A 54715-nucleotide genomic window follows, 5' to 3' on the forward strand; every position below is an offset into this window, starting at 1 on the left:
TAAACATTACTTATTGACAAGTTCAAGAACAAAGTTCAAGAAAATATTTATCGTTGTTCTGACAAGTATTTACGATTATATATGGGAAGTATTTATCATTGTCACAGATGTTTTACTGTAAGTTGCAATTATGTCTGAGAAGTATTTATCCATGTAACATAAAGTATTTATCATTATGTCTAAGAAATATTTATAATTGATATTTTACTGAAAGTTGCAATTATCTCTGATAAGTATTTATCTATGTAACATATAGTATTTATCAATGTATCATAAAATATTTATCCTTATGTCTGAGAAGTATTTATCATTCATATTGTACTGAAAGTTGCAATTATATCTGATAAGTTTTTATCCATGTAACATAAAATATTTATCAATGTGTTATAAAGTATTTATCCTTATGTCTGAGAAGTATTTATCATTGAGTGAGGAGATAGTTTATTTAATGGTCCCCAGTTGTGCGGGGACAATCCAGAAAAAAAGGAAAATTTGTGCGGGGATAAATGACAAGTATTTATGAGGGGATTGTTTATTTAATGGTCCCCAGTTGTGCGGGGATGATTCAAAAAAAAAAGAAATTTTGTGCGTGGACAACTAATGGATTGATTTATTATTTCCTAAATAGAGATCATTGCATAGGGATTAACACTTTGCAAATTCATGATAAATACTTTGATGCTTCAAGTTAAATACTAACAGTTTCTGCGGAGTATTAATTATTGAGCGGCCCCCCCATGATATTTTTGACAATTTGTGCGGGATTTTTTGCGGGGATTGTTATCAGGATCCCAAATGCAATAAAGAATGGAGATATTTAACAGATATCTCCTTCCACCTTCCCGCAATATATGGCTTTAAATCATAGGCGGCCCCTTGTTGCAACTTGCGATGTCTATATATGTCAATCATTGCATGTCGCGGAATTAATAAATTTTGCTTCGGGTTTTCCGGACAGGTGCATGCTGACATGCTGTCATGCATGTCGTAGGTAATCGACTTTTATTTTTATTTTCTTTGTAAATAGAACTGCAAAATATATATAGTCTTAATTTGATTTGATTATTTTCACCTGGGATTAGTTAAGATGGCAAGAATTAATTCTGATTTCATGATCTGACTCGTAGATATTTTATTTTATTTAGAAAAAACAAAACAAAAATAAGAATCTTAATTTCTCGATCGTCTTAAAAGAATCTGGTAGATCCGGAGAAACAGTGAACATTTAATTTTTATCATCGAAAACAGCTAATTTGTTTCTAGGATAAAAGAACGGAACAAAACTGTTTATGATGCAATGATCGATGGAGGTGAATATATGTTTTTCAACTTCCTCTTAGTCTTATAGATAGAAGATAGAAGATAGAAGAGAGTTTTAATTGTATGAATCCTGCTTCGGAATATTAACAGGAACCTGTTATTTGGATTCCAGCTGTTGCTTTAATTATAACGACAGTTGGCTGGGCTATATATATATAATTATATTGCTAATTATGTCGTATGAAACAATTGCGCATGAGAATTAAAAAAAATTTGCCCACAACGGCCAGAGTGGCGGAGCTATTATAAATAGATTTATTATCTTGTCATACGTAGTCAAAATTTGGTGAAGTTGTTGATCAAATTCTTTATGAAGCAAGTGCCCTTTATTATATTATATTATATTATAATCTCCGAAAGCACGGAGGCACATCCGCACATGGAGTACTGTGCAAACTTTCAGTCAATAATTGTCGCTTCTGAGTTCTGAAGCTGGTCTGGTTGTACTAACTCTAACTGTGTCTTTTGTGGTTTATAACTTTATATATCAAAATTAACTGACTATTTATTTGTTACATGTGCATGCCTGCCCATAGAATTCTCCCTCCCCCTTTCCGAGACAATAACATCACTTCGTACGCACATGGTGGGTCCGTTGGTTGGAGTCAGTGAATTGACTGATGACACGTGGCTCGCAATTGGAAAATAGATGCTCATGCTCTCTCAACGACTCCATGAGAAACAATGGAAGGAAGACTAGAGACCTTCACTGATTTTGGTTACTAAATCTGACTTGTATATTTAAGCTATATTTATAATTTATTGCTTTATTTTGATAACTGTTTTATTGACTATCCTAATTGTTAAACAACTCTGTAGTTACAAAATAATATCTTCTTTCATCAAGTTTAAAAAAAGTTTTTAAAAAAAAATAATCAATGCTAGAAGCCTAAAGGTATGTTTGATTTTAATATTAAAATAACTATAATAGTAAAATTGACGTTTGTCTTATTAGAATAGTGTACGTATTTCAATTTGAAGAATAGATTGTTCTAATAAGACAAACGAGTTTAATTTCTTATTCTAACTATTCTAACTCAATCAAATATTAAAAAAACTTGTTTTAAAAAATAGACTATTCTCGTTACAACCAAACGTACCTAAAAGTAATATGCTTAGTTAGCATACACGTAATGATGTTCCTACACAAAATAATTTTAGAATGATCGAGGACCTAACGGATCTCGATCCGTACGTAAACTTTTCTGTATATGTAGATCGTATTTTGTTTTGATAGTAGACCATAGATAAGATTATTTTTTTTCTTTGATGATTGAAATTGGGACGTAGGTAGTGTTTGGTAAACGGTTCGGGCCGGGCGGTCCAGGCAAAACTCGGGCATGGACACGGGTAGACACGGTCACGGGCATCACGGTTGTTTTTTCAAAAATTAATTTATGAGATGGATCAAATAAAAATTAATATTCTTGTCAATATGACGTTTTGAAAGTAATTTCATTAAAATATATGAAATTATCATATATCTATTAAATTGCAAATGAAATTGTCATTTAAATTATATATTTTAGTCACTTTATATAAAATAAATTTATGCATGTCTAATATAATTAGTTTAAAATATTATTTTTTATGTGAAAATGTATAGGTTTGGAGGGAATTTTCAAAAAAATTGAAATTTGAAAAAAACGGGTACGGGTACACGGTCACGGGCACGAGTACACGGGTTCACGGGCACGGACTCACGGGTATGGGTTAATGGGTACAGCGGTCTGGGTATGTGATATCACTTTATTAGACCTATTATTTCGACTTGTTTCCATACAAAAATCTATGTTTTGAACCAACAAATAGCACCTTTTACATTGAATATCCCTAGAATGTGGTACTGCTATATTTTGGTTCCTACTTTGCAGGAATCAGGTGAAATCAGGCAAAAGGCAGACTTCAGGAAGCTCTGATGCGAGTCGCATTCACCTGGTGCGAGTCGCATCCAAGCCCAAAGCGACCTGCGATGCGACCCTCACTGCTCTCTCTTGAAGACCATCTGATGCGAGTCGCATCCAGTTGATGCGAGTCGCATCAACTGTTGCCGCCCAATTCAAATTCGACCTGATAAGCTCCAAGTCAGATCTAATGCCTATATAAAGAGGTCCTAAGCCAGAAATTGGAGAGCTTTTTCCCCCTCTACATTCCAGAACACAAAAAGAGCGAAGATCAAGAGAGAAGAAGGAGATTGGAGCTTGATTGAAGAAGAAGAGAAGGGAAGATTTCAAGATCCTCTCCAATCTACTTTGGATCTTCGAGCTCCATCATGATTTGCTTATTCTCTCTCTCTTTTATGCTTTCTTTTGCTATGCTTGAGTAGATCTCTAGTTCTTAGGGTTAAGATGTAATCTCTAAACCTTTTCTTTGAGTTGAATGATGTTTTGATCTAATGTTGAACTTGTGTGATTGTTGTTTGAGTATTCATCGTTTGCTTGATTGTGATTTCTTGATTGATTCTTGATTGTCTACTGTTAGATGTCTATAGCATCTCTTCTAGTAATTAGGCCTTGATGTATCTTGCAATTGTAATTGAGCACTTGAAGTAGATCTAAGATCAATAGTAACCGAGAGGTGAAATTTCTATTATCGAGAGGTTATAGATACTTCTAGTTAACCAGACAATCAATTTAGGATAGATACCAGTAGGCGAGAGCCACAGGTTGAAGCCTCGCACAAGAAATCAACTTAGATACGAACTCATGTCAGCTCTGCTCGAGGGCCATGCGACCCGCATCAGAGATGATGCGAGTCGCATCACACAGGTCGCATCAGAGATGATGCGAGTTGTATGATAGGTCCAGAGAAGGAAAAGTTTGAGATGAAGTCTGAAACCCTAAGAACGCCTTTTATAATTGATTCAAAACCAAATCTTTTAATCGCTTTCATTTACCTTTAATTGAATTGTCTTTTGAAATTAGGAAACATAAACAAATTAAACCCAATTCTTCAAACTTCTAGTAACTAACTTGGATTTGTGAAAGTCTAGAATTGAGTTTAACCGTCCCTGAGGATCGATACCTTATTTTACTACACGGATAGGATTGTACACTTGCAATCCTAGACGTGAGTGGATTCAAGGTTTAAAACAAGTACAATTAGTTGTATTTGGAACTTTGTAAGCACACTCTGAGAAGCGAACAATATGCACGGGTTTTTTTTCGAAAAACCGGGTCCAGCCCGTTTAATACCCGTGCCCGTGTACCCATGCATACCCGTGGTACGGGCACGGACACGAGCGGATCGGTCCAGGTTGAGCCCCAAAGGCATTTACCAAACACTAGACGTAGGTCCATCTCCATTGATAAGATTGGACAGTGATCTTGATAGTCACTATCAAACATTCAAAATAATAATAATAATAATAAGTAATAAGTAATAAGTAATTGCAGATATTATCATTTAGCTTTAGCTCTGCGTGAAAACGAGAAGACAACTCTTATTCATTTAACTTTTTAATTGTTAGAAATTATTAAAAATTGTTAGGAAGTGTTACAACAAATTGTTATTAATCTTCATGAATTGTTTAGAATTAATACCAATGTCTAATCCATCACTGTTATTTAAAATTATAGTTCTTACCATGTCACGTGAAGAAAAAAGAAAATTTTTTAACAATTTTTGAACGGGTAAAGCCCTCGCGAGGAGGCAATTGCAACGTATGTTTTCACCTGAAAATGACGAAGAATTCCTGAGCACGAAAGACAATAGAGTTCATAAAATATAACAATACAATAAAATCCAGCCTATGATTTTTACGAGCTAAGGAACTTGCTTTCTTCTTGTCCAAAGCCTGGCGTACGCACGAAAGACGCTCCCACTTAGTGAGACGAGCATTATTCACTGAATCTATGTTCTTGTCCATGTAATTGGGGGTGAACAACTATGCCACAATTAAAACAAAAGAACATGTCCAGCATATCCCCCTTCACCTGATATAAGAGGCAATGTCCCCATCCAGTTGAAGGGTTCATGTCTTCCCAGCCCTCATCAAGCATTTATCTTATTGACGGATCAACAATGCTCAGGAATTCTCTGACATTTTCGGGTGAAAACATACGTTGCAATCACCTCCTCGCAAGGGCTTTACCCATCCAAAAATTGTTAATAATTTCTCTTTTTTCTTCACGTGACATGGTAAGAACTAGAATTTCAAATAACAGTGATGGATTAGACATTGGTATTAATTCTAAACAATTCATAAAGATTAATAACGATTTGTCTGAAGCAGTTTGTAATACTTCCTAAAATTTAAAAAGTAAAAAAAAAAAACACTTAATTAAAAAAAAATTACCAGAAGATCGCCTCTGAAATTACCCTTTTTCGCCTTAGAAATCATTTTTTTTCGCGTTCTCTTTCTCTTTCAATTCTGGTGAGTTTGAGAGGGAGGAGAGAGAAACGAGGTAGTTATAGTGAAAAAAAAATCCCAAACTGCATTCTAATTGTGCGGTTTGAAATTTTTAATTCAAACAGCATAACTAAAAATGCGATTTGAGTATTTTTAAAAAAAATATTGAAAGTTGGATAGAATTGAAATTTTATATTTTAAATTGGATATTAATAAAAATGTCGGCTAAGGAAGTTTCTAAGTGGCCAACTGGCCATCCTGGATGCACAAGTCATAAAACTCAAAATAAAACCTACAAGATGGCATTTAATATGAACTTAATATAATATAAGAGTTGGCAGACATAGTTTAAGCATAAAATGTTAACCAGGAATATTGCACATAGCCTCTCTAATTTTATTTTGTGAAATAGAAAATGAAAATGAAGCCAAAAAAAATAAAAAAAAATACTACAGTGCTAGACATTAGGACCATAATGTTTAGTTTTTTTTTTTAATTAGCAATGTCGGAAGTTTGGATTTTCTAAACCATAATATTTTTTCTATATTCCGATATTTCAAGAATTCGTTCTCCATTGTTGTTGTTTTTTTTCTATAAATAAAAAAAAATCGAAGAAGAAGACAGTGCAGTGCAGATATTTCATTAGTTACAGTTTTACGCACTCAAAAGGTGATCCTAATTCCTAAGTGTTTTCATTGTTTCCTCGTTCAGCAATTTGTAATTGCTTGTTTTATATAATATTTTGATACGTAAATAATGTATTGAGGCATTAAATTTTATCCAAACTAAATATAGTTTGAACAGGTAATATCTACAATTAATTTATGATAAATTACATCACACACTGCCGAGATATTGAAAAAAAAAAATCAAACTAGGATGTCTTGTGTTTTCACTTTTGTGGAGTTGGAAAGATTGGTTACAAAAAAAAAGGAAGCAATTAAGTATTAGATTTGCGCTAGATAAAGATTCGAGCGCAATAAATTCAGAATGAAAAATGAGCTGGCAATATTTGCTTTTTATTTCAATTCGGGGGCGAATCTTGGTCCATGCTCACTTGCGATTCATTTCCAGAATTCAACTTTTTCGAGTTACAGCCTTACAGGAAAAATGAAATCAGACGAACAAATCTTAACACCTCATATTCAATTTTAAATACAATGTTAAGAAATACAATTAACTTCAAATTTTTTCTCAATACTTGACATATGGTTGGTTATTAACATAGGTACAATCACACAAAATGTTCCAATAATTTATTTCCACCTACTACAAATTCAACAGTATCCTTCTCTGGAGAAGTAAATAAGATCAAGATACATTTTTCTTAATAATGATAACCCCTATAACCACAGAAACGAGAACAGATATAAAGCCGTCTCTAGAAAAGACACTTTCCTTGAGACTTAAGGGGCTCTTTACCCGACTAAGCACCTGCTCGAATTGCACCTTTGTCTCTTCAAGCGAACCCGAATTATCTATCACTAAATCGGCCTTTTCCCGTTTTAAATCGAGCGGCATTTGAGCTTCTATGCGGTTCCTTGCTTGTTCCTCTGAAATTCCATCTCGTGCAATTAACCGCTGGATTTGGGTTTCTGGGTCAACCCATACCACTATCACGGGTTTGGTCCAGAGATTCATTTTTGTCTCGAATAGCAAAGGGATGTCTAGTATGATGACTCTGCATCCCTTAAACCATAGTTTGATTACCTCCCACATAAGACTGTTTGAAATATGCGGGGCCAGAAGACTGCATTATTTTAAAGATAGTACAAGTATTTAGGCACAAATCAAGAATAAAATATCTAGGTTCAGCAAATTAGTCTTTTCATTCTACAGGAAAATATAAGCTGAGGTTAACCTGGCTTGAGATTAAAGAAAAACTGAAAGTTCAACCTAGATTAACTAGGAATGACATTAGCACTTCATTGACCAGCGGAGCATAATAATAATAGTCTTGAGTTCCTTTCCTCCAAACGTCATCTCATGTTATCAGGCGTTAGATATGGTGCTATTGAAACCACATCATGACCACAGATTAGATCTGCAGATCCAACTTTTTCTTACATTGCAGAATAGCTAGCAATAATATTATTAATTGGGGTACTTTTCAAAACAGTTTTAACACCTCCACGCATTTCACAGCTCATATGTGCAATAAAGACAGTGAACATGTAGGGGGATCACTGATACTCCAAATAATAATAGGTACTAGCATTATACTTTTATCCTTTATATGTTAAGTTCTTCACTTGTAAGTTTATTTGAGGTAAAATCGTGACAGCAGTAGTTATGTTGAATTAAATTCCTGATAACTAGGCTGAAAGCATATGCATATACCAATGATCCCTTGATGTGCTGAATAAATTCAAAGTCATTGACATAAATAGAGGTCACCAAGGGTTATGACACTGGCCAATCAACCTAGATAACAGTAAACAGGTACCAGTATTTGAAACATTACAGGAATAGGTGCGAACTAATCTACCAAACAGCACAGCAGCATGCAAATGGACTACAGGTATACTTGATCTTCAGCCAATGCCTAAATCATATGCTGACAACTGAGGCAAAAAGATTCAAGGAAAAGATAAATGAAATACCGATTAAGAAGCTGACGCTTTTCTGGATCAGAGAAAACAATCTGGCCAAGACGAGCCCGGTCAATATCTCCACTTTCAAGTAGGATATCATCTCCAAATTCTTTCTTAATCTTCTTCCAACCACCCGTTCCTTTTAGAACCACATTCTACAATTATAAGAAAAATATTACAGACCGATAGCTCAATATTAATCACAATAGTTAATAGAAAACAGGATGTGAAGTACTGCAATTTTGTTTCTTTGGATTTTCTCCTTAGCTTGCTTTGAGTTTGTATCAAAGTTTTTTTTTAAAATCAAGGTAAAACAAGGTGCGGCTATGTTTGTTAAAGGTTAGAAACATAACAGGAAATATATTGGAGGCTAATTAGATTCAACTACATCTTGATTGGGAAGATCAGGGGCGTACTTTAGTGTTTCATGACGATGGTACCACATCAACCTTGCCTGATATTTTTCTATAGTTCAGCCAATTTTATGTCATTTTTTCCAATTTACAAAAATGAGCAACCCAAGTACACAGTATAGCATATATCTGGAAAAAAAATATATATGACAGATAAATTTGAAAAAAGAAATCCCATAGTAAGAGAGAATCACATACACGAGCGACTATGTCAGCATCGACAACGGGAATGCCGTGAGATTTGAAGAGGTTGGAGATGGTGCTCTTCCCGGAGGAAATCCCTCCAGTTAGCCCTACGATCCTCATTAGCTCAGGAAAGAGAGCTTGATTTTGGTTCTTTTAAAAGAGAAACTGAGGCCAACAGCAAAGATAAAGGTACTTTATATATTGGTGTAGTTAAAAGGATTATTAAGTCTACATCATTTTTTTTGGCGTTAGTGTTAGTCGTTTAATTAACATTATAGCACCTATTTTGATATTAGTTCTAAATTATACCAACTTTTAATTATTTGATATTTTGAAGCACAAGCAGTGGCGAAGCTATGAATTCAATCAAGGTAGGCAAGCATAACTATATAAATAGTTGTAACAAAAAAATAACATAAATGAACATCAAAGGTTTCAACTCAGTCAAAAGTTTATAACAAATATTTTTTTATATATCAAAAAGAAAAAGAAAATGGTAAGCAAATGGAACAAGATCTCATACTAAAGGGACTTTAAATTAACCAGAGAAAAAATATTCTTTTCAGCTGGTTTGAATTTTGGATGCAGAAAAAATGCTATGTTTGAGTGACAAAGAAAATTAAGCAGAGAAAAAAATATTACAAATAGTATACCATATTTTTATGATCCAATTTCTTTAATATATTGTTGTAATTAAATCTGCTCCAAATGGAAAACCAATATTCTCCCTGAATGAGTTAAAGGTAGTGATTATTGTAACAGATATTTTATGCAACATTCAAGTCTTATAAAAGGCAAAAAAATATTGGTAAAGAGCAGTACCAGTACAGCCGCCTTACATACTGGCTAGATGATTATTCAATAATCAAAGTATTTACAAGATTAGTACCACTGTACCACCATGACAAAGAATACCATCGAGACATCATAATAAAACATGTTCGCAATAATCAGAAGCTTATTCTATATATTATCATGAGTACGGCTAACGCGCTTCCTCTAGCATATGGGTCGAAATGCTTCCGGTGGAAAGTTGAAATTTCAAAATCCAAAAAGTCGATCTGAACCGTTCATCTTCTTCTCCATATTAATATCTGCTTGGAGACCAAATTTTACATTTTTCTGAAATTTTTTACTATTTATTAAGCCATTTTGAAAATCACTGATCCAACGGTGGCTTACCAAACAGTAAAAATCAGAAGCTACCGTTGGATCAGCGATTTTCAAAATGGCTTAATAAATAGTAAAAAATTTCAGAAAAATGTAAAATTTGGTCTCCAAGCAGATATTAATATGGAGAAGAAGATGAACGGTTCAGATCGACTTTTTGGATTTTGAAATTTCAACTTTCCACCGGAAGCATTTCGGCCCATATGCTAGAGGAAGCATGTTAGCCATACTCATATTATCATATACACTTACCTCTTTTTCAAAAACCCAATAACCCAATAAGTAGACAGTAAATGATAACCAGGAGTCTAAGCAATTCTAAATTTCTAATCATCTGATTCAGACATTCAGTTCTAAGCAAGATTAACACGAAATTTTGGAATTTGATTTACCAGCAGCGGCGGGCTAGACGGCTAGGGTTAGCAGCGGCGGCGCCGGGAACAGGATGACAGGCGGGCTAGGCGGCGGGCACAGGCGGAGGTGGGGCTGGCGGAGCGGAGGCGGCGGTTCTTCTCTTCGAGCAGCGCAGGCGCAGGCGGAGGCGCGGAGCCGGCTTTTTTTACCTTTTCTTTTCCTTCACGCAGGGGTCTTTTCCTTCTCTTTGGAGTCGTTCTTTCTTTTTTTTCTTCTCTGGGCTTCAGTTATTGTGTTTGGGCCTGGAGTAGGCTAAATTAATTATTTGGGATAGGCAAGTTCAGTAAAAAAGCCCGGTCCAAAAAAAAATTCCAGAAATTGGATTGCAATTTCTAACAGTACCTTTTTTCTGAGGAAGAGTTGCCAACAGTAATAACAAATAAATTATAGGTTTTCTACCAAACTGGAGTAATTTAAATCAATAAGGTAATTTGAAAGTTCAAACTAAATCGTAGGAAATTCAATGGTAAACCTAAACTTGAAACATAAATGAGTTTCATCTGGACATTTCAACTATGGTACACTTTCCAGTACTAACACCTTGTTTGGATGGAGAGTACAGGGAGGGAGGGAATGGAAAGGAACAAAAATTTTCCGTTGAATTGTGTTTGGTTGATAAAATTATGTCGGAGGTGAAGGGTACAAGAGGTGAAAGGTTTAACCTTGTATCATGATAATTAATAGAATCTGTTTCCCTCCTAAATTGGAGTGTAACGGATGGAAAGAAATTTTATTACAAATATTTTTAGAAAAAATGACACAAATGCCCAACCCTATATCTTACATATATAATTTTCATACAAGATTTTTTTCCTCAAACCTACAACAGTCACCGAATTTCTCATTAACCTCCTAAATTTTAATCAACCAAACAAGAAATAAGACGGAAAGGAAAGTTAAATTTATTTTCTCTCATTAATCATCCAAACACGAAGAGGTTAAATATGTTAATCTTCCTTTCTATTCCATTCCATTCCCTTCTATTCTTTACCTCCCATTCCTTCCTCTACTCTCCATCCAAACAAGGTGTAAGAGAAGGGAGGATCACACTGAATATGATGCAAAGTAGCGAGAAAACTACCAGCGCCAGATGAGTTGTCAGCCTCGACTTGTGCAGGGAAAAGGCAAGGAGGGAGAACTATGCACAGACAGAGAGGTCGATCAATTGAGGTATGTTGGGAGAAGATGGACGAGAGCGATTATTGATTCGCCTTGCTTTGCGTTGGAGAGCAGAGCGGAACCAAGACTCGTTAGAAGGGCAGAAGAAAGTTTTAGTAAGGTGAGCTTCTGATCGGAATGAGCTCTGATAAAAAAATTCAATGGAGATAAATAGATGGAATAGAGATGAATAGAATAGAGTAATGGAGATGATATAGGAGGGAATTTTCCTGATCAGAGAATCGTAACTAACTAGTAAAATCATTTTAGAATGGGAGAATTTCATATATACCACTTCAAAAACTGTGAAATTACATATTTATCATCTAAATTTTTGTAATTATATATTTACCATCTAAAAATCTAATAACTCACATATTAGCCAATATAACTTTAGTATATATCAAATATACCCAAAACTCAACTTAATTATGTTTAATTTTCTTAAAACTGTAATTAATCAAGGATTAACTTAACACCATCTCTTTCTTTCCTTAGAATCGGTTTCCTTTATACCCACTATAAAGATTAAAAAATATATATTCTAAACTAAGCCAGTAACAAAACACAGATTCTCATACTCAGTTACTACTTTGATAACTAGTTGCGATATCAGCGTAGAATTTAGCACGAGTTGTTTTGATGGAAAAGTTGGAGTGGTTATCTTAACGAGATGAAAAGAGAGTTTCAGCGGAAATGAAAAGGTTATGGCCAAAAAAAGGGAGAGAAATCTATGCACAGAAGAGGAAGGGGCGAAGAAAGAGAAAAGACTAAATAAGTTATTAATTATATTTTATATAATATTAAACTTAATTAATCTCATTTTTTGATTAATTGGGTAAATATGTGAATTATTAGATTTTTAGATAGTAAATACGTAATTACAAAATTTTGGATGGTTAATACGTAATTTCACAGTTTTTCAGTGGCATATATGAAATTCTCCCTTTTAGAAAATATCACAACAGAGAAAGAGAGGAGAAAAATGTAAGATCGATCCTTCACATTTGACACAAAGAAATATTGATTGTGTATGTGAGTGTATCTATCTAAAAAATACACAATTTTTATATATAGAGATCATATTAACGGTTGAGATCGACTATATGAACTTTAAAAATAAACATAAGATATATGGCATGATTAGAGTATGAAAGCAATAAGGTATTTTAACTTTACTCTTACTCATATATGTATGTGTGTGTGTGTCCGACTAATACGTTTATATAAGAACTTCACAACTAAGAGCATCTCCAATCTAGCAATTGAAATTAATTGTTAAATAACGGTTATAAAAAATTTAGCAATTCATCTGCTGCATTGGTGCAATTAAATTAAATTGCTTCCTATGTCCACATCAGCGCATCTTTCTTTTTTATTGAAGAGAGAGCACTAAAGAAAGATTTTGAGCCAATCAATTAGACAGTGTATCATTAAACAACAATTGCTTTTAAAGCTAATTTATTAATTTAGAAACTGTAGTACATCCAAACAATTATATTAGCAATTAACACATCAGAGTAGCAATTCTGAAACAATTACCATTGTAGATGCTCTAAGTTCTTATGAGTCAAATATCAGCTTCCAAAGTTCAAAAAGTCGATCCAAACTGTTCAATACGATATCTTTGTTAATATGTGCTTGGAGACCAAATATTTTTTTTTATAATTATTTTACTATCTTTTAGTTAGGTAGAAAATTATAGGTTTTTTATGGTTCAAAATCTTTTGAATCAATGAATTTTCTATCCATCCAAAAAAAATAGTATAAAAATTACAAAAATATAAAATTTGATTTCCAAACACATTTTAATAATGAAATCATGTTAAACAGTTTGAATCGATTATTTGAATTTTGAAAACTAATATTTGACTTATAAGAACTTAGTAGTGAAGTTCTTATATAAATGAGGAGGGCTCAAATGTCCCATTGCTCCATGCTCCAATCATACTCTAACATCTTTATTTTCAATTTCAAAGTTCAAACAGATGATCAAACCGCTTAACATGATATCCACATTAAAATACGATTGGAGACCAAATTTTATATTTTTTTTTGGAACTTTTACTATTTTTTAAGATAGATACAAAATCATTGTTTTTAGATGGTCTACAATTTTTTAAAAATCACTTATTTTCAAGATAGGTACAAAATCACTGATTTTCAGTAAATTGTGAACCATCTAAGAACAATGATTTTGTATCTATCTTAAAAAATAGTAAAAAAAAAATTCTAAAAAAATGTAAAATTTGGTCTCCAATAATATTTTAATGTGGATATTATGTTGAGTGGTTCAGATCGTCTGTTTGAACTTTGAAATTGAAAATAAAGATGTTGATATGATCGGGGCATGAAGCAATGGGGCATTTGAGCCCTCCTTTGTATAAATTTATTTTCATATAAAAATCATATTGAATAATTCAGATTGATTGTTCAAACTTTAAAATCAAAAATATGTATTATCATAGTCTCATTCATTTTTTTTTTTAATTCTTAACTTTGATTTCTATATTTTAAATGCGTCTCATTGTAGGAATTCGGATTACTCCGGTACCGCTAGAGGTGTCCATGGCACCATTTATCTGTATCCGATAAGACGGGTACGGATAAGATTTTTTGTAAACTTATCGGGTATGAGTATGAGTAAAGATTTTTTTCGTTATCTAAACGAGTAAGAATACAGCTGTACGGGTAAGGCTATTTTAAAATGCTTCCACCTGATCTTTACTATACCCGTTGACACTCCTAGATACCGCACTTTTTATAGCATAAATTTTAAAAACAAACCCTCTATTATTTCGTAGGCATCGAATTTAAAAAACAAATCTCCTATTGTAGCATACATTTGGTTCATATCGTTGTAGTATAAATCTCAAAAACATATCCCTTATTGTTTAATAGGCATTGAATTCCAATTGTTTAGCTAGAGGTTAATATGAGCTTATTGAACTCAATCTGATACCATAGAGATACCGACTCTTGTAGGTATGCAAAGATTGCGAACGAATGAGTTAAAGTTCACCAACATAGTGAAAATATTAGCAAATAATTCGAGAATAATTAGAATATGAGATTGAAGTGAATGAATCAGTGTATTATTTGATTGACTGAATTTTTTAATTATTTGTAAATAATTTGTGAATTTTACGAATGTTTTTCTGATTTTTTTTTTTCAAAACTGAGATCTCCAATTCGAATTCAATAAATAATTTTGAACTATTTGTGAATGGCGAACTTTTTATCCGTCAAACAGAATCATTCATTGCAAAGTATGACTGATATAACATCAGTGTCATTTAATTCTATATAACACCAACTCCAAAATCTATCGAATCGACTTCAAATGGTAAATCCAAATCGTTCAAACCAATTTACTTTATTAGCTGTGTTTATATGCAAATTTATAAATTTTCAAATTTATTTAGTATCAAGTCAAGTGGTCAAATGAGTAACTTTTTAAGTTAATTTTAATACATTCATTTTTAAATATTTGTACTGCTTGATTTGATACTAAAATAATTTAAAAATATAAAAAATTTACATACAAATGCATCGCTCGTAATATAAATTAATTTGAACAGTTTAAATTAATTATTTAAAATTAGTATCACATGATAACAATGTTATACTGTTATACTAGGCGGACTCTTCGTTGCATGGAAAGAGCCGAAATTTTTATTAATAGGAAATATAATAAATAAATATTCAAATTGAAGAACGCTTTTGGATTTTTTCGAGATATAGGGAAAACGCGATGATTAATCACGGCCTCTGGCCGTTATGGTTTATCACGGACAGGATTAGCGATGCTAATCACACATATTAACTTAAAAAAAAAAAAAAAAAAAAATGTCCGTGACTATCAATCACGGCCAAGCATTACTTCATAGGCAATTTCTGTCCGTGATTATCAATCACGGCCAGGATTATTTTTTTTTTTTTTTTTTAGTTAATTAATAAGTACGGTGATTAACATCGCTAATCCTGTCCGTGATAAACCATAACGGCCAGAGGTCGTGATTAATCATCGCGTTTTCCCTATATCTCAAAAAAATCCAAAAGCGTTCTTCAATTTGGATATTTATTTATTATATTTCCTATTAATAAAAATTTCGGATGGAAAGAGACCATACGGAAGCAGATATACACCTCCATTTAATTCATTCGCACAATAACGAAGCTCTTGGATCGACCCAATGTCCCAATCAAATCCCGCCAAAACCCCTTGCTAGAATTTGAAGACGACGTCGACGGGAGGGTTGGGCTCCTCGATTCGCTCTCTCTCTCTCTCTCTATCGATCTCGATTTTCTGATTGTTTGGCGATAGCTTATCTGTTCGGTTAGATTCTTCAAGGAGTTGTTTTTGTTCTTTAGGTTTTGTTCCTATTAGTTACTTTGATTGGTTTGCTTTTCAAATTTCGATCTTCAGCTCTCGAATTAGCATTCGTTTGGGTTTACATAGTCTCGTTTTAACCTTATGTTTTGACTAACATAAATAATGAACAAATTAAAAATAATTGAGAACAAAAATTGCTAACATGTTATGGAAATAATAATTACTTTCGTGTTTTTGTTTTTTAGTTTACATTAAAACCAAATAAATTCTTATCAGATGCAACAGGGAGCAATGGGGCATGATATGTGTACTGATCAGACCCTAGCTGAGTTTCTGGAGATGGGTTTTGAATTCAACCAAGTCACAAAGGCTATTGAATCTGTGGGTCCACACCGGGACAATGTACTAGAGCTGTTGTTAAATCCTTCCCGTGACATTCTCAAACAAAGCCAAAATAGGTCAGCATCCAGCATGAAGCAGCCAAGCATCAATGATCATATTTTGAGAGTTGGTGGTAGAAAGAGAAAATTTTGTAGTACAAGTGTTGGTGACATTGCCTCAGAGAAAGCAACCACTGCACAAACAGAGCTGCAATGCTGTGAACATGATAATGAACAACCTAGCTTCCAGATTTCCAATTCTGATGATAGTGGGAAGAAACCTTGTGGTCCTTGTAGAAGTTTCTTGGAGGGAGTATCCATTTCACAGGAAGCATCAAAAAGTTTTGAAAACATAGACAACAAACTAAAGAACCATATATCCAATCTCGGTGGCTGTGAGAAGAAACCTGGCATTAGTTCAAATATATGTGGAAACACCGCAGAAAAAGAACCCCTTGCAGAAGAAGCATCATATAATTGCAAAATAGAAAGAATGGAAGCCATTATGCAAAAACATTTTGGGTTTAGTTCATTGAAAGGTTTCCAGAAGGAAGCTCTGGACACATGGTCAAGTAATAAAGACTGCCTTGTTCTTGCAGCAACTGGATCTGGTACATATCTTTTTCTTCATTTGAGGGTATTTTATTTTTTTTTTTCATTTTCTCTTTAGGCCAGGAATTTACCTTAATAGCTTTCATGTCTAGTTAAAACATAATTTTACATTTATGAACATAACAAAAGTGATGCAGGACATCACCTTCATCATTACTTTCCTTTTGCCTCAACTGACCCTGAATTGGTGCAATTAACCCCAGTTCCTCAGTTCTACCAATTTTGCATCAATGAGCCATTATTCTGCAATTAAGAATGAAAAGTCCATAAAAAAAGATAAATACGATAAATTATTTTGGTCAAACTGCTAGATGTATTATACTGTCTGTTTTATGCTGGTAAATACTGAGTTTTTTTTTAGTCTATATATATGGAAAGGTCTTACAGTACATTAAATATATATTTTTTTTTATTTATGCAGGGAAATCTCTATGCTTCCAGATACCAGCACTGTTGACTAACAAGGTTGTGGTTGTAATTTCCCCTTTGATAAGCTTGATGCATGATCAGTGTTTAAAGTTGGCTAGACACGGTATCACAGCTTGTTTCCTTGGATCGGGTCAACCTGATACTCAAGTTGAGAAGAAGGCCATGCAAGGTGCATACAAGATTGTTTATGTTTGTCCTGAAACAGTTTTAAGGTACATAATTTGATCCAAGATATAATGCCAGTACTGTTCCAGATAAAAGTTCTGTCGTCCAATTAAATTCTAATCAAGCTTGATTACAAGTGAATGAACCTTTGAGTGTGGAATTAGTCCACAATTTCATGTCTCATTGAATCTGGATATACAATGATGCCTCAGGTTAACAATTTGATTTCAATTACCCAATGTTGCTTAAATCTACTCTTTGTTTGGCAAGAAGTCTCTAGTAAAGCAATTAAGCACACAATCAATGATAAATGAAAAATTGAAAGAAAAGAGGTGGTCGACGAAAATTCTCTTTCCTATTTGTAGCTTATCACTGGCACAGCACTGAGGTTTGATAGGTACTGCTATTGATAAGAAAATAAATATAAGTCACTTTTGCTCAACTATTGGGTGTATAAATAAATATTTCATGTAGGCTTATGGATCCTCTTAAGAAGCTTGCTGAAACTACAGGAATTGCCCTTTTTGCCATTGATGAAGCTCACTGTGTATCCAAATGGGGTCATGATTTCAGACCAGCTTATAGGTATGCTCCTTTGCTTGACCCACAACAGATAATATCTTACAGTGTATGTCCATGCATAAACATTCTGGGTAGAATGATGTTATTGTAATTTTTACTTTTTCTTTGTTCTTTTTTGTAAACATTGTAAACCTGCAAATATACTAATGATGCTTTAATTACTTTAATTAATTTCTTTTTTTATGTCAATATTTTACTTTATTTTGTTCATCTTTGTTTAGTTATATAATAGCTAATTCATGTTAACAGGAGGTTGTCTATACTAAGGAAAAATTTCAACACATCTAGTCTAAGTTTTTTGGAGTTTGACATTCCTATCATGGCATTAACCGCCACGGCTACAATTCCAGTCCGAGAAGATATCCTCAAGTCATTGAAAATGCCTTGCAATTCCAAGCTTATATTGACTTCCTTTTTTCGGCCAAATCTTCGATTTTTGGTGAGTTTTGGTTAATATTTTTTCCCTCTGCTCATGGGTTAGTATGGCTAAAAATTTACTTACCAGATTTCAGCAACATTGTAGTTCAGTTTAATGGTGAGGATTGACATAACATTGCAATTCTGGAGTTGATTGGGGTCGATTGAGGTTAAATTAAGGATTGATTTGCTTAATTGATGATAGAATGAGGCTTTCTTGAGTTATATTAGGTTTGAGACTTTGTCAACTGATACTACGTTATCTTCTTAGCCTTGCATTTAACTACTGCTTATCTTAGGTGAAACACAGCCGCACCAACGCCTCATCATACAAAACTGATTTTGCCAAACTGATAGAGACATACACCACTTCAAGATATGTAGCTAAAAGAAGTTCTGAAAATTACAAAACTTCCATAGCTAATTCTGAGAGCTCTGAGTCTGAGACTTTGTATGAGGGTGAATCCTCTGATGATGAAGAACAATGTTCACTAGGAGAAAATAGTGCTAGTCAGAATAGTTCTGACAAAACTTCAGCAGCTGAGAAAAATAACCCAGAAGATGAGCTGGATCTACATGTTGATGTCGATGACTTTGATGGTACCATATTTAAAGTGCTCTTGGTTTTGGCCATAACTTGATGTACCATTAAAACCTCAGTTATAACCATAAAAAAATAGATAGATGGCTTCTTGATAATATTAATGGTTCTCAACCGGTATGAGTAAGATACTGCACAGTATATGATGGTTCTATAAATTGGTCTCTTGTCTTGAGTCTGCTATCCATTACATGCCGCACCACTAACATGGGTGATACTGGAAGTCCACAACTGTACTGTTTTTTGTCTTTAACCAACCATGCCTTAGTTTCTCTGATCTAAATTCTGATGGTTATTCTTATTGTAGTTTCATGTGGGGAGTTTCTTGACATACCTCCCTTAGGAAGAGTCTCAGAAGCAGCTAGTTGTTCAATCAATTTAGAGGTGGGCCCTACTATTATATATGTACCCACGAGAAAGGAGACAGTTAAGTTGGCTGAATTTCTTTCTCGGTCAGGTGTCAGAGCTGCAGCATATAATGCAAAGGTATATTATCTCTGGGGAAAAGAACAACTATTTGTGAGCAAGCTTGTGTGCTTGATGGTACCAATTTCCAGAGCGACTATATCCGACTTCTTATAGTTGTTGAATGATTAATATTTTGGTTAAATTTGATACGGTCTTTGGTTAAGATTGATGTATTCGTTGAATCACTATACCTAACTTCTTATAGTCTTCCATTATTCTTCTTGCACATGGCAATTTATGAGCTATGAGGTTATGCCCTTGTACTGGTATCTACCTGCTATAATTTTGAGTAACAAGACAATTTTTAATCATTGTCTATTAATATGTGAGGCCCGCCATTTTGTGGTGCTATACTCTTTGGTGACAACTACTATGTATCGTTAGGGGTCCCATACTTTGTGCTGGCAACACTAGTTTTCTGGTGTTGGACCATTTTGTGATAGCTATGGCTGTTTATCTATTCTGCAGTTGCCAAAAGCACATCTAAGGCGTGCTCACCAAGAATTTCACCATGATGAATTACAGGTGAGTTGTGCTTTTTTGGTGGATGAATATAGATATTCCTAAACCATAAATGAGTTTTGAATGCTGAACTTGGAGGAATGAAAAAGTAACAAAGTCCTTTTCTAACCTTGATTTCATGTTGTCTGGTTTTTTGAGGAAACAATGTATATTTCTTTGTGTGGCTTGTATCACTATTTTGCTGCATTTGCAAACAAAACTTGGGGTGCTATCCATAAATTCAGTGACATTTTAGGTGCAATGTATAAAACACCAAAGTTATTCTTTTTCATTTTGTTTTATATTTAATATTTTATGATTTAAAAATGAGGTGATGTCTATCAATTTGTGTATTGCCAGATTCCCAGTTAAGATATTTAACCGGAGTGTGGTTGTGCTTTTAGGTTGTGGTGGCAACAATAGCATTTGGTATGGGCATTGACAAGTCAAATGTTAGAAGAATCATTCACTATGGTTGGCCTCAGGTGTACATTTGCTCCTTTTTGCATCACAATGCTTACATGTTATTTTCATATCTTGGGGTTGTGGATCCATAGAATTTATTCTGTAAGGAAAATTTATTAGAATTAGTGCAGTGGTACACTATAACAGGGCAATGCTCAGCTGCGACATTTTATATTGTTTGAGAATTTGTTGCTCTGTGATTTTGTTTTAATTTAGAGCTTAGAGGCATATTACCAAGAAGCAGGTCGCGCCGGGAGAGACGGCAAATTGTCAGATTGTAGTCAGTAAATTCTGTCTACCATATTTTTTTATTCCTTTTTTCTATGATTAAGGTTTTTCTTGCAAACAACTGCTTTCAAAGAATTAATATTAGTTGCAATACCATTCAACACTCTTTTATGTTGTTTCTAAATTGAATATGGAGCAATTCAACAATGATTCAGTAGAGGTTGTATTCTCCATCACTTGATGGTCATTTTTACCTTTTTCTAATCGAGTCTTTTTTATTTGAGGAAATCTATAAAAAAAATCTTTCCTTTTTAATTTTTTTTTTTTTTTGCAGCTTTATTTGTCAACTTATTGAGAGCACCTACACTTCTCCCCAGCAAAAGAAGTGAAGAGCAGACGAGGCTAGCATATAGGATGCTGTCTGACTGCTACCGGTATGTTTCAAAATTGCAAGTGAGCCCAATTTAAACCCAATTGAGCCCTGAATTCTGAACTTCAATTAAATTATCCTAACTAAGCCTAGCCCAATTTGACTCATATTATCTGTGTCTGTAGTCAAGGGGATAGTGTTCAATCAAGGCATAATTTAGCCCACTTTTTGTTTCACGGCTTTAATATGTGTAATTACCATATTTGGATTGGATTATTCTCATATGAAAGCATATAAACCTCTACTTAACCTCAATTGTACAATTAGACACTGAACAATCAAGATATCACCCAGAGAAAAAAAAGAAAAAGAAATAAACACTGAATAAGCAAAGAAAATGTAGCAAGTACTGCTTCAAGATGGAACAAATATAAGGGCGCTTTCTTCCTTGAAAGTAATTATCTCCACCAGTAGCAATTTAATATATAATGCAAGTCTGGCTAGTACATTGAACATTCGGGTTACAAGTTCGACTGATACAGTAGCAGAATGATATGGCAAATGTTTCTGATGACAAATACAGCCCAAAAATGTGTTTTTTTCAACTATTTTGCAACTATGGGCCAACTTAATCAAGTTGCTTCTATTAAGGTTCTATTTTTCACTTGGTACTTGATAAAACTCAATTGGTCAGTTAACAACCTTGATTAAGCAGTTCTGCCACAATTGAGCTCAATTTGACCACTGTTTGCTTTCAGGCCACCAAACAAACAATTTTTATGAAGAAAAGAAGTAAAATTTCAAGTTTACAATTATGGTATCAAGGTATAACCTGGCAAACTTTTCTTGTTGAGATACATGTATGTTAATTGTTGATTTGCAGTTATGGAATGAACACAGCTACATGTCGAGCCAAAATACTAGTGAAGTATTTTGGAGAGGAGTTTGGTCCCAACAAATGTAACATGTATTTTTCCTCTTTTTGTCCTTGCTCTGTTCATGTATGATCTTTTGATGTTAAAAAGGGTACACAATAAACTTGTGAATGTTTATATCATTCTGTAAAATTCTCTCTCCTTCTGTAAAATTCTTTCTCCCTATTGCATAGGTGTGATGTTTGTGAAAAGGGACCTCCAAAAATGCTAAATCTCACAGAAGAGGTGCTTGCTTTCCTGCAAGAACTAAAGGTTAATGATTATATTTTGATCTCTTATACCATCTATTTTGCTTTTCCAATTTTAAATGCACTTTTTCTAGGCTTTTATTGGGAAAGCTAGATCAAGTTTTATTTTCCTCAAATACACTTTCCTGGGAATGAATTACTGTATGACTATACCAGATCAAGACTTGGCCTATCTGTTGTATAGTCTTCTTAAGAGAAAACAGCAATGAACAGAGCTGTTAACAATAACAACACAGAAAGCTCTATTTCTTTTCCTTTTTTAAAAAACAGAATTAGGAGGAACTTGATGCCCAGCATTAAGTCACAAACCCTGCCTAAAACCTCAGGCACACACCAAGAGAGGCTCAAACAAATAGAAATTTATTCATTATTTGATTATGGTATTTGAAAAGAAAGTGTATTTTAGTTTAAACAAATAGAAATTTATTCATTATTTGATTATGGTATTTGAAAAGAAAGTGTATTTGAGGTTATATGTGATATATAAACTATTTTGTCAGGGTAACATGGGGGACAATTTTCAGAGCCCAGACTTTAAGATGGTTGTCAGCCAACTCAGAGAGAAGGTTTGTAGCTTTAACCTTTGACACTAAAAAAACTAGTGTTTGAGAAAATGTAAACTATTCTTTTATTTTCAGTATCCCTTACAGGCTGGTAGGTTCTTTTAGTGAGATCCGGTCATGTTTGAGAAAATGTAAATTGTTCTTTGAAATATCCTTGACTGATGTATTCCATGGGCTGAGTTTTGAGTTATGTCTGGTCAGGTTGGGTTGACAAAACATTTTGAGTGGAAAGTTCCATCCAACCAATCATCTTATTCTAAGCTATATACTGCAAATATAAAAATTTCCTATCGACATCCATGACCAGGAAAATTAATGATACCTTGCTCGAGTTGGATTTAGAAATGTATATGCAGTGAATTCTATCAAATTTAGTTGAATTAAATTGTGCCTGTTTAGTGTTATTGTGAGGTATAGTAGGGTTGAGTTGGGGATCGATTGAACATTTCGCTGTGCCATACCAGCACTGAACCTCTCAGGCAAGTACCTGTATTTTGTGGTTAGAATTAGCTCCGAGACAATCTATTGAGGGTTTAAAAAAATAATACTAGCTTTTGCCTCATTTTACTCCGTGAGAATGTATATTAATCTGTGCCTCTTTCTCAGTACCAAAAGTTCACGACGAGGGACAAAATATGGTGGCAAGGTCTTGCACGAATATTAGAGCAGAAAGGGTACATTCGGGAAGGAGATCCATTTGTAAGCCAGTTAATTAATCTCTTGGATTATTAATTGATAATTTTTTTACACATAATATCTATCTCAATATCTTATCCTAAAAACGTTCCAGTGGTAGAACTAATTCACAACTTTTTCCAGACTCGGGTTTTAATGCGCTGTCCAGAAATAACGAATGCCGGCTTGAGGTTCCTTCAAACAACTGATACAGACAGCCAAGACCAGACCCTTTGCTCATATCCCGAGGCAGACATGCTTGTGTGTGGTACCAGTCATCCGAAGCCATATTCCACGTTTTCAGAGTGGGGCCGAGGCTGGGCTGACCCAGAGGTGAGGCGCCAGAGGCTGCTTGACATTCGAAAAGGCAAAAATCAGAATGAAAGTGGAAAACGAACACGAAAGAGGAAGCGGAATCAGAAACAAAGTTTTTGGAATCGCCGTCATCACAACAAGAGCACAGTACGAGGGAGGCTAGCTGAAAAGCTCACCAAGAGTAAGAGATGAAGGATGAACTTAAATTGTTTCTCAACATCAGAAAAGGCGAGAATGAGAATCGTAATGGAAAATGTACACGAAAGAGAACAGATTCAGTATTAAAATTTTGGGATTGCTGCCACCACGTCACTAGGAAGGAGGCTAGCTGAAGAGCTTACCAAGTAAAAGAGATGAAGTATGAGCTAAAATCATGTTCACCTTTTCTTTTTTTTCTCGAATGAGATCAAGCTTGTTAAATATATTTTTTTTCTTGTTACGCTTGTTCGACTAACACGAGTTCAGGTCACATAAATGCTGACATGTCCTTGATATTATTTCTAGAGACCGATTTTTATTTTTTCAGTATTAATACCAACGTCTAATTTGACAACTACAAATCTAAACATAGGCTCTATAGAGAAAAAACTAAGGTGAAGGTTATTCGACATGTCAGCATTTCGGAAACTGTACTTTTCCGGTAGCATCAAGTTGTGTTCATGACAAAGGAATATCTTAGTGCATCCAGTGAACGAAAAACGTAATGTGATATGACTATCACATTGGGGTTGTTCGACAACAAGGTATTAAGCTTCCTTAAGGTTTAATCTGCTTTCTTAACTGCTTAATTTTACTGAACACCAATTTCTTAATGTGGATTAAGATTATTTCCTTTAGTCTCATTTTGTTCGGATCTTAATCATCTCTTCGGATCTTAAAGCATCTCTACTCCTTTTAGCTTTCTTAACTTTCACTTCCAAATTAAAATAACCAAACATCAGTTCCTTAGCACTCCTTGAGTTCTTAATCCCTTGTTGCCGATCAACCTTGTTATGATTTGGTCACAATACTGACAAAATTTTTTTTTTTTTTGTAATGTGACTAAAATGTTGGACAGTCTCATCACTTGTCTTGACTAAATGTGACATGATCAAACTTGAATTTGATAAAAAAAAATATATATTGCAAGATTAATTAAATCCAAAGAAACAATTTGAAAAAAATTGATCACGTGACGTGACTTAATCATTGCACTTGTCAATTTCGATTGGAGAAAGATATCGTGCGACACGTGAGTAACATCACATGACCAACACATCCCATGGCTTTGTGACGTGCCATGATGAAACAGGAAACGTTGTGTCTAATTTCCCTTGCTAATTACACCAATAACTACCAATGGGTTAAAAGGCAACGTAAAATGGTTACATCAAACTTCAAACCCAATATCATTCTTCGATTCTTTTGAAACGGAATCATTCTGATACCAAAAAATTGACCTGTGGTATATCAGCATACAAAAGGTCAGTTTCTGAACCACTGATATATCAAATCTCTCCTTTATTGCTTTGACTAGTTGCATAGAAACTTAGATAATTATTTTCTTTCCTGCACACACATCTTGGATATAGGACTGTAAATGAGCCGAGTTTGAGCGAGTTACTCCCAACTCGAACTCAGCTCGTTTAATAAACAAGCGAGCCAACTTGAGTTGAGATGATATAACGAGTTGTAGAGTCAACTCGAGTTAGCTCACAACTCGTTTATAACTCGTTTAACCAGTGATAATATTACAACACAAGTTCAAACATATTTTACACGAATCTCAAAGCACAAATAACAATCTAGAGATTCAGACTTTAATTATTTTGAAATTTATTGTGATCAATACTATGTAACTTTATATAACTCGAGTTATAAATGAGCGAATTGGGACCAACTCGAACTCAACTCATTTATTAAACAAGTTGGCCAACTCGAGTTGTAAATGAGCCAAGTTAAACGAGCTGTAAATAAGCGAGTTACGAGTTCAAGCTTTTTTGCTCAGCCCTACTTGGATATTGTTGACATTCATTTTTCCAGTTCCACAAAGTTGTAATTTGCATCCTACTTTAGCACCCAAATCTGTTTTTAAAGTCTGTCACCTCTACACATTTTTTGATATTTTCTTCAGGAGGAAGTGCTTGCATTTCTAGCAAGTATATAATATCTTGAATCTCAGCAGTCAGCTCATGGCCGAGAGAGAGGCGGAGAAGGTCATATATATAAATAACTACAATTGAACAAATCTAATAACATCAACACTTCCAAACATCTTTTTCCTTATGATTGAAGACACAAACAGACATGCAAATGCTCAAAAACCATCATTCCTATGATCGCAATTTGGCATATATCAGCAGAGAACTCTTTTCTATGGAAGCCAAAATTCTCTCTACAAATACGCCTCGTGTTAAATAGTTCATCTTTGCTAACTCATTGCTGCCAATCCAATTGGACCATCCTCCTCAGCACTGGGTCCTGCATGTTTCGCTGAGTTGCGGGTTCTAGCTGAAAAATAAAGGAACAAAGTACCTTAGAAATTGGCTGTTGGTAACAGGTACCAGTTAACACTGGGAAAATGAATAAATGAGTTTATACTTAAGTTCGGCTATTGCATCACTGACTGTCTTACACCAAAAACAAAGAAACAGTTTGGACCTTGAACTGTCAATGTACCAGGTTTAGCTGCATGAGCTGTATACAAGTTTGATCAGAGAAAAACAAAGATAACATAGTCTCATTCTCTGTCACACATCCACACTGCTCCAAACCTAAACTTGTTTGCATTATCATTCAGTAAAATATTCAACTGCTTAATCCAAGGTCATCACCCTACACACGCGTGCGCGTGCGAAGAGACCCCTATACATGCACACACACATATGCACTGCCTGAATTAATAAGAGAACTTTGTGGAACTGAAAGGATAACAAAGACCCATTGAACCTGGTTAATTGATAAGTCGGTGATGTAAGACTCAAACAAGCAGAAACAGTGAGAAGGCCAAAAAGCCATGTATATGCATTGACCAAACAATCACTAGTAATCACATAACACAAGTTTATACAAATATATGACAACACGGATTTAACCTGTGACATTGGTGATGAGGTTCGGGGTTTTTTGGGCAGCGAGAGCCTTCAGCTGGTTGCCTGTGGCCAGCATGAGGAGGCTACGCATGTGTTGTCTCTGATCCTTCGGGCTCAATGTTTTGCTCAGAGCATCTTCAAAGGCAACTAAATCCTCTTGCTTTATGTGGGGAAGGGACATTAGAACCTACAATATCAACAATAAAAGAAACATCAGTCCTTTTTCCAATCCTCATGTAAACCTTTCTTTTGAGTAAAGCTAGCGCATGCTATGGTTGAGCAAGACTTCAAAATCAATCGGATTGGCTTCAATCAACAAATCCAAAACGTTGAAACTGGTGTACTTTACAAGTGATGCATGTACATGCAAAAAAACTTAATTTATTTAGTATAAAGTCAAGCTGTAAAAAAAAAATGAAGTTTTATAAGTTATTTTAATGCATTCATTTTTCATCATTTTTATATCACTTGACATTGTACTAAATGAATTTCAAAATTTTGCATGTACACGCATCACTCGTTAAGTAGATCGGTTTCAACAATTTGGATTCATCGCTTGAAACCAATCCGTTAGATTTTGGAGTTATGCTCACCAAGCCCTCTTGGTGAGCATAGCACATGCTAGCTTTGCTCCTTTCTTCATGTGACCATGGCTAACATGTTCAGATAAGGAACAAATGAATTGTCTACCATAGCACCAGAAAGAAAAGAAAAGAATATAATGATTGGGGTTATAACTTATAAGTACCTGTCGAGGTGTAGGGTCCCGATCTGATAGATAAACATATATTTCACGGCAGAGACCCACAAGTTCAGCACATATAAAGGCATTGGACTCGAAAGTTAGCCCTTGAATAATGGCAGAGAAGAGATCCTTGGTGACAAACTGTCTCAGCTCAGTATTGTTTGTGGCAATGGAAAGGAGAACAAGGGCCCCACAAAACGGGACAGTTTTATTCACAGCTTCTGCATCTGTCCAGTTTAGGACTTCAATCGTTATTCTTAGTAACGGGATAGCTTGTGTTTTGTGCAACAACAGAAATCTGCACATAGAGACATTTATTTTTATTGGTAAATTGTTTGTGATGGATACTTTCTCTGTATGGTATCTTCTTGCATAATTTGGGGCTGAAAGGGAGTCCAATTATGGTCAGTTCATTTAGCAGTCAAACAGGTGCTGCAGCCATAGCAGCATATAACTCAGAAAAAGACCTAGTTATACCATGACATGTGCGTACATTAAAAGAAAAACTGAAATTGTGAAAGGCAGCTAGTCAACATTACCCAACAAGAGAAGTCGAAGCAAATGATTCCAGATTTCTAAGCGCTGACTGGTCCCCCCGATTTGTACCCAATTGTTCCAATGATGGGAGCCCAGGATTTACCCCTGGAGACGCTATGGCCGAGAGGACAGAGCAAACTTCCCGTGTCAAATCACGGAGCAGCTTCTCTTCCATTACCTCCACCTTAAGCTCCAACCCTGTATAAAGTACTATACAAGTTCAATTTACCCCTCATAACTGCATCATAGGTCAATACACCCCAAATGGTTGACTAAAACCCAAATTTAGCCCACCCACTGTGTGCAATCCAACCCATTTTCACCTCAGCTAATCCTCGATTCATCATCAAGCAAATTATACCACAATTAAAACTGATTAGCCTCAGGTAACCATTTTGGAAGCACTCCAACAGACAAGGAAATGATATATTAGAAATCAAACAAAAACACACTCAAAGTGCCAACAAAGTATATCCACAACTTACTACTGAATTTGTGTATTAATCCTCAGTGCATCTACTTGCAAGTTGCCACAATTTATTACCTAGAACACTGAATACACAGTTCGGAAGTAAAGCAAATTTTACACCACTATCCAGTGAAACTTTAAAAATAGTGTTTTAATCTGTGAAGCTGGTTGTCACACCTGTCAACTATATTCCCATGTAATGATCATTACAATGCACAGAAGAACTCTGCACGTAACCCAATTTTTCCTTGTTAACCATATATTAGTCCAATTAGCCTCCTCCTCAATTAAGCCTCAATCCTTCATTCAACTTCGATGCTTGATTAACTCTAAGAGCAAAAGAAAGAAAATAAGAAATTAAAATTATCTGCACTATAGCTTTACCTGTAAGGTTGCCAAGGTTATCAGGTAATTTTGCCCTGCCCTCTCGCAAAAGACTATTCCATGAAAAACCAAGTGCCTGGTGGCAATGCAATAACAAAGGATGAAGGAGATTCACGATGCAGACCTCCCACAGGTCGACTGGACAGTTCTTGATAACTGGAACAATCACTAAGTGGATGAGTTGGCGCATGTGCCTAAACTCCATTGATTGGATGTTTTCCATTAGTGCAAGTGCAAGTGAGGAAACCTCAATCGACCGGTAGAACGGCTCTCCTATTGTGGCTGACAGACCAATTACATTGTACCTGAAAAAACATATTTGATTGAGGATACAATCATAATAAAAACCAGGATTGTGAAATCTGCTAGAGAGAAACATGACCAAAATCTCCAAAAGGAAAAGATAGACAAAACATATCCTATCAGATAAAACAAAAACCATGCTTGCAAGAGAAAAAAAAAGGGGGGGATTAAGTTGATCGAGAGAGATACTTACCCACTGTCACGGGTGCCCTTCAACCAATTTCTAATGTCATTCTCCTTTGACTCTCCTTCATCATGTATATCTCCATCTGATAAAGAACCAACCTGGCTTCTACCAGCGTTTATTTTAAGAGTAGTCTCTCCTAGTAGGCTCGCTTGTTCCACAGAGCTCATGCTCTTAGCTGCTTTGATCTCTGCATTTAGGTTTTGAGCCATCGGTTCTGACCAAAGAGCGTGTATAGCTCGTATCAACTGCAGCAAAAAGATTCCAATTCTAAGCTCATGCTCTCCGAAACCATTTGCAAGCAGTAGAAGTTCCAGTCAAGAACAGCAAGTCTCCCGCTTTCTCTCCTCTCCAAAATCATTTACAAGCATAAGTTCTAGTCAAGAATTAGAACCCACCCCCCTCTCTGGATTTACTTAGGATTATTTTTACTTGTTGTTTTGTGTGCACAGAACAACCATAAACATACATGAGAGAGCTAGTGAGAGAGGGAGGGAGGGAGGGGGAGAGAGCGAGAGAGCCCCTTGGCAGCCCCTGCCAAGGTTTAAAAAAACAGAGAGAGAGAGAGAGAGAGTTTATACTTGGCAGCTGCTGCCAGGGTTTCAAAAAAAAAAAGGGGGAGAGGGAGAGAGAGAGTTACTCTTAGGTTAACCTTGTTTTTTAAAAATAAATACAAAAAAAAAAACAGAGAGAGTTACTTTCAAGAGAGGAGGAAGTATCCAGGGAAGATGAGGCGACATAGGATGCATACTTTTGGGGACAGCAGCAGAGGCAGGTTTTTTGACCCCACTCCTCTTCAGAGCCTTCTCAAAAAAAGTCACAGTGTGGTAGACAGACCACATGAACTGCACATCGGAGCAAAGGCGCACCAGGCTGGACTGGTCCGACAGGTACGTGTTCTGCCACTCTGGTGGGGTCCACATCTTGCTCAGTGGTTCCAGCAACCATTCTAACACCTCTTGTTGCTGCTGTACTCTATACAAGGACCGAGAAAGGTATGAATTAGGTCAAGAATCTTTCTGAATCCAAAGCCTGACAAAAATATTTATACTCTATTTTTCAAACTTCTCTGTTTTATTATTGGGTATAAAAAAAGTATGAATTTTTTCTGAATGGTTCTAATTAGGAAGAAGAAGAGGCCATCATAAGAAAATACATACCCAGCAGAAGAGGCCATTATAAGAAATGCTTCACAAAGGAGGTTGTGCTCCCCTCGAAGAATGCGCCCCTCCCCCTGTAGATACCCCATTGTATCTGCTATTGCCTGCTAATTTCATTGTTGTTTAGTTTAGACTGTCAATAAATAAATATAATATCCATCCAAAAGATTGCACAATTACTTACCTTCATATGAGGGAGGAGGCTTTTGTCAGCTGCCTTAGATATGCGAATGAAGGAGGTGCATATTTGCAACCGCGCAAGCCGAGCTCCTTTTGAGGAAGGATCCTTTTTTTATAGACAAAATCTCATTACTTTAAAATTATCACCTTTTATAAAGAAAAGAGGTAAGGTGATCCATATATACAAATATCTCGACTGTCTTTAATTTACAGACATATACAAGTCTGTTTACATCAGGGTAATATGGAAAAATTAATAACTAAATAGCAAAGGAAGATGAACAGAAGTGGCCTCTGTTGCTTCTCTAGTACTTGCAATTTGAATTTCTCATACAAAATGTAACATTCTCAAACTCCATACAGGTCACGGAACAAACAGTTGGTCAAAACAAAACAAGTTAACTGGGATGACAAGTACAGAAGGCAGCTTTCATTTCCATTTTATTTGGGTGCTCTTCTCATGACACTTACATTAAGAGAGATGGGGATGCAGGTTAGCAATTCAAAAAGCTTGTTGACAACACTGGCAACAGAGTCAGGGAAGTACTTCAAATAGGGGCCATATGAGTCTAAATAGTGTCCCAAAATCTCCGCAAGAGCTGGTTCCGCCCACTTAATCGAGAGGAGTTGCTGAAGTATACCTGAATTTTGACATTAAAAGAGTTTGTTAGGCCTTTCTTCTTTCTCCAAAACTATCATTTCTGTTTGAACTATACTTTCAGGAAAGAACACCTAAAGATTTTGTTTGTTTTTATTTTCTTCTACTTCCTATTTATTTACAATATTACATCAACCAATACTCCAATACACTCTAGTGCCATTTACATATCCCATTCTTATTTGTTTTGTTTTGAGGTAATGTGCGTGGATGGGAAATTTCCAATTTTGTTTCCATTTTCACCCTTACCAGAGTTTTAATAATGGCCCAATTCATACAAGTTGTGATTAGTTTAGGGTGCATTTGGATGAATCATGGAGTTAGCGAGGTTAGCTGCTCACCCAAGAGTTAGGAATAGCCGCTAACCCAACATTTAGTTGGAATAGCATAATAGCCGCTAACCCGAGAGAGAGAGAGAGAGAGATCATAGGGAGTTGTGTCCAAACACGGAATAGAGTTCCGGGATAGCGCTATTCCTCACCCATCCAAACACGGCCTTAGTGTCTGTTTTGCTTGTTATTTAACTGATTACTAGTCTCATTTGTTTCAAGTTGCGAGCTCAACCCTAGCTCAAAATCGACTCATGGCAAATGAAATTGATAAAAAATCTACAACTGATACCAGCATTGTACAGCTATAGTTTACATAGTGTGCAACATTTAAATTGGACTCCTTACAAAAGATAATCACTGCAGTATTGGTAAATAAACTTCTGCTGCCTATAACGATTATTCTGGATGGCAGCATTGTGAAAGAGTTGGTACCTTCAAAAATGGAGCGCAACTGAAACTTCACTTGTTCGTTGCTATTTATTATTGATTCCATCGAGGCGTCAAAAACTGCACTAAGAATAGCTTCAAGCCCTAGCTGTGTGCTCTCAATAACTGCAATCTCCTGCATAAATTCGTGTCACCAAATAATGACATATAAAATCCACAGTATAAGAAAGTAATTAGTGTTTATCTTCTCTCTTGATCCTTTCATATCAGTACCGATGAAGGGCAGGCCCAGGAAACCCACAAAGCATTAAACAATTTGAAGTATAGAAGTACACCACTGCACCACAAGGTACCACCTCTGATTAATAAAAGTACACAGAACCAAGTTCCCAGCATGATTTTCTCATTATAGAGAGATCATAGTTGGAATTAAGGGTGCAAAATCAAATAAAACCAAAAGTAAGAAGAGAAACCAAATGTGCTCTAGAAATTCAAAGGGTATAATGTTGTTAATCTAACCTGAGCTGAGGTAGGTAAATGAGAGGTATTTCCCAAAACGGTACCAACTCTTTGCGCAACTCTAGTTGCAGCTATTAGCGGCTTTTGAGAAGAGATAAGCTTTATAATGTCCAACTGCATGTAGTATATTAGACATCAATCGTACCACTTTAAAAAACTTGAGGAATATGAGATACTAATTTATTTGAACAATGGCCTTCTTTACAGGGGCAAGACCTAGCATCCTAAGACGTCAAATTCCCCTTTATTCCCCATCTCTCTACACAGCAGATCCCTTATCCAGCTTTTTTCCTAGCAAACATCCCTTTAAAACTCCCATTTGGCACCCCTTGCTTCTTGCAGGGCTCAAACCAACTTTTGCATATGAGATACTTATTTTGCAAGGCTATACTTGAGAGTTTGTGTAGCATAAATCAAAATTTTGATGAACTTCAGAAAAAGATATAAAATATAAAATGCTTCCTAGAGGATATTTGAGCTAATTCTCGTTTTAGAGATAGGTTGCATAAAATATCTGAGGAAAGTAACAAAGTTACCAATCTGGAGCGATACTGTGAAAACTCGCCTTTGCCTTCAAGCTCATCGGACCATAGTTCCAGCACATCTCCTGAGACCGAAGTTTTCTTGATCATTCTTTGAAGAGATATGTCTAGAATAACTGAGCAAATCTCATCAGTAATAAATGCAGAAGTCCCTTTTCGATACTTATCTGCTGGAGACGCCGAGCTATTAGCTAAAGAAGAAGATGAAGGATTATCTCCAGACGATTGTGCTACAGATTTTGCCTTAGCAGGCTGTCTCAGCAATGCCTGAATAAATACCACAAAAGACGAGGCAGTTATTTCAAAACAAACATTTAAAGGAAAAGCAACTTTATGAATCCAAAACGTTACTAGTCCACCAATTCCTAAAACACTGGACTAAATTTTCCAAAATACCAGCATTCTAGTTGATTGCACCAACATCATTAAAGAACAAGTATTTTGAGCTAGTGTACATAGGAAATGCATGCACAGAGGTATATTAAAACATTGGTGCAGAAACTTTTAAGTGCAGCTGAGAGATTAGAATATTTACTTTCACATGTGAAAGTACACCTTTACAGGAAGAATTCATGATACATACCAGCCAAAAGAACAAAGACTGAAAGTGAAGGCTAATCCTGTAGTGTTGATAATACTCCAGCATCTGATTCCATAAGAAAGAAATAATAGTTGAGTAAAAAGAACCAAACAACTAATAATTTAAAACAACAAAGTAAATGAAGAGCCATTGCAGTAAACCATAATAATCATGTATATGATCCAGATACAACCAAATCTGACTTGTTCAAAGATAAGTCTCTCAACTCCCAAGTACCCCTCTTCTAACTTATGTATAGAAAACAGTAACAAAGGAGTGATAGATTGGAACTTCTAAGAAAATATGAACTGCTTAGGCATAGAGAATACTTTACATATTCAGGGGCAGATATAATTTGTTTCTTAAATAAAAAAAGGGTTAATAGATGTATTTAATGATTTGTAGCCTTTTATTCATGTGTTGAGGTTTTCTTAAGAGCAGATGCGACATTGTTCTCCAATTTACAGATAAACAAACTCAAAAACACATACCTGTTGGAGAAATTGGGAAGTCATAATTGCATCCCCAATTATGCACTGCATATTGGAAGAGCCCAAAGCCACCATGCTCTCCAATATATACTCAGCAAACTCGTACTCACTATCATCAATTGCACTGGGGTTCGACCTGGATTTGTTCAGAAAATCCTTCGAAACACTCATCAGTATCTGGAAAATGGAGTTCATCGCTGAATCAAACTCTAATGCTGTAGCATCAACAGGTCTTTTCCTGAAATATCAAAGAGATTGTGTTAACAGATACGGCATAAAGAGAAAATATTTAAATGACATTAAATTAAACTGAAAACAAAAAGGTTTCAGTTCAGCCTCAGTTGATCAGTCATACAATTATGATTGAATGAGCTTCAATATCATCAGTTTAACCTAAATTACCATCAATTTACCACTTACTATGCAATTGTATCCAATACAAGCCAACAAATTACAAGAATGTAATTATGTCTTTGGCTTTGTTTCTTCCACTACATATGTTATAAGCTGATACAAGGATGGTCTAACCCTTCAAGGCTCATAAATCCCATTAAACTATTGATTACCTTTAAACATGATTTATTTAGGAAGTCAAATTGATAAGCCATAACTCGAGAGTACAATAAGTACCTAACTGGGTTTGTCTACGACTTTGCTGGCAACAAATGAAGACGCAATATAAAGACACATTCTGCAAATATTTTTGCAAAATTAAAAAGAACAAAAGAAAAATACCTCTGGCAGATAAATTTGAAGAATTCGCACACATGAAGCCGGAATTCATTGTATGGAAGCAAGGATGAACACCTATTATATATGAATTGTGCATCAATTAAAAGATACTTGCTCAAAACCGCAAACACATGTTGGAATAGCATTGCTAATAATTAAAGCACAAGGTATTGCACCACAGCTGTAGTGATGTAAATACAAGTATCAGTACTGTACTAGGAAACACTAAAAATTAAGACAACCTCCTTAATAGTTAATAGTGCCAATATAGTACAAATTGACTAAAGAGAACAAAAGACTCAAAAGAAAGATGAGTTGCAAATGAGATCAATTAAGACTTTAGCATCAAAGCCCGAAATGGGTGAAGTGAATCAAACAAAATTGTACTAGAAAAAATAAACTAGACGCTCATGGCATTCAAAGGAGCTTGGTACCCATGAATGAGGCCAAATTTGGCAAGATCAGGGACTGGCGCCCACTCAGCGTAGGCGTTCACGGCATTCAAAGTAGCCGTAACTGTTGTTGCGTGTTGTTTCGCCAACTCAAGGTTCTGATTCGCATGTTCAGTCATAGCGGATACAAAATGCTTCTCTAGCAACTGAAAGCAAAAAAGTGAAATCGCTCTTAATATTTCTCAAATCAATGTGTTGTTTTATCTAATTGCAACCAATAATGTACAACCCTAGAGTTCATGTGGACACAACTTACAAAGAAGATCTAATGACATACGTACATATGAGATCACATGGCATTTGGTTAATGATTCTTTGCTTGATTTAGGGGAAATAATATTAGGATGTCAGGCCAATTTAGTCAATTTGTGTTTGATATATAATAATTTCAGGAATTAGAGTTAATTGCAAATATGGTACACAAAAAGTAGGGTTTAATTTGGGGAGAAAATCATTTATCCAACCAAATATGAAAATGATTCCCAGCAGAGACGAGAGGAAAAGAACAAAAGAAAACTAACAGAGTACAGGAGAGGCAATATCTCAGACAATGATTCTGTCAGGCCACGTAAGAGCTCCCTTCTTCTATCCCCTGTCACACAAAATGATGGAAATTGTCAGGACAACAGTAGGGTAAAGCTGGTCAACCACAGTTCCCAATCTTAAGAAACATTTGCATTTACATATTCCTTGTCCGTTCTATTACATTCAGATCTGAAGCAATCACTCAAGCCACAGATGCAATTAAGTATGATACATACAAATATGCTATGTAAGTTACATATATATTATTACGAATGACCAGCATACAAATAATAATGTAATGCAATAAATGGCATGCTACTGCAATGATATGCAAGAGATGTGAGATACCTTCAAGATCCTCGTTGTGAACTGTGATGTCCTCAGGAAGCCATCTCAAAATCATGGCGACAAGCTCAGCCTTAACAGATGCACAGCAAAGATGAAATTAGAGTTTAAGCAAAAGATGAGAAGACATATATATTATACCGGGAATATAGTTTACTGTCCATAGAAAATGTTGTAATTCATTTCAAGTATGGTATTTGCCAAAATTATGATCGCCACACAAGTTATCAATTATCTAACGCCCGAGTTTCCTTGGGAAACAATTCACAATTTTCACAGAAAGGATATTCCAGATTTCCATTTCTAGTCGTGCATATTTGTAAAGAATGATCGGGATTCTTCTAGAAGATTACAAAAAAATAAAAAACACTTAGAGAAGCTTCTCAGCATCTTTTCAATCAAAAGCCAAGACAGTCACAAAAAGAAAAAAAGAAAAAAACCACATAACTGGTCAAGAAAACAACAGTACCACAAACAGTTAATACATGTCCTTTCATATGAATATGGCTTAAAGAAAACAATACTAAAGCCCTAACCACAAAGTGAAAATAATTATGGTAGAGAGCTCACCTCAGTAGGACCTTTGTTTGACAGAGAGACAACAGAAGGAAAAAGTTCACTCCAAATTGTTATTCCTTCCCTCCTTACTACCTGAAATATAAGAAAGTGTAAATGACTAAGTGAAATACATCGGAACAAAATAATTAGCACTGCAGTCAAGGATGAGGCTACATGCGGGTCAGGCAACCTATTTCCTTTAATTCATTTTGCTCTTTTTTGCTTCATATCTTACTTTTATTTCATTTTGCTCTTTGTTGCTTCATATCTTAATAGAAGCCAACTTACAGCTAAACATCACGATACTATGAAACGATACCACAAGCAAGAAAAACGCGGAAAATGGTCCAGCATTCTACCAATATCAAACCAGCCAGGTCCAGAAGTAGATGTATGGTCAAATTTTGGGAGATGAACTGAAGTCATAATTCCTTCTTGCAGTAGATAGAGTAGAAACACAGATAAGGAATTTAAGACAAAGGGAGGGGGAAAAAGGACCTCAGCAACTAAAGCTGCAGTTTGACTCTTCAAGGCCCATTCCTCGGTCGGACCTGCCACTTCTGTAATTAAGTTAACAGTGTAATTTGCAAACTCTCTCCTTTCAGGAGGGCTAAATTCTTCCCACCTAAATCTCACCAGATGCTATCCAAAAAAAAAGGATTGATTAGTAGTTATTGAGCTACTTTGAGTATATGGAAGTAATTAGTTCTAATAGAATAATTTTCTTTAGAAATATTTCCTTGTTTTTCTTACTATCAATTATAGCTGGGATTTATAGCTTAAAACTAGACCAAAGCATCAGCTAAAGATGCATTTCAATTCAATAAACTGTAAGAAGAAAGAATGAAACCTGCAACATTTTGAACCCATGAAGCCGAATTTCAGAAGACCAATTGTTGCGAACCAAGAGAAGGGATGTGCTGGCTAGAGCACGCATATCTCCACTCTTCACCTATAATTCGCCAAACCAAAAATAATTAAGATACTGAACAAAAAAGAAACAAAGTATAGTTACCAAGTTAAAATTTTAATATATTATACAAATAAGATATAGTAAGATGAGTTAAAAAAAATATATATATATATATATATATATCTCACCATAACACAGGTTAAAAGACTTGCACAAAAGTGGAGAATACAAAGGTTATTGCATTTTGTAAAGAAGATTGTACATACTTGAAAATATGCTTTATTAATCAAAACCTTCTTCATATTGCTAATTTAATGCCAACTTATGTAGGACCTATGCCGATGCTGCTAGTTTAGATCCTTCACAACCAGTTATTAATATTCATCTCGTTGCAATTTTTATAACAATTTCATACGATATTAAAAATAAACACAGTAAATCACTCTCACAGAAAAGATGAACTAAATCAGTACGCCCTATTTAATGGTATAGGTAGCTTTTAGAGAATAATCATAAAAAAGTTTGACAAAATAAAATATAAAAAAAAAACATATTAAAAAACTCGACAAACCCCGAAAAGAAAAAGGAAAAGCGTCTAATTTTATCAGCATCGCAGAGGGGGGACTATCCATAATTAAACCTCGTTATGCCATTCCTGATTTCCCTTAACATCCACTGATCACTCAGTCACACAGACACACGCACTAACACACTTAGACTTACGGATTCTAAGTAGGAGACAGCGGCTTTGCGGGCATCAGGCGGGGAACTCCAGTCGAATGCTGCGGCGATCGCTGCCGCCACATTGGCCGCCGCGGCGGCCGTAGTGGGGTCCTCCATTGATAGATGATCCTAGAACGTCTCCGGTGCGCAGGGTTTAGGGGTTAGGGTTTCCGTAAGGCTCGTCGCATTGATTTTGACGGGGTTCAGTAGAGGAGCGAAGATGGGGATTTAAGCTTCTTTTGATATTTTTCTTCTTGGGGAGTTTTAATCCGTTGTGGTTTTTTGGATGTAGGGGTCACACACTCAACACTAGAGAGAGGAGAGGGGAGAGTATGGGTTTGTGAGAACCTTTTCTGCTGTTTTTGCCTTTTTCTCTTTCTTAGAGATGAGATTCTAGACTTGTACTGAGCGCTTATCGGCAGATTTTATTTTTCTTCTTTGGGTAATTCACAAATTCTCCTTTATCTTTATCTTGCTGGGATTTTGATTTGATATTATATTGTGAGATTTTACAGTGTTACTTGTTATTTCTTACGAGTTAAGATATACAGGCCTACAGGGTTGGGTAGGTCCGTAGGGGTCAAGAAAGAAAAAGAGTGGGTGGCAAGAAAATTGATAAAAGGTAGCGTAACACAGCCTGAAAAAGGTAATGACGGTGCCTTTCTTTCTTATTTAACATGGTTACAACTTTTCTCTTCCTGTCTCTATATTTTTTTTTTTTATTTTTTTTTTTTTTGGGGGGGGGGGGGATCATTTCCAATCTTTTTTTGTGTCCAGACTCCAGAATATGTATTTTCAAGGTAAATCGGTGACAGTGAGGTTAATGGAACTTTTAATGGCGAATAGCGATTTTCAATTAAAATGTATACTAATAAAGTTATAATGTTCGAAAATATATACTGTGTTGAAAATATTGCAATATATCTTTAAGTTCTTAGTACATAACATTCGACATAAAACAAGCACTGATCCTTGTCAATTTTGGCTGCAATTACTGTTTATAATGAGGAAAATGCACTACAAATTGAATACGCGATAAAAAAAACTTTATCTATTTGCTCGTCAAATTTACTCTTATCTTTCAAGAATATAAACAATAAAATGCAGGAGCAGATTTAGAAATTTACATTAGCAGGTGTTGAATTTAATAAAAAATAATATTTAGCAAGATATATTTTGCAACGAGTTTTATTTGTTGCTTTAATTAAACAAATATTTCATCAATAGAGGACAATTATTGGATTTCATTAAAAATAACAGAAATTACACATTAGTTTTTTAAAAAATTAACCATAGAAGTACCTGGTCATCCTTGGGTCCCCATTTAAATTTGCCCTCGATAAACTGAAACTGAAAGTAAATATTGTTTGGTACAACAGTTGTTGTTGCACTGTCATGACTCATGATTTTTAATTGACAAAGGAGAGAGCTTTCTCTCCTCTGTCCCTCCCACTCTACACAAACACAACACAGGTGGAAAGAGGGATATATATCTGCTCTTATTCTAGAGGAACTTTTATTCCGATATCATCCATTGATTTTCGTTATTCGCACATAAAAAGTTTTCTTTCCTTGAGATTCACGCGTTGAAAATTTAAACGGTTGAGATCAGAATAACAGATTTCTGTTATTCCAATGACAGCAGATTTATTTCCTAGAAAGAGTTATGAACATAATAACTTTTGGATACGTATGACTAGTTGCGAAGATAGATTAATACAGGAGACGAACTTTGCGATTTTATGAAATTAGATATATGGTTAAGAGTTTCAGACACCTATTAATATTTAATCTCTATTATAGATTAACCCATATTCAATTAATTAGAAGTATATAGTATAGTAAAGATTGAAGAATGATACGAAGAAACATGCGTGGGTCATGTTTTGGAAAATCTATTAAATTAAGACAGTGAAACATGTTGCATGTGGAACAGCTTTAATGGGCCACTGCAGACATTTCTCCTGCATGACACTCAGAAACTCACGAGTCGGGACTCAGGAATCTTATCAGAACAAATCAAAATCACATGAACAGCCAGAACACGATATATAAATGACGTCATTCATATTTTACGATTTTAACTTTTGATTTATCAAATGAAGGCATTATAGAGGCCCGTGATCTGTAATTGATCATACCTACAGTATTTTTGAGAGGACAAGACAAATTCAGTTTAATATTTGTAGAGAAACAGTTACTCAAATAGAGCCCAATTTCAGCATCCTATTCTAAGATTCTAACAGCAACGCAAAATTAACAAAACAACATCTCAAAATTGTAAGTAACATTACTCGTACCAACCAAAATACCCAAAACAAGTTTCCTCTCAAAGCACCAATAAAAACAGAAAATGAAGAAGAAAACCGAAAAACCGGAGTCTAATAACCACCCTTGAGGTCGTTGACGACATCGTATGGAATAGGGGTGACAGTCTCCAAGGTGTGCCCCTCAACCATGAAGCCGGGCTTGGGTCCCTCGGGCTGACGCTTGGTGGAGATGATCTCACCCCTGGCCTTGGCCGCCGTCTTCAGCTCATCGTTCTTCTTCTTCCTTAGCTTGAATTCCTCGTTACATCTTGAGGGTATCACGTGCTCCACTCTCACATGGATCCTCTTCCTTAGGATCTTGTTCCTCACCTATTTATTGAAGATAACAACAATACATTGTCTTAGATAACAACAATACTACATGTCTTAGATACTATAGTTCCATACTGTTGCTAGTTGTTTAAACTACAGAGGCCAAATTCTACTTGCCAATTTTACACGTCCATTCCTATAGACATCAACCAAAGCTAAACACTAAAAACAAAATTCAATAATACTGATAATAACAATCCATATCCATAAAACCAGATCTTTCCTCGTGTCATCCTATCAATAGTACCAAAATGAAACTAAAACACGCACCAAATCACCACACTAAGCTACATCATCACGACCCGGTAACAATAAACGACCAAACAAGAGAGGAAGCAACGGGTACCTGCTTGTTGATCTCGACACCGATGGCGCGCTTGGTTACGTTCCAGACGCGACCGGTGCGTCCGTGGTAGAACTTGTGAGGCATGCCCTTGTGCACAGCGCCATTGACCTTGACATCGACGTAGTCGCCAATCTTGTAGGTACGGAGATAGGTGGTGAGCGCGATGACACCCTTCTTCCTGAAAGCACGAGAGAAGGAATCCCTCGTGCGCGACCTGAGACCGTGTCCAGCTGGCATGATGGCCTTCCTTTGTTACGTCTTCAACCTCTCCTCCCTCTCTCCCTCTCTCTCTCTCTCTCACTGGCTGCGGCTAGGGTTTGGAGCGAGAGAGGTTGGGGTACGGAGCGAGTTGTAGTATTTATGTTAAGGACGCTTTGTGAATTTGTGATTCTGTCAACTGATCATAGAGGGCCCTTCTCTATTGGAATTTGAACCTGATTTCCTATTTTCCTTCTTTTCTCTTTTCTATAAAATGGGCTTTTTTATCTCCCGTTTTAGACACTTTAGATTTCATCAAATTTCAGCCCAATCGAAAGCGGTGCCATTTAAGCCACACAACCCCCCCCCCCCTCCCCTCCGCTCCCCTCCCCTTATACACCTTTCTATCTATTTGAGGCGGTGCTTTTGTTTGGTGAATTAGGTTATCGATTTCGGTGTAACTATCTAGTGGATCCGGTCACTGCTCAATTCTCCAATATCAGCGGTTCGATTTTTCTTACTTTTTTTTAGCTCTTCTTCTCCTCTTTGGCAATGAAAGAGCGGGTGGAACGAGTGGTACATATAGTTACTTACTATATAGTAGAGTAAAGTTCAGTTAGAAAATAAATGTTTAGTTTTTGTTATGATGATGTTATGTGTTGTTTTGTGTTATTTTTCGCCTCTTCTTCTTCTTCTCTTTCTGTTTCGAGGTGACTGTTATAGACTGGTTGATTTAGTTCCCAGTTTTGTTTACTTCAGTGCCTTCTCAACTGATGGGTGATGTCCTGGTCTGGTCGATTCAGTTTCCGGTCTGGTTTGGATTCAGTGCCTTCTCGGCTATGCGTATAGAGAAAACCATCGCTAGGCTCTTATCACGCTAATCAAGTAACGATGATCATTTGTGTCCACATAATGTACGTACTGCTGTGCGTTTTTTGTTTTGTTTAGCTATATGTTTTTCACAGACATTCGTTGTCTAATTTTATGTAACAATTACTTTGTAACTTTTTTTTATTAATGGAAACTGCCTACATGTTTTTAGTCAAAAAAAAAAAATCAACCTAGCCTTTTGGAATTCTGAAAGACCGAATTTTTTATTAATAGAAAAAAAAATTATAGGAAAAGAGTGGGTGATTTATTAATGAGGATGCCTACGGGCTTTTGATTGCAAAAAAAAAAAAAAAAAAACTTTCCAATGGTCCAGCTGACGTGGTTTTTTTTTTTTTCCTTTTTTCCCATACATTCAAAGCATTTCAATTTTCAAACTCATGACAATGCTTTAGGGACCTTTATACCGAAATTTTTAATCATAGAAAATACAAAAATTAAGAAATTATAAATGAGAAATGAGACGGTAGAATTTTAAAAATAGAAAGACAAAATTACAGTATGACGTCCCTGCGGAATGCAAAATCAGACCACTGCAAAAAAAAAAATAATAATAATTATATATGTGGGATTTCAAATGAGAACAAATTTAAAAAAAAAAATGGAATGCCAAATTAGACAATGTAAACAAGGCTTCCCAGCCCTATGTCGTGATGCCTCGACCTGAAAATGTGTGTGTTCTTCGAAATTCGATATAAATTATTTGGCAGATTGGTTATTTTCAGAATTTTGTTGAAAACACGTGTATTCTCCTAAATTTGATATAAATTTTGGATATTAATAAAAATTTCGGCATACTTGATATATATAATATAAGGAATTTTTTCATGTTAAATTGAAAATATTCAGATACTTGCCATTTTAGTAGATTTCAAACTATGCCTGAAAAAAAAAACACACATAATAATGGCAGGATCCAAAATCAAGGAACAACATACAAAAATTATCCTTGAAATTTCTCCTTGTTTGACAATGATCATTTTGATTATAAAATTTCAAATTTACTATTTGATCTCTTGATTAATTTTACTCATAACACAGATAAAAATACTAGTCAACATCAATATGAGACAGATTATTTTGCCACGATATTATTTGCTAAATACAGTATTCCACAAACTAATAGATTTTGTCATACCAGGTTCGTTTTCACTTAAACTTCAATACAATACTAATTTGGTCTCATTTTTTTGTCCAATATTTGTTCTCATTTAAAGTCTCACACACATATATATATATATATATATGAGATGGGCTACGGTGAGTTGCGAAGTAAAGCGACTATTTTACTTCACGCTTATATTTTGCGATTTTAAAGTTCAAAACGTCGATCCGAACCGTTCATCTTGTTCTTCATATTGAAATGTGCTTGGAGACCAAATTTTACATTTTTTGAAATTTTTTTACTATTTATTAACCAATTTTGAAAGTCGCTGATCTGATGGTCCAGAAAATTTTACTGTTTTTTACTGTTCACAGCAAAACAGCAATTTTCAAAAATGCTTAATAAATAGTAAAAAAATTCCAAAAAAATGTAAAATTTGGTCTCCAAGCACATTTCAATATGGATTAAACATCTAACGGTTCGGATCGGTCGTTTGGACTTTTAAAATAAATATACGGCGTGAAGTAGAAACGCGTTTTACTTCGCAACTCACCGTAACCCACCTCATATATATATATATATATTTTTGTAGTGGCTGCGGTAGAATTTCAAACCGTTATCTTGCTTTTTCTATTTTTAAAATTTCACCATGTCATTTTTCATTTTTAATATTTTGTATTTCCTATGATTAAAAATTTCGTGACCTTTATATGTTGAAATAATGTTGCAAAATCGGGTCGGCAGATACCATAGTTTTATGTATTGTGAAGATATATATATCTTTCTTGAAGAGGAATACATATCAAATAATCAATGGTGCAAGTTTGTGGCAAACTAAAAATGCTCCCAAACTCATTCAGCTTGACAAATAGATTTCATAGCGACTTTCAATCAACACTATTTGTTCTTCATACCAAATGTTCTTTCCGAAAGAAGAAAACCCTTTTAAGGCTCTTTGGTTTCAAACAAAAACAAAAAACAAAGAGCCAAAACATTTACAACCAAGCATCAACCAATCCACAAAATAACTTCCTAAATACCCACAACTGCAAAAAAATAAAGAAAAGAAAAAGGAAGGAGAAAGTTAGCACCTAAAGAGTATACTCACACTCAAATCATACCAATCATAGTTGATATACTGTACACAATTTCTCAAAGCATCAACAAGCAGAAATTCTTCTTCTGTGCCGCGGCAATGAATTTCTTACAGCAGGAATGTTACTAGAGAGAGAGACCCCTCTTGGTCCCTGATCGACGGATCTACTCTTCAAATTTGATGTAAAGGGACCAGTAACACTCAGAGACTGAGATCCTGAGAAATTCATATTCCTTTTGTTTCCATATTTTGAATTTTTCAAATTTTTAATTGATTCTCCAGCTGCACTTTGTCTCTGTTGGCTAGAAGCTGTTGGTGCCATGAAGCGAGGCTTCGTTTTGGGGCCTAGGGTTTTCAAAATTTGTTTGGTATTTTGTGAGCTCTCAGTGAATTCTACTTGTTCCAGAACCAGAGGACTTCTTGGGGATACATCTGCAAATTGTGCCTGATTTTTCTCTGTGATTGGACTTTCAGCCTTTTCTATTTGCATTTTCAAAATTTGAAGCTCCTTCTCAGCTTCTTCGATTATGTGGCCCAGCTCAGCAATGCGCTTTTGCCTTATCTTTTTTGTTTCCTAAAAAAATTACAGAAAATATTAAGAGAATACATGGATTTGCACGTCTTATGTAATGTTGTTAACAACATTGGCCGATAAGATACGGAAAATCTTGAAAACAAAAGAATTTTCTGGTAAAGAAGTGGAGAGCTTGAGCATTAAAGAATCAACTACCTCTGAGAGTTCTCTGTTTGATTCAATGGATCTAACTCGTTTTGCGAAGGTCAATGTACAAATTGTCTCCAATAAGTCATCCTCACTTGGACTCGTGTGCACAACCATCACAACCCTCGACCCCTCCCCTAATAATCCAATAATCAAATTGCAGACTAATTGTAAACAAATAATTTATTGCATTCCAATTCCAGCTTCAGTAATCTTTCAAACTGAGGAACACTCAAACACAGACCCATAAATAGACTTTCTTATTGATGACATAAATCTGATATCGCAGAACCATTACTCACCATTTTTTTTTTTTTGCTTGATAAACATGAACAAAAATGTTTTTTATAATAAGATGGCTTACCAAGAGAGTCACTCAGAATTTGTGTGAGCTTGCTGTTCCTAAAATACAGAAAATAAAAAAGTTTGTCAGGATTGATTTTTTTGGTTCAGCACTCAAAGCACTCAAATGAAAATAAAATATCCAACACACACAAACTCTGTATGAAGAAATATACGCATTATAGGAAAAAAAATGCTTCTGGCCTCATATGTTTTTTTTACCAAAATCAATGATAGGTAGACTTCTTCACTGCAATTTATGTTGTCTGTGGCACATACAGTATATCCAGGGTTTAGTTCTCATTTGCACAATTAAAACTAGTACCTTAAGCTACTTCATTTTAATAACAACATTATCATATTTTATCAGTTCAAAATTGAATTTGAAACAACTGGTTACCTGTAGGGGACATGATGCTTCCTCTGCTTTAATGCAGCTATGACATCGCCAAGTGCAGAGAGAGAAAGGTTGATGGATTTCCCTTCATCCAGCGTTTGACCTATTGCACCTGTTTTAAGCAACCTCTCGCTCCCTCCCAGATCTACCAACCATATCTTGCTTATAACTTTTCCCTTTTCACCTTCTCTTATTATAATTCTAGTCAAGCTGCATGTACAAAACTAGAACAAATAAAACCAAAGTTACCAACCTAGGTAATATGGGGAAAATAATTGGACAGTGGATCTTAAGCTTTCTAAGGTAGTTCAGTGACAAGAGTCTGGTGCCAGTTTCCCCAGTTTCCCGTTAAGACAAATCTAGATTAATGAACAATTTAATTCTCAATCCAGCCTAATTTTAGACCTAAAAATCAATTGCAAATACTTTCCAAGGATTCAGGCATAGGCTAACCCTTTGTGCTATTTACTGGCGTGGTTAACCAATTGCAAAATTATGCCTTGATTAAGCCTCAATTGTCACTCATGCTCCTCAATTGTGCCTCACGGTGTATATTGACATTTAAGAATTAAGTTACTTTTGTTGACCCTGTCGTGCACCTCATTAAAGATAAAATTAAGATCCAATAGTGTGACAGCTTCAATTCCTATGCTTGCAAGAGATGAGATGAGGAATGTAAACAGGGGTAGAGAAAACCCACCAATGGGATCTACTTGAGGTTTCATTGACATTAGTCCAAGAGGTGGCGCGGGCCCGCCTTCCCTTGTCGTACAAACGGCTTGCTTGCTTGAAGTTCATTATTTCAGCATCAGTTAAGCCTTCAATTTCTACTGTGCCGTTATTTCTTGACATAATGCTTATATTGCTTTGATAATAAAGAAAAGGTGTTAAGAGCGAAGAACAATAAAATCATCAAGATATTTCTTGAAAGTTAGGGCCTTAAATGGTTTTTTTACACCACAAATTAGGTCTCTGTAGAATTGCAGCTCAATACAAAAGATATACAATTCTTTGTAACAAATTTAAGCATAGATCATTGAACTGAGAGTTGATTGGTACAAAAACCCATAGGTGTTGTACAATGCAGTACAGCAATTCTTGGCAGTTATGGTCATACTATCATCATTAAAAATGATTTTACCTTTTAGTTGCTGGATCCATTCTTAGAGGATGCTGCTTTGGGGCTAATAAATCCTTTAAACAGCCCATGTAAACTTCTAACATGCTCATGGTCAATGTGTAGTTTTCGCACTTCTCCTGGGAAATCTCACGGAATAGCTCTTTCATTGCCCGGAGTACAATTCCAGGGTTTCGTTGAACACCTTCCTACAGCCAGAGTGTGAGAGACAGAGACATTCACAATTTAATTTTTGTACTGATTAATATTGAAAATGGCGCCAGTAATTATTTTGATGAATTTATTAAAAAAAATCTATTCAGAAAAGGTATGTATAACAACTAAAATGAACTGAGACTAACCATTGTATAAGTCTTTCCTGTGCCGGTCTGTCCGTATGTAAGAACACATACATTATGTCCATCAAACGCTGATTTAATAACCGGCTCTACCTCCTTGTATATATCCTCTAAAAAGATTCAAAAGTGAAAATAAAGAACTGCACCGTTAAATGGCTTGATTTTGAGTAAAATGCTTAGAGTTTCAGTAGAAAAGCAAAAAGAAACTGCATTACAAGAGATAGACAAAGCTGGTAGCAACCAGTAAGAGCTTATGACTTCAAGAACTGCATAGCAGCATATTACATGCTAAGAAGCATTGGTACCAACAAGTACAAAAGGTCCTGAAGAAAGAATGTGAAGTTAAATAAAAGGTGTACCTTGTGTGGAGTTTTGATCAAATGCACGATCAACAACGAACTCTTTCTTGCTTCCAAGAGATTTTATTTTAATTTTATCTGTCTCAACTGAAACTGGGAAACTATTTCTCCAATTTTCTACTGAATTAAAAGGTCGAATTCGGCAAAATACCCTTATACTTCCTGAAATTCCAAAATATTTTAAAATTAGCAGAATAATTAATTTTGTAAACAAAGCTGGTTCCAACTTCCAAAAATTTGGAGCTTGTTAGGTGCCCTCAACTTTGGTGTTGTTTTAGGTACGACGGAGCACTGATTTGAACAAATTAAGCACTCAGTTGTGTAACTAATTCTCAACATAAACATATTTGAATAATTGTCTAAAACCATCATTTGTGCAATAAGCTCAAATTGAGGCAAGCATATCTCAATTGATTCTCTGTTTTGTGCACGTGTCAATTAAGCTTCAACCTGTACTCAATGAAAACAAAATTGCTGTTTTATATTATCCCAATCACATAATTATCACAATAATGGCAAGGAAAAAGGAAGAAAAGGCAAAAAAGAGCGAGAGAGAGAGAGAAAGAGAGAAGAAGTAGTAGTTGGTGGTCAACCAGATAGGTAGCAGTCCATGTGGTAATTGTGATTACCATGGTTCACAGCTCCAATTACAAAATAATATAACAAAAACAGAAAAACAATTTAGAGGTTGATGCTACGAAACAAATACACTATTTTTAATGTATATGACCTTCTGGCAAGTAAATAAAGCTGCACAAATGCAACTCACTGTACAGGCTGGATTAATCCATAGAAGAAGGGAATGTAAAGAAAGAAATAATGATTTATTTTAGTAAAATACCTTTGATGTCCAATAACTTGTCAAGAGCCGCTCTCCGTTTGGTATCTAGAAACTGATATGTTGACCTCAGCACCGTAGTATCCTCTAACAAATAAGAAAGGACATGCAAATTTGAGACTAAAGATGTAAATTACTTCAAAGCTAGTATAGCAACAGAAATAGGATGAAAAAACAGAGAAGAAAGAAAAAAAGGAATTGCCTTGTTCTACCATCTTGTCAACTGAAGCTTCTTCCATTTTTCTCTTCTTATTTCTTCTATTAGACAAGCTGAAAAGGCCAAAAAAGAGAAAAGGAAAAGGAAGAAAAGTTATGAATTTTCTATTATGTTCTCTGAGATTATCTTGTTACTTGAACAAGAAGGGAGGATTCATGAAAAAGAAACAAAGTGTGCCAGCTAAAGGCAAGTGAGAAAATTATTGTAAGAGAATCTCAGAAAAACTATACAATAATATTGTTTCTAGTTTTTCACTCAAAAGTTGTGATAAATTTTTATGATGTGATGTCTGAAGTGACCTTTAATAGAAGATTGGTGGGATGTCTAGTGCAAAACTTACTAGAAATATTTTTTGAGTGTGTAAATGCAAAAAATGCCACTATAATTCTGTGAATTAAACTATTCTGTCCGGCACCTTAGGCCTTTTTTGTAGCTTAGACATCAAGAAGAGAATATGGCAATGTCACAATGTGCAACAACAATCATGATGAAAGGAAACTAAAGAAAGTGTTTCATTAGCTGTAGCCTTCAGAGAATGTGACTTTTATTAAATAATGATGTACTTTTGGTATAGCTAAAAGTTTTATCCCAGTAGAGAAATATTAACAGCCCAGAATTGAAAAAGTTACTTTTGCATTTTGCAAATACGTCCACACAGACTTCTATATCTCAACACAACAACAAAAACCTATAACATACTTACGTACAGGCACAGCAACAACACTTGTCATCACAAAAACCAGAATTTGGACAAATGATGAGTGCCTCTCGTCATATTGATTGAATTTGTAACCAACAAGCAAAGGGCTATTTAAGGAAAAAAAAATCAGCACATGATATTGAAGATATCTAACTAACAGGTTAACAGCCCAAAGGAAATTCCTTGTGCTTTTACAAAGATAACCTTGTAAATTTTGTATCTTAATCTCTTCTTGCTTTTTTCTTCTTTTGGAAATTAACTTCATGCCACGCAGTTTCAATGTGCTCAATCAGGATTCAGTACAACAGCGAATCGTTTTCTATTTGACCCTGGTGCACAAACAAAGATTCGAATTTCTCTCCTCGAGCAATTTGAAAGAAAATGTCTGAAATTGATCAAAGCTCTAGAAGTTCCGTTACGGATCATTCTTTTTTGTTAGTTGACTTGGCTGCTGTATGAGAAAATTGGTGCCATTCGTTTTACAGATTTCTTTAAAATTTGGTACTTGATTGTATGAGAAAATTGGTGTCGTTGCGTACAAAATACAAGAAAATTAAAAAACAAAATTGAGAGGCATGAATGTAGGAGGAAAGAAAGAATCTGGAAGAGTTTACCTGGAGAATGAGAAATGATTGCACTCGGATGCTGAGAGCTGAAAAGCTTCTTCTTCTTCTTCTTCTTCTTCTTCTACTTTTCCGATTGAGCTTTACAGATGGGAAAGCTGATTCATCCTCCTTTTGCGGGGGAAATCTCCAAAGAATTGAGGGGTTTGATGAGAAACCCAAGATTGAGAGGTTCTACTTCTGGAGAAGAATTGAGGGGAAACTTGAAAAATAAAGAAGCCAAATGAAAATAGGACGGCAGTTGAAGAAAAGCAGAAAATCCAATTGGACCAGCCCAAGGGCGTTATTACGACAAAAATCGAATATACACTTTAAAAAAAAAAAAAAAAAATCGTATATACAAAAAAGAAGAAAAAGACAAACGTGAGTAAATGTTTGGGGACTACCATTGAGCAACACAGGTGTTTTCTGTTGTAGTTTACAAGGAGAATGCCCGTGTTGAATTAATAGTTTGATTCTAAGCAAAACAGAATGTGTACCCAGATTATTTGAAAGATAAAATAGCAACTAACATGAAAAGAATAAAGAATTCTACATATTCTGATTGGATTTAATTATATACAAAGTCAAATTGAAGCCAAAACTATTAACCAAACATCTCAAAAATTACAAGTTGCATCATTGTATTTAGATTCAGTTGGTGGTATAAAAGATGGTCTTGGCAGAGAGCAAGCATCACTGAGCAATTAATCATTAACATATAAGTATATATATATTTATAATTGAAACGAAGATAAATTATTTAAATACTTTAGAATATAGTATATATCTTTTTACCTATTAGGAAAAAAAAAACAAAAATAGACATCTAAGTGCTCATTTTTTTACTTCTAAATAGGAAGTTAGTGCCCTTACAAAATTATGAACGCTAGAAAAAAAAAATATAACTTTTTGTATAGTTGATTGGATATTCTATGCTATAATTAAACAACCAAAAAGATCACATAAAATTCAGTTATTTTTAAAAAATTATAAATAAATTCTCATAACATTACAGGTCATCTTGCTTTGCCAAATTAATGGAACTTCCAACACGCTGAAGATGCGCTCTTATGTCATCAGCTACCAGTAACCAGATAAGAGACATATAACTAACCTCTTTTTTTCTTCTTTTTTATTTATGAATTATAGGGACTAAGAAAAAGTTATAGAAATTATCTCTACATTAAATATAAAACTTGAAAAAAAAATCTGTATAAATATGAAAACCTTTTCGTTGAAAATATCCTTTAATACTTTAGACTTACATTGTTTAAAATATTGTGGTCCATTAGCCAGACTCAAAAAGTTTTTATTTTACAATTTTTTCCAGAGTAAAGTTACTATGAATTTAGTATCACTGTAGTTGGGAGGTTAATCTCAAAATTTATGAGATTAATTTTAAATGATAAATTCAACTATTTAATCCGATTTGTGTTTATATATCAATCTAAACAAATGGAAATGACAACAATAATTAATCATGAATAATTGAGTGGTTTGACCTCCAACTTTTATTAAAAATATAATAATTAATCATCAACTAATTTATCAAATATGATATAATAACACAATTTAGATTCTGATTTTAAGGGGACATTAAAGATCACCTTCAACAATCCAACCGGAGCAATTATATTTAGGTTCGACACATGCGCAGAAGTGGGATACAGGATAAGAAAATCAATCAAGCCAACGATCATATATATATATCCCAAATAGGAAGTCCAAATCAAAGATGCTCCATTCATACACTGTAATAGGCCTTTTGGAGAGAGAAATCAAATCCCTCCAAAAGAAAACTACAAACTAATTAGCAAATGAAACAGTGGCCCCAGTTCGGCTGGATGCCCGGATCAAACTGTCTCAATGCTTCGCACCTCCACCAAGTATCTCAAGTTAGAGCATTTTCGTTACTGTAAATGCAAAATTAAAATTTATTTACCACACTAATTTTATAATATTTTTATCTCCCCAATTTTTTTAACTACAACGTAAAAGGATTCCAAAATTCAAACATAACATCATATTGTCAAAATCTTAGAAAATAAATTTGCCACACAGTACCAGTTTTTCTCATTTTGTTTACACTGAGAAGTGAGAACATAACTTGTTTGGCAACGCATATATACTAATTGAAACTGAGAACATATATAGTAGTAGTATGTTTGAGCATGCTGAGAACGGACTCATATTCTAATCCGTTCATTTTCTCTCTGTTCACTCTCTTTCTAGAAAGAAGAGAGAGAAGACAGGAGAAAATGAAGATGCTTATCTTCTCTTGAGAAAAAAAAAAAGCATAATTAAATCCAATGAGAACATATCATGTTTTAATAAAAAAAAACACAATCCGTACATGCATATTAAATGAGAGCATAACTTGTTTTAATAAAAATCATTTTTTTTTCATCTGTATCTACGGCCATTTTTTTTAATACCCAAAAAAAAAATATATATATATATATATATAAATAACCTCTGTTTTGGGTTTTTTTTATATATGCCCTGATCGCCTGGATACGGGGCGGACCAAAATTTTAGCAAACCGCCCATTGTATGGGCGCTTCATGCCATTACCAAACCGCCCATATAGTGGGCGGTCCACTTTTTTTTTTTAAACAGAAATTTTTTTATTTTTTTAATTTGTTGTATTGAAATATTAGAAATGTTGAATATATTTATTTAAAAATAGATGGAATACAATATAATTTGATTTATTAGAAAGACTGCAACAAATAACCCGGATCAATATTTTTCAGGCCGGATTTTTCGCGGCCGTAAGAAAAATTAATATATTTCTTTATGTGTTATTGGACAAAAATAAAAATGCTTAGATTCCGAGTTATTGATCCCGGTTCAAAAGTCACTTTTATGTAATCTAGAAAATATTATAATCCTTCTAGGACATTTAATTTATAAAAAGTTGTATCTATTTTGAGAATTCTTTTTGAATAACAATTATTAAATAACTTAAAGTTTTTTTTTTTAAATAGATACAACTTTTTATAAATTAAATATCCTAGAAGGATCATAATATTTTCTAGATTACATAGAAGTGACTTTTGAACCGGGATCAATAACTCGGAATATAAGCATTTTTATTTTTGTCCAATAACACATAAAGAAATATATTAATTTTTCTTACAGCCGCGAAAAATCCGGCCTGAAAAATATTGATCCGGGTTATTTGTTGCAGTCTTTCTAATAAATTAAATTATATTGTATTACATCTATTTTTAAAGAAATATATTCAACATTTCTAATATTTCAATATAAAAAATTAAAAAAATTAAAAAATTTATGTTTAAAAAAAAACTTTCAAAAAAAAAAAATGAACCGCCCCTGGCTAGGGCGGTCTGGGGTTCTATTTTTTATTTTTTTTTGGAAGTTGTGTTTTTTTTTTTAACAAATTTTTTTTTAATTTTTTTTACTTTTTTGTATTGAAATATTAGAAATGTTGAATATATTTATTTAAAAGTAGATGTAATACAATATAATTTGATTTATTAGAAAGACTGCAACAAATAATCCGGATCAATATTTTTCAGACCGGATTTTTCGCGGCTGTAAGAAAAATTAATATATTTCTTTATGTGTTATTGGACAAAAATAAAAATGCTTAGATTCCGAGTTATTGATCCCGGTTCAAAAGTCACTTCTATGTAATCTAAAAAATATTGTGTTCCTTTTAGAACATTTAATTTATGAAAAGTTGTATCTATTTTTGAAAAAAATAAAAACTTTAAGTTATTTAATAATTGTTATTCAAAAAGAATTCTCAAAATAGATACAACTTTTTATAAATTAAATGTCCTAGAAGGATCATAATATTTTCTAGATTACATAGAAGTGACTTTTGAACCGGGATCAATAACTCGGAATCTAAGCATTTTTATTTTTCTCCAATAACACATAAAGAAATATATTAATTTTTCTTACAGCCGCGAAAAATCCGGTCTGAAAAATATTGATCCGGGTTATTTGTTGCAGTCTTTCTAATAAATCAAATTATATTGTATTCCATCTATTTTTAAAGAAATATATTCAACATTTCTAATATTTTAATACAAAAAATTAAAAAAATTCTGTTAAAAAAAAAACT

General features: G+C 34.7%; 5 protein-coding genes across 9 annotated transcripts; 1 reads left to right on the plus strand and 4 right to left on the minus strand.

Annotated features, from left to right (window-relative positions):
* Positions 1–6770: 6770 nt before the first annotated feature.
* ATCOAE (dephospho-CoA kinase family) lies at positions 6771–10619 on the minus strand. Its single transcript, XM_078312750.1, has 4 exons — positions 10427–10619; positions 8877–9029; positions 8275–8420; positions 6771–7421 (listed from the first exon to the last, which is right to left on the minus strand). The coding sequence occupies exons 2-4, from the start codon at positions 8982–8984 to the stop codon at positions 6983–6985; spliced, it is 693 nt and encodes a 230-aa protein (XP_078168876.1). The 5' UTR covers positions 8985–9029; positions 10427–10619; the 3' UTR covers positions 6771–6982.
* A 5132-nt stretch (positions 10620–15751) lies between these two features.
* On the plus strand, positions 15752–24123 carry RECQSIM (RECQ helicase SIM). Of its 3 annotated transcripts, none has more exons than XM_078312242.1 (16): positions 15752–15945; positions 16228–16933; positions 17356–17575; positions 18003–18113; positions 18360–18549; positions 18827–19127; positions 19436–19614; positions 20065–20121; positions 20502–20582; positions 20779–20842; positions 21125–21224; positions 22044–22127; positions 22269–22347; positions 22844–22909; positions 23513–23605; positions 23726–24123. In XM_078312242.1, exons 2-16 carry the CDS (start codon positions 16234–16236, stop codon positions 24086–24088), a joined length of 2688 nt encoding a protein of 895 aa, XP_078168368.1. In that variant the 5' UTR covers positions 15752–15945; positions 16228–16233; the 3' UTR covers positions 24089–24123. The 3 variants fall into 3 exon arrangements, with proteins under 3 accessions (XP_078168368.1, XP_078168367.1, XP_078168366.1); XM_078312241.1 differs by having other exon boundaries at positions 15806–15945; positions 16219–16933; XM_078312240.1 differs by lacking the exon at positions 15752–15945 and having other exon boundaries at positions 15989–16933.
* A 1967-nt stretch (positions 24124–26090) lies between these two features.
* On the minus strand, positions 26091–39041 carry LOC144563090 (ARM repeat superfamily protein). 2 transcript variants are annotated; one of them, XM_078312474.1, is made up of 23 exons: positions 38687–39041; positions 37901–38002; positions 37549–37692; positions 37063–37143; positions 36496–36565; positions 36144–36214; positions 35605–35768; positions 35174–35245; positions 34439–34676; positions 33951–34013; positions 33362–33634; positions 32826–32939; positions 32352–32481; positions 31401–31570; positions 30934–31035; positions 30750–30853; positions 30288–30564; positions 29599–29837; positions 29103–29407; positions 28252–28447; positions 27716–28010; positions 26971–27154; positions 26091–26386 (listed from the first exon to the last, which is right to left on the minus strand). In XM_078312474.1, the coding sequence occupies exons 1-23, from the start codon at positions 38801–38803 to the stop codon at positions 26307–26309; spliced, it is 3591 nt and encodes a 1196-aa protein (XP_078168600.1). In that variant the 5' UTR covers positions 38804–39041; the 3' UTR covers positions 26091–26306. The 2 variants fall into 2 exon arrangements, with proteins under 2 accessions (XP_078168600.1, XP_078168602.1); XM_078312476.1 differs by lacking the exons at positions 26091–26386; positions 26971–27154 and having other exon boundaries at positions 27912–27939; positions 38687–39039.
* A 1794-nt stretch (positions 39042–40835) lies between these two features.
* LOC144563091 (large ribosomal subunit protein eL21z/eL21y-like) lies at positions 40836–42047 on the minus strand. Its single transcript, XM_078312477.1, has 2 exons — positions 41675–42047; positions 40836–41325 (listed from the first exon to the last, which is right to left on the minus strand). Exons 1-2 carry the CDS (start codon positions 41909–41911, stop codon positions 41068–41070), a joined length of 495 nt encoding a protein of 164 aa, XP_078168603.1. The 5' UTR covers positions 41912–42047; the 3' UTR covers positions 40836–41067.
* Positions 42048–44706: 2659 nt separating this feature from the next.
* LOC144563092 (P-loop containing nucleoside triphosphate hydrolases superfamily protein) lies at positions 44707–50828 on the minus strand. Of its 2 annotated transcripts, XM_078312478.1 has the most exons (11): positions 50626–50828; positions 49297–49364; positions 49098–49181; positions 48257–48418; positions 47901–48007; positions 47563–47747; positions 47122–47286; positions 46425–46631; positions 46047–46084; positions 45692–45819; positions 44707–45535 (listed from the first exon to the last, which is right to left on the minus strand). In XM_078312478.1, the coding sequence occupies exons 2-11, from the start codon at positions 49331–49333 to the stop codon at positions 45026–45028; spliced, it is 1623 nt and encodes a 540-aa protein (XP_078168604.1). In that variant the 5' UTR covers positions 49334–49364; positions 50626–50828; the 3' UTR covers positions 44707–45025. The 2 variants fall into 2 exon arrangements, with proteins under 2 accessions (XP_078168604.1, XP_078168605.1); XM_078312479.1 differs by lacking the exon at positions 45692–45819.
* Positions 50829–54715: the final 3887 nt, after the last annotated feature.

The sequence above is a fragment of the Carex rostrata genome, chromosome 12, assembly GCF_964058835.1.
Source record: "Carex rostrata chromosome 12, lpCarRost1.2, whole genome shotgun sequence".
Taxonomy (NCBI): domain Eukaryota; kingdom Viridiplantae; phylum Streptophyta; class Magnoliopsida; order Poales; family Cyperaceae; genus Carex; species Carex rostrata.

Coding starts and splice junctions, on each gene's coding strand:
- RECQSIM (XM_078312241.1), top strand. CDS start 16,219: ATGCAACAGGGAGCAATGGGGCATGATATGTGTACTGATCAGACCCTA. Junction 19,128..19,435: donor TGATGTCGATGACTTTGATG/GTACCATATTTA, acceptor TTCTTATTGTAG/TTTCATGTGGGGAGTTTCTT. Junction 21,225..22,043: donor ATGCTGTCTGACTGCTACCG/GTATGTTTCAAA, acceptor GTTGATTTGCAG/TTATGGAATGAACACAGCTA.
- LOC144563092 (XM_078312478.1), bottom strand. CDS start 49,333: ATGGAAGAAGCTTCAGTTGACAAGATGGTAGAACAAG. Junction 47,748..47,900: donor CAGGAAAGACTTATACAATG/GTTAGTCTCAGT, acceptor CTCTGGCTGTAG/GAAGGTGTTCAACGAAACCC. Junction 46,085..46,424: donor AAGCATCATGTCCCCTACAG/GTAACCAGTTGT, acceptor TCTGTATTTTAG/GAACAGCAAGCTCACACAAA.
- LOC144563090 (XM_078312474.1), bottom strand. CDS start 38,803: ATGGAGGACCCCACTACGGCCGCCGCGGCGGCCAATGTGGCGGCAGCG. Junction 35,246..35,604: donor AAATTTGGCCTCATTCATGG/GTACCAAGCTCC, acceptor CATATATAATAG/GTGTTCATCCTTGCTTCCAT. Junction 33,635..33,950: donor AGTCTTTGTTCTTTTGGCTG/GTATGTATCATG, acceptor GTATTTATTCAG/GCATTGCTGAGACAGCCTGC.
- LOC144563091 (XM_078312477.1), bottom strand. CDS start 41,911: ATGCCAGCTGGACACGGTCTCAGGTCGCGCACGAGGGATTCCTTCTCT. Junction 41,326..41,674: donor GTGTCGAGATCAACAAGCAG/GTACCCGTTGCT, acceptor TTCAATAAATAG/GTGAGGAACAAGATCCTAAG.
- ATCOAE (XM_078312750.1), bottom strand. CDS start 8,984: ATGAGGATCGTAGGGCTAACTGGAGGGATTTCCTCCGGGAAGAGCACC. Junction 8,421..8,876: donor ATGCTGACATAGTCGCTCGT/GTATGTGATTCT, acceptor TTATAATTGTAG/AATGTGGTTCTAAAAGGAAC. Junction 7,422..8,274: donor AAGCGTCAGCTTCTTAATCG/GTATTTCATTTA, acceptor AAAATAATGCAG/TCTTCTGGCCCCGCATATTT.